The sequence below is a fragment of the Strix aluco genome, chromosome 9, assembly GCF_031877795.1.
Source record: "Strix aluco isolate bStrAlu1 chromosome 9, bStrAlu1.hap1, whole genome shotgun sequence".
NCBI lineage: Eukaryota > Metazoa > Chordata > Aves > Strigiformes > Strigidae > Strix > Strix aluco.
The window spans coordinates 12879370-12936622 of record NC_133939.1 but is presented as its reverse complement, the minus strand read 5'-3'; the positions used below and the strand labels follow the sequence as shown (position 1 = coordinate 12936622).

The window sequence follows — 57253 nt, the reverse complement described above, 5'->3', positions numbered from 1 at the left end:
AGGTCTGTAGCTACATGTAGCAGTAAAAAAGGAATGAATAATGTATTTTTAATACAACCAGAAGCATCAGCTCTAAACAACAGCAAATCAGTTACCTGGATTCCTCCAACAGACACACGGCAATACACACAAACCTGTAACATCCCCGGCCGCTGTATAGGAAAATGTATGTGTTTACATAATCATCTACTTAAGTGCTGTTTTGAACAGCAAAGCTTTCCAGAATCAATGCCACTGTGACATAAGCTCCATTTTTTTCAAAATGCTGCACAAAATGACAGTGGGAGGTTTGTCCCTTGCACCCTTGCACACCAGATATTTTAAAGCTTTTATCAGAAGTTGCTGAATTACATTTTGTACTAATGTAAAACCTTACCAAACCCAGCTGAGTTCCGTTATTAACTTTATGGCTGACTTTAGCTCTTGAAGATGATCCACCGTTAACTGGGCAAAAGAATACACAATAGCCACTTCAGATGCAGAACTGTGTACATGTATTCTTAGTTTAAAATACAATTTTAAAAAGTCAGCAAACAGGTCACTGCATACTCATTACTGTTGTATAGCTTTAGGACCATTCCTTGTTACTGTAAGGAAAACATGGATTCACAGAAGTGGCCCATGAAGGTGAAGGATGTAACCTAACCCAACATGCTCCACCAAGTCAGAAACATTTACTCTTTGCCTGCTCAAGAGCCTTTTCGAGATTTGGTTAACCTGCTCCAAAAAGACTAAAGGAAGAAATTCCAGAATATGCCTAGTCTACTGGAAAAGTTCACTATCTACGTGTTTAGAAATCCTTTGCTTTCAGTCATTCTGCTGCAAATTAGGCTAATTTCTTCTTGTCAATGGACTAAAGAGATGAACTTACCCCTGTTCTCATGCAGCAGAAGACTGCATCATACGTATACGTGATCTTCTCTTTTACTAACTTAAGTGGTTTACCATTCTGAGCACATCATATAAACAGAAACACCCAAACCATATTAAATTTGCATGGCAAACTGTCTGTCTCCGATTTTCACAGCTCCTGAAAGAGTAAATGGGTATCAGTATTTATTACAAGATTCAGACCCTTCACAAAGCATGATATTCCTTTAGAAACAGTTCTACAACTGAAAGCTGGTAATTGTTAATATTTCCTTGCCCTCTGAAATCTGGTAACAAATAAGAAATCACCAATTTTATTTTTTATTATAACATAGGAGACACTTAGTAGCTTAAAATAAAACCATAAAATGATTCTGTCCTTCATGTCCACACACTCCTTCAAGAAGCCGCAGCAAATGAACACAATTATCTGTTAGCCAGCTGTTTTGTTGAAGTGTGATTCCTACTTAGTCACTCAGGGCTAACCAAACACTGTTACAATTCACTAGTCACAGAATCAGAAGTGAAAATGAACTGTAACACCTGTTCCTGTCACATCACAACAACAGAACAGGCAGCTGTACCTAAACTGTTTTTCAAGCTGCTCATTCAGGTTTTACTCAGATTTGCTGTGCAATCTTCAGACACTGTACACCTGTTACGCTTCATGGTCTAGATACAAGCAGGAGGGTTAAAAGTTCAACAGTTCTTTATTCTTATATTTAACAGTATATACACTTAGCATATTTGGGTATCATAGTTAAAGAGAGCAATGGATACAAAAGAAAGTTCCTTTTGTCCTGCAGGCATTTCCAATCATGGAATTATTACAGAGAAGAACAGGAGAGAAGTCATTTTGCCTTCATCTGGTCAGGTTAACCATCTTGGACTAACAGTGCTCACAGCTGCTTCCCTCTATCATCTGCAATTTAAGCTCTTTAATAAATACATTAAAATAAAAACTAAGACATCTGCCATAAAGCCTGTTAATACAAGGACTTTACCTCTTATCAGGTATGCTCCCTTTCCTCTTTTCTCCTTTTTTGGCATAAGAGCTATCAAAACTGGGATTTTCTTCAGCTCAATCAAAATAGGCTTCTAGCAAGGTCTGTTTCAATAAAGAATTTCCTTCTCTCCCCAGATGCATCATCATTCCATGGAATTTTATATATACCACTAATTTAATGAACCAATATTTAGGCCTTTTTTTCCTTATCCGCATATATGTGGTATGAACACATTACATCTAATGATAAGAGTTAAATTTGCCCTTTCACTTTCAAATAAAATCAAACCAAAAAACCCAAAGGCAAAACTCCTCCGAAGTGGCCAGTCATTGCCTCCTACTGCACCCTTAATAAACAAGGTGATGTTACTTGAACTTTTTTTAAAATGGACCATGAAAATTTTGATTTTCACCAAAAAAAGCAAGCAAACCTCCTTTGAAAGGTAGCCATGGAAAACAGCTTCAGGCAGAGCAACTCCTCTGAGAAGAGGCTGGTACAGCAGAATTGTCATCCTCTCCCTCTACACACTTCCCCCAGCACCAAGATATCAGTTTAAGGGGGGCGGGACAGATTTTGGTCACATTTACAGCCTGTCTGGAGGAAACTATTTCCACCTGCACTCTCCTAGCACAGTCTGTCCTGCTGGGGTGCGGAACATGTATGATTAAAGGGCATTTTTACCCCCCTTAGGAAAGATGGTACTGCCAGGAAAAAAAGCATACGTACACAAGAATATATAATTTGCCTGTGCTTAAAGAGAAGACAGAAGAGGTAAAATAATTTTAAAAGTTAAACACTGTTCTTCTACTACATCTTAATTCCGGACTGTAAGAACCCCCTATTTATTAGCAGTAATGTGTTAGGTCATTCAACCATTAGATTTCAAGAATGTGCCTGTTAACAAGTCTGCTGATTACGATTAATTAAGGAGGTGGAATTTCTTACATGGTACCTGATCACAGAGTTTAGAAGAAGTACAAAAAATTCACAAGAAATCACAGGTCTTGCAACAAAGATGCTAAAATATTTTATACAAAGCTATGTTTTCTTAAAGAATCCTTACTTTATGTAGTGTTAGGCACTAAACAGTGTCAGAAAACATGCAATGTGGAATACTCATCTATGTAGATTGCCCTTAATTTTTGTCCCTGAAGAGATAAAGTACAACCGAGCATATGTTAGGAATTCACCTGCAACTTCCATCTACCATCATCAACGCTCTGAAATGGGGGTTTTTTGATGATAGAAATCCTACTAAGGAATCATTCTGTTAATAAACTTTCCGAAATACTTTAAGTACCAGAACTTTTCATTAGTCCAATCCCAAAACTTCCACTAAATTCAAAGGAAACAAGCTTAGTCCCAACATAATCAACCTTCCCCCTCAGTATCACAGGTCTTCATTTCCAACAATATGGTGGCAGCTCTGTAATATAAAATATACACCTCATTAATTACCATAATGAAAAAAAGACAGTTTTAAATGTAAAAAAAAAATTTCAATTTTGTATACAAAAAAGTCAACACAGCTGAACAATTATTAGTACTGACAACTTTGGTGAATTTTTAATGGCAAGTATTTCTAACCTTACTTTACAAAAACAAGTGCTTTTAGAACTGTAATCATGTTTTTGATTTTACTTAATTTTTTTTCAGCTGGCTAGTGGCTAATGCAATGGTTTTAAATAATTAAAATAACAGAGCTTAACAGACAGAGTAAGTTACACTGAAACTCATGACTGGAGCATTAAAAGATTAGTCTGAGGAACCAATGCTACTTCCACCTTATTTACATATAATTACTACCCACTGAAAAAAATATGAAAACTATATGCTGGTTTTTGATACCTATTTTTAGTGAGCATAGAAGAGTTAGCTAAGAGTATCTGCTCTTTTATTACTATCTGGCTACTGCATATATAGAACAACCAAGAACACACCAAAAATTAGCATCCCCTGTGCACCAAGTAGAATCTGTCAGAGATCACTGCAAAAGAACACACTGTTCGTATTACACTACCTGAATGAGTATCTCCATAGTCACGCTGCAGTCATGTCTTCAGGCTCTCAGAACCTTGAGCCACACATGTGGTATTATGCTCCTTCTTGGCATAAAAATCAACAACAGGTAAAAGAAGGACGGTGAAAGAGAGAATGGCACAGGAGAGAAAGAGCACCTTGTGCATTTTTTGACAAACAAAAGCTGAGTTAAACCAGAAGATCTAATCTTTATTTAAAGAACATAGTAAAAAAAATTAGTTTCATGATTTTCTTCTGTATGAAAAAGAGCACTATGTTTTTACATTCAAACTATAACTCCAGAGAAGTAGACTTCATAAAGCATAGATTGGTGATCACATGTACCTGAAAAGAAACCATTAAATTGCGCATCCTAATGCTCTACGAAATTAGCACTGAAGGTATTCCAACAGTTCTGTGCCAAAGGCCAATAATCAAATTATTCTTGTGCAATCATGCCTCTTCAGGACTGAAAATAGTTACAGAGGATCATCCCCAATTTCTGCTAATATGAGGAAAAAAAGCCTGGGGAATGAGTAATTTTTCAGTGATGCTACAACAGAAAACCATCAGATTCATTACTGAATGGACAGATGTGCCACAAGCAGGACAGCCTTGTCACTGTGTGACAAGCAGCAAGTGGAGGGTCTGTCCAAAGTGACAGTTGAGCTCTCCGGTCTCCTATCAACTACTCTAGAGTTAGGTAGAGAAATTCTTTCTAGAAAATAAAGGATTCAAGGTAGCCTATATTTAGGCAAGATCTCCACAAGTCTGTGTGCTGGATGCCAGATGCCCACTAAAGCTGTCACTTCCCTCCTCAGCTGTACAGGGGGGAGAAAATATAAAGAAAGTCTCATGGGTTGAGATAAGGACAGGGAGATATCACTCAACGAATTACTGTCACAAGCCAAACAGACTCAACCCGGGGAAATCAGTTTATTACCAATCAAATCAGAGTAAGATAATGAGAAATAGAGCCAAATCTCAAAAACACATACCCCCTCCCCCTGCCACCTTCTTCCTGAGCTTAACTGCACTCCCAATTTTCTCCACTTCCTTCCTCCCAGTGGTGCACGGGAACGGGGCATGGGGGCTGAGGGCTGTGGTCAGTTCATCACACGTCATCTCTGCTGCTCCTTCCTCCTCACACCCTTCCCCTGCTCCAGTGTGGGGTCCCTCCCACGAGAGACAGTCCTCCATGAACTGCTCCAGCGTGGGTCCCTCCCATGGGGTGCAGCCCTTCAGGCACAGACTGCTCCAGCATGGGTCCCCCACGGGGTCACCAGTCCTGCCAGCAAACCTGATCCAGCATGGGCTCCTCTCTCCACAGGGCCACAGGTCCTGCCAGGAGCCTGCTCCAGCGCAGGCTTCCCACAGGGTCACAGCCTCCTTCGGGCACCCACCTGCTCTGATGTGGGGTCCCCCAGGGGCTGCAGGTGGGTCTCTGCTCCCCCGTGGACCTCCCTGGGCGCAGGGCACAGCTGCCTCACCATGGGCTGCACCACGGGCTGCAGGGGAATCTCTGCTCCTGTGCCTGGAGCACCTCCTGCTCCTCCTGCTGCACTGACCTTGGGGTCTGCAGAGTTGTTTCTCACATATTCTGACTCCTCTCTCCTGGCTGCAATTGCTCAGTTGTTTTTTTTCTCTCCTTAAATACATTATCCCAGAGACGCTACCACGGTGGCTGATGGGCTCGGCCTGGGCCAGCGGCGGGTCCGTCCTGGAGCCGGCTGGCATTGGCTCTGTGGGACATGGGAGAAGCTTCCAGCAGCTTCTCACAGAAGCCGCCCCTATAGTCCCCCCACTACCAAAACCTTGCCACGCAAACCCAGTACAGTCTGCAAACTCTTACTGCTGCTACTGGATGTCAAATGAGATACATATAGAGAAACAGTAGAATTTCTAAAGCTGCATGAACAGCACATACATGATAGAATTTCCAAGGCTCCTGAAAAAGGGAAATAGATACTTTGAAAAAGTATGTTACTAAATAAAGATATTCTTTGTATAGCACATCCCCCTCCCTTTCCATAAAACTCCTAACAAATTATTTCAAATATAAAGGTAAACATTTTATTTAAAACATAAATATTAAAAAGGCTTTAGGAAATAAGTAGTTACAACTCATTTTTATCACATACAAGCTCTAGATAAAATGGCATGTTTTAAGGAAGACTGCAACACTAAGGGTTGTATTAAATAACTCCTTAGGGTAAGGATAGCTGCAACTAGTTTTCACACAGTTTGCAAGACTGCTGAAAAGCTTAAGCCTAGACTTATGACCTAGCTGTTGTCATCAAAGCAATCTTTTCAAGTGACATTTTACATGCCAATCCAAAAAACAGTTGGTCATCATAGATAAAGAGACAAGTTTGTAAGAAAAAATTGCATAGTTTTACAATTGTATAAAAAAAGTAATGTTTTTCTCATCTATGATGAAGAAAACCTGCTGCCTGAGAATACCAGTGGTCAAAATGCCAAGGAATTCTTTAAGCTACACAAAAGAACTTACAAAAAAGGACTTTGGAACTATCAGACTTCTTCCATATTTAAGGTGCATTAAGATGGAGACTGCCAAAGACCACATTTTGATTGCTATCTCACACTTTTTATGCAAGTTCCAATGTTGAGCCTGAACTCACGAAATCCCCCGCAGTTCTGCAACCAGTAATAAAAAAAGTGGAAAAATATTACAGCAAATCTGCGTATTACAAATAAATCTGCAAATATTTTGGTAACTCTGAAGAGCACTTTACAATTTACATCAACACCTGCCAATTTCATCGTCTCTGAAACCTAAGAAGCCTTTGCCTTCTTATTTCCTCTTCTGAATGCTGCTCAGGTGCAAACCAAAAACCATAGGGTCGCCGCTCATTATTATACGTTGCTCCACCAAAATCTACAAGACACAATGAAAAACAACTGTTATTTTGTTTTGTAGATGAGAAAAATGCACATATATCCTGTAATCCAAAGCATCACAACACAAAGGAAACAGGGAGTTGAATGTTTCCAATTCCAATGGTTTCAGGGCAATCACAACTTCCAGCAACTGCTCTTAAAGACATGGAATAAAAAATAAACAATCAACAAAAAAAAAAAGCAAATTAACAACCAACACCCAAACATTTAACAAGTTTTAACCTGAGAGTTCATGTTTTCACAATCCCTAATTTATACAGTAAACTCCAGATTGTTAAACTATTTAAACATCCTCAGTAGTTACTTCTGGCAAAATAAGCTTTTGTTTTTGCTTTTACTATTGCAGTCCAACATGTGCTGACCCATACCAGATGCACATACAGCTCCCATCCTTAGTCGTCAGAAAGCAATTTCAGAGATAAACTACACATGGCAGCTCTGCTAGAGAACTGTGAGCAAATTAATCTGAGCAGAAATAGCACACCAAGACCAAAGGCTCTCTGCCCTGGCACCCCAAGAGAGAACAAGACCAGGCTATTCCAGTAGCTCTTCAGAATTCACATTAAGCCATCAGGCAAAGAAACGGTTACGCACCACCTCAACTGAAGGGCTCTGGGAAACAAGAATGCCTTCTGAATGTAGGTACAGTGTTAGGGATAAACACCTTCGCTTTAAAGGTAACACAATAGCCTCTGTTACATTCAGTATTTTTTAAACTTTCACCTCAGGATCTCACTTAAATTAGCAAAAGTGAATATGGAAAACCAACAGTAAATATTATACTATTATGTTCATTTTCAAGATGAATTTCAAATATAGCTGTCTCCTGTATCAGAAATTGTTTGTAGCAAACACATAAGGCCTGTTTACATGACATGAAGTCAGGAAGTCCAACTTGTGGAAGAGGCTCTCTTAGTTTCTGATCCAATTACAAAAGCATTTTAGTTTGTAGAATACTCACCAATAAATGTATAATTTGGTGAAAATATGAGAACATGTTCATAATTTTCCTTTTGTGTTTGCCAAGAAGTCAAACTCTTGGAAAATGCTTCCAGAGATAACTATAGCTGCTCAAACTCTGATAGGCAGCAATATTAACATTTATAAAATGAGAAGCACTGTTTTAAAGGATTTTTCAAATTCATATTAACATACAGGAAATTCATTTAATGTATATTTTAGTATTTCATCTTCAGCTTGTCCCTGTGTCTCAACTTGCTAGAGACAAATTTGAAAAATATTTAAGCTGTTACTCTGCCTCTGAAAATGCTACATCATTATTTAACAAATCTTGTTCAAAATATTATAGAAAGCTAATGTATTGGAAGTCATAGAGCTTGGCACAGATAACATTAACTGAAGGCTTCTTACTTTTTTTTTAAATCCAAGAGCAATGTCATTGTCTAAAAAAAAAGTTAGTTACTATAATCTGCAGCATGGACAGAATGGTTTTCATTAACAAAAAAATATTAATCTGAACTGAATATTCACTTACTACATTTATTTTCCCTCATGTTGTTTCCTACACAAGGTTTGTTTGAAAAGAACAACCACATAGTTGTTTTACTGTGTTCTACTGACCACAAGCTGAGAAAACACACTGGCTAACAATATTTTGTAACCCAATGAACACTCGTTTAGAAAACAAAAAACCCAATAGCTTCAAATTGGAAGGCATAAAGCAAGGTGGTCAGTAGACATCCAATCCTCTTGTAAGAGTGCAGGAATATGTCTAGGCAAAGAAGTTAAAAGGCCTGAGACAGCTCAATAAATCTTTTGAAGTCAACATTTATGAATTGTAGATACATACTCAAATAGAAATGAATAGATCTATATGTATTTATCTTATTCATCATCTAGAGTAAGTAAAGAAATTGTTAAACAACACTGAATTCATTACAATGTTCTCAACAATGTTTATGTTGTCATGGCAAGAAAATTTATGAGAAAAATCACTGATTTATGGTTTTTTTAATGTCATGTAGTATCTGAGGTGAATAAATGGAAAAAGAAATAAGCAAGTGAAGTGTTTTTCACAGTGTTGTTTATATAATAACACCAGTTAAAATGCCTTGTATTTTCTTTGTATTTTCACTTTTGATGGGTATACTTTAAATATAAATAGCTGAGATATAAACTTTGATATATGAAAAGTAATATAGTCAAGACCCTGATCATACAAATGGCTGCACCATACAGACTGAAAACTGCATTGTAATGCTGAAGTTTTATATTATTTTTTAAGTCATCATAATTAGGAGAACATTTGCATTTTTAAAAAATTCTTTTCTGTAGCGACATTGCCAAATATCAAATCTTCTAATTAAAATATTTTTTTTCTATATAGCATCCTTGGTTAGTTTTTATTTAATAAATCAGATACTACTTATACAGTTAAGACAACTACCGGCAGAGTCCCCATAAAAAACGCTCAACACTTAAAATATGAATGTACTTTTGTAATCACTAGAAATAGAAAGAGATGTTATAAAAAAAGATGCAAAATGGTCCTTTATATGTTGACCCAAAAATAAAAGACTGACAATGCATTTTGAAAAGCTTTATGTTCAAGAAACAGTATTTTCCATCAAACAATATGGTGAGGAGTGAAGTTATCTGAAATACATCTATTTATATATGTATGTATATATTTAAATTATCCTGTTACCCAAAATAGTTCCCTGGCACCTTCTTTTTTTTAATTACAGTAGAAATATTAATGAAATAACACATTTATCTAACCAAAAGATTTAAGCGCCACAGTGTTCAGAAATGGTAATTAGGCCACTGCTACTGCTGAAACACCTGGACTTCTGTGTAAGAAATAAACACAATCTTTTCAACACATCAGCAAAAACCTTCAAGACTAATGGATTTTAAGATTATATTCAAAGTATTTAAAAACTGCAATAACACCAGATGATAGACAAACCCAAAGGGCATAGTACAAAAAAGTCAGAACAAACCACTAACCCTTACATATCATATTTTTAAATTAATTTTATTGTGAACTAGAACTGTGTGCTGTGAATATGGAAGACTGAGACCCTCCACACCTTTCCTGTCACTCTGTGTGTGGTTTTCTGATACTAAAGTTTATCATTATAGGACCTTGGACCAAAACAAGAAAATCACTGTAATTTCAACTGGTTTAACTAAACCTGTATTATTGTAATACAGATAAAGCTTTAATAACCTGAAACATTTTCATCCACATCTCAAATAAATAAGCTTATCATGCCTAAAATACTTACTGTAATTAGGCATTAGAGCACATTACTCAAACTACAGTCCCCCATAGGCATAACGTATAATGCACTAAGCACTGGTTCAAACGTTACCCAGCATGTCAAAATCAGAAATTTGATTAATCACAGACACACAGTCTGAAATGAAGGTGACAACACTGATTGTCCTCCCTTTTTAATGTATTTTTTTCCCCACTATGAATGAGCAAGTTGTGAAAATGAAGACTGTTTTGCACTCAGAAGAGCAGAGTCGCACACCGCTCAGCTTGGACTGCCAGTGCTGACAGAGCGTGTTTCCCATCCTTGCTTCCTGGTATTCCTTCAGCACCTTCAAGATTTATGTGAGGAACTGCTTGTATGGTAACCATGACAACAATTTTGGAAAGAAGGCTGTAAAAACTGTTTAGGTTGACCCAGGAGGCCATTTTTACTAGTTAAACCCAACACAGATTTGCAGATCTTTACTCAGCTTTGCACCCTTTTTCTTGGATTTAAACAATACAGAAAAATAAAAACTATTGAGCAGAAGTCTTCTCAAGTCAAAAGATATAATTAACCAGGGGAATCCCTCAAGAAACTAGAGTCTGTTGTACTCTCTTGGTTCCAGTCAAATTCGAAGTTTTGGAATCAAATTACTGGCATATTCAATGCAGTCATTTTAAAAATGCAACTGTCCAATCTGATAAGGCAGAAAGAAAAATACATCTATGAGACTATTAGCCATACATTATTGGATATTGGACACTTTGCACTGAAAATTCTGCACCCAATATTGGTTCTTCTGATACCTAAGAAAAACTTCTGGTTTATATCTTAAGTTCTATTACCTGCTTTAATTTTTATAATTAACAGATTGCAAACAAACAACTATTTCAATTATGAAATTCAGACACAGCAGATACTCACTGTCTATAAAGATCTTACTGAATGATAATTCTCTTTTAGAGCAAGAAAATATATTCTAAATTCTACACAAACAGAGAAAACATGTAACAAACCCAACAATAAATACAAGGAGTTAAGACTCTCTTTCTGGATACAAGTGTTCCAAATGAGAGTCTTAACTCAGGAATACACATCAGTTTGGTTCTTGTGCAATTCTGGGCTCTAACAACTTACAACAGCTGATAATGCCCAAAACTTCCTTAAAGACTTTATGATAGCAGAAGGAAACTTAATAAATGTTTCAATGTACCTTCTGGATTCATATTAGAGACATTTATGAAGTAAACCCTGAACTTCCATTTCATCACTGAACTGATGCTGAATAGTCCACCTTACTTGTAACAGGTCATTTGCAAGTAAAAGGTTTTTTGAAATTAAATATTATCACACCGAGTACTTTTATAGGACAATCAGGGAAGCATTATTATTGTTGTTCCTTCTTCAATTAAATCACATTTATTTTGTTAAAAAGCACAATTGATGAAAACTTGAATATTAAAAAATTTTGAGTTTCTGTTGCTATACCCATTACATGACATATTTGAAAAAAATAAGGCATAATCACAACACAAAATTTAAGACTTTAATTCCTCCATATGCTATGGATATTAAAGCACAGGCAGATATCACTACTGAACAAACAGCAGGAGTTTCTACTGTGGACGTTCACAGCTCACATTATACCAAATCACCAACATAGTTAATCTCTAGAAGTGCCCTAACCACCAGAAACTAATTCTAAGCACAAAACCAAAGTCAGCTCAGCAAAGAGGCATTGATCCCACCTAGGCATAAGCCTTTATCTTTTCCAAAGAGTGCCACTTGAAGCATCATTTTGAAAGATGTAATCATCTTGTAGTGAAAAGCAAAGAAGCTAGGGAGTATTACATACCAAATTGCTTCAAGCAATTCAGAGATGCTTGAGGAGCAATTTAACAGTCAAATAATAGAACTTACAACCCATGCAGAACCATAGGTTTAGTAAAAGATGCCCAAGATGACAGCTGCAACTGGGCCACGGTTTCTCTCCTCCTTCAAGAAACGAAACAGGGGGAGAGAGGGCCCACACTAACTTGTAATATTAAATTCACACTTTCAATTGTGCAGGTAAGACTCCATTAGCAAGCAACAAGGTGAATAAACGATGAGATCTTAGACCCTTGCACAGCCTCCCAGCAAGGAAGCAGCAGGCGCCGGGCCTGGGGACACCACTGGCTCACCCAGCAGATGGCACCGGAGCCGCACAGGCCACCATGGAAATTAGGACAAACTCCAGCCAATACAGTATTCTGCCTTGTAAGCAGAATTAGGGTTATTTTGAAACAGATGGGCTCTAGAGAAGCTGCTGCACTGAATACTATAGAGTTGTTTATTGTCTGGATGGTTTGAAACCCATGGACTATTTGCCAGCATCTAACAGCTTCTCTGTCACATCAGGTTTCATCAAACAGAAAGCAAAGTGAAAGCCACTGAAATGCAAACATACTTTTTTCTTTACTAAACCAGTCCTAAATTCCAAACTTAACTTCTATTGTTTACAGTGCTTTGCAGCAGAATGTCTGTCCTGACAAGATCAACTGCATAACCAACATCTTAACCCCAAAGCCGAACTGCTAACATAGCTAATCTTCTATCCAAGAATCCTCTCATTTTTGCTTGTCTTGTTATCAAGTAAGATTTGTCTAGTGGTTTCTCATTTTATGCATCTGCAATGCAACCCTTGGACACAACACACTCTTCCAGGCTTTTCACAGTAACAGTGATCAGCTCAAAGCCCCCTTCCCTGGATCTTTTTCACACATTTTCAGCACTTCAGATACTAAAATACCGTTACCAGGTGCATGATCTGGAAAAGCAGACAGGAAGGGGTGAAAAAACTAACATCAGCAATGACAACAATTCATCACTTAGAATATTTCGGTGGAAAGAGCAAGCCTCCAAATGTGAAGAAAAGTTATCAGTTTTTCTAGTATCAGTCAATACTAGAAAACAAAACCAATGACAACTCCTGTTTCCCAAAGCAAGCACGGAGGTTAAAGGACGTACTCGACATCATTGGAACTAGAAGTTCTACCTATATCAGTCTAACAGATAATTCAGAACTGCTCTTCTGAATACGACACGTGAACCTCCTGCCAAACTCTCTGCAAACACAAGCAGATCACTCCACAAAGCAGCACACAGATTGCACAGGAACACCAGAGAGATTGATCTGGCTGTGGCACAGCAAGACTTGTTCGACAGCAAAGCAAAACTTATGCAGCCAGCTGGCAGTGCAAATGAGACATCCATTTTGTCTTCACCTATACACTGCCCTCTAATCATTAAGATCAGATGTAAGGACTATTTGAAACATGCCATCCCGTCAAGTGTAATAACACCACCTGTGGAACATGTGTGAAGTGTGCATTTTTTTCTCCTCTGCATGAAATTTGGCATAGGGAATAAAAATCAGCTGGTCATCTTACAGGGTGAGCCAAACAGACAAAATCTCTGCATGGGGTTTTAGTTCTGCTTGTAGTACAAGCCACAGAAGTGTAACATCAAACACACTCACTTGATTTTTCATCCTCTCTGAAGTAATGGCCTTAGTTTTAGGTTAGATAATAGAATTTGCAAGAGAGTTTCTGTAAGCTTCAGAAAGAATTTATCAAGCTACCAAACTGTTAAAGTCTGACTGGCAGAATATGCAATTAGGTCCTTGATAAACACTGATGATGCTAGATAAAAGAAGGTGTCTGTATTTCCTTTTCATACTAGCTTTAGTTGTATTAAAGAAGAATCTAGAATATTTCAGTTGAACAGCTTACAATTTTCAGTATCACTATCTGCCCTGGCACTAGTGAATGTGGTACCCATACAAAAAACAAACGATACAAAGCTCGCATACCCATACAAAGAACAAACACTTTTCACTTCCAAAAAACTCTTACTTTTGTAGAAGCTTTGTTGAAGATAATAACAGACAAGCGATAATCTCTTTTCACAGTGAGTACCATACAGCTAACCAAAATGTAAAGAGCCCTGATGTGGATTAGAAGACTGGTCTGTGCCAAGAGGAGAGCCCTCAACAGGTGCCTCAGATATAATCATTTCATGTCCAAGTGTACACAAAAGTAATCCTGGCTTTGATCTTCCCAGCCTTCGAAAGGTGTGAAAGACAGGAAGTCTACCCTTAGCAGAGCCAAGGTTCAGGTACTGTCATGGTTAACAGCAAACTCATTGTGGTGTTTCCTCTTCTTTTTCTTGAAACTGTTTTCTGCAGCCAACAAATTGCTCAAAGACTGTTAGCTTGGGTCCTCACAAATGCAGAACTGTTAGGATCATCTCACGTAATCATCATCATTTTATACAGCTTAATTGCTTCACTGCATCTGCTGCATTATCATGTCATTTGATTACATAACAGATTGCCAGCATCTGTACCTACATCATCATCAAGAGAGTAAGATAAATGCTGTATTCGTTAGCCTAAGAGCTCACAGATCTGGCAAGCTCTTCCAGTCCTTTTTCTAGGAACTGTTCCGAGTCTAAAGACAGCTTACATAGTCACCAAAGTTAGGATGTTTGTTCAGCCCCTTCAAACCTTTCTTCTGTGAAATACAGACAGTGTAGAGCATCTGTCTCTCTACCCTTAGGTAACCTTCCCATGGCTCCCAAAAAGAAGGTTATTTTCCTCCTCCTGAAATTAAGCCAATGGAAATACGAAGATATGTATGGAAAGATGACCACATATGGAACCCTCCAGTACAGACCTTTCCAGGAAAAGTGCTGTTGATGTTCTTTGGGGATCTCAGAATGACAACCTTCAAGAAACAGATCAAGATTGTTAAAATCAGTGCAAAAGATTTCTAGTCTATTTATTGATACTACTAAGCAATATGGTTTGAAAATATTTGATCAAATGTAGTAACAATTTAGAACACTTGCTTGGCTTTCATTTATACTAGCTTTATATAATGTATTTCTTCCATAAGTAGTATAGCCCTGCTAACTATGTTATAGTGTCAGGATATAATTGAGGTTCACAAACAGCCCTTGGGCACGCTACAGATTACACACAATGTACTACACTGCCGTATCTGTGGTATACACCTGATTTAGCTTGCTTTTTAATAAACAATACCAATGTTTAAAGTGTTCTGTTTGAGAAAATGGGAGCCCTCTCAGTTTATAAACATCCAAACATACAATCTTAATGCACAGCCAACCAAATATTTTTAATGCATATGGAATAGAGGTAGTAAACTGAAGGGCAGGGAAAAGCTAGACTCAAATGCCTGGTGTTGCTATAGCTCTTTCCTATCTTCCAGCCAATTAGTAGTCAAGTCTTAAGGCTAGTTTAACTGACTACCTTCTGATTTATTGAGTTGTACAGAGTATCCTAAGGAAAGGCAGTGCATATGCAACATCATTTTTCCTCCTCTCATACTTTAGAAGGACTAGGAGGCTTCCAGAAAGAATTGAGGCAAACAAAACACTCACAGCAGCCTTTTCACTCTTTTATGTTGCATTAGAAGCCAGACAGGAACTACAGCTGAAAAAAAAAAAAAAAGGCAAATCTGCTTTTCTATCATCTCCTTCCCTCTGCAAAATCCAGACATGCTATACAGTCTGACAGATTTGGCTTTTAGCACTTACCACTGTCCAATTTTTTCCTACTCAACTCCACATTTAATAGCCTATGCTATTGTTTCTAACACTGCCCTTTAAGTTTTTGTCAATGCATGAAAGAATTTTGTCATGCTATGAAGCAAGCTATTCTTCCTGGTGCTGGTGCCAAAATTCCTTGTCTACAGACTTGAACATAACAAACTGGTGAAGACGAGAAACGGAAATCTAACTACTGATTGTGTGCTGTGCTTTGGAATGGCTGACAAATGAAAAATCAGATTAGCAGGAAATTAGTTGTGGCTAATAAAGTTAGAAGGGAAGTCATACACCATGAACCCAGATACAACTGGATTGTTAGAAGAGCAACTGAGATCAATCTTGAACACAGAGTGTCCCTCTTGGTTTTAAAAGAAGAGATGATAAAATTGAGAAACACACAAAACCATTTTCTCCAGAAGGCCTGATAACTTGTTTTGGTTAGGAGAAGAGATGGCTAAAACTTAATGTGGGTATCTTGATCTCTTCATACATGAGGATTTTAAAATTTATTTTAATCATGCCTCAAAAGCTCATCTTTGCTGTAACCATATCATCAAAATAACAAACTCTGTTGTTAAAGTAACATAAGTTGTTAAAAGCACATTGGTAACATTTTTAGAATAGCGGCCATCAGTCACTGCCTCAGAAGAAGCCAAAAGTTTCCTGCACACTCAGATCACGTGTTTGCAACAAATAAACAACACTACAATGCAGAAGTAACATGATATAGACCACTGCTGGACTTGATGTCCTTCAGAAGAGAATTAAGGGGGTTAGTTTGATAGCTACCCCCAACTACTGTTTAGCTGGATACTGAAAATACTACAGGAGAGATGACATTAGATAGGCTCACTGCATTTTCCAACCATCTAATAATTCTCCAGATGTTAGTTCTCCTAAACAAGGCTAAACTCATTATTAAATTTAAAATGGTTGATACATAAAATCAAATATATCTTTCATTCTCAAGTATTGAAAGGGATTTGTTAAGCAACTCAAAAAAGCCTTGACCTATATAGACATGCTACTTCATCTTTAGGCTAAAACAGACAGACATCTATTCCTCTTCAGAGCAGTAAGAAGAAAGCTAAGAATAACTTCAGTTACAAAAAGAATTTCAGGTAGGCTGTGTATTTATCATAATCTAGTAGAAGTCTTTTGTTCAGCTGCAAATAGCAAGGTATCCTTTTCCTAATGTCTTTAATTTATGTTCATCTATTTCAAGCATCTGCAGCACAACCTTCACTGAAAAAAATAGAATGGGAGACCTCATGTTATTCCATATTCTTTTCTATGCAGTTTCTTCCCTTGGTTGGTTTGTTAGTGCATATTCACTAGCGTTTAGACATATTTTCCAATTCCATCCTCCAAATGACATTTAGACAATCGTTAATTTACAAAATTACTTAAGTGACTTATTTTGCTACTCACATGACCTGTATTTTATTCTCCTGGACTGTTTTTACAGTAAGTTGCACAGATCAAGAAAAGAACACTCAAAAATACAGTGAAGTAAAGCACTAAAAATGAGATCTAAGACAAGCAATAGAACAAGAACAAAACAGGTAAGGAGTTACGCAAAATAGAACTCAAAGGGCTGAAAGTTTCTCCTGGCAAAAAGAAGGAATAAATGCAAATGAAATTTAATCACCCCTCCACATTTGCTTGGAATTATGAAGTTACACACAAGTTATGTCCTTACCAGCATAAAGCATGCCTATTCTTGGCAAATATTTTTGTGTGATGTTACAGTACTTGGGTTCAACACTTCTGAATTATAAAGCTCACAGTGAAGTTCTTGTCCATTCTGTATCCTAAACACAAGACCAGAAAAAAAACGGAACACAATGCTCCCTTGATCAATAGTTAAAAAAAAGAATACTTATATTTCGTTGATAAACATTAAATACTTTAATAAAAAAGTCCCTTGTTTGTTATTGCTAATGCACACGATGACTCAGTAAAAAATGAGCATAAAGAGAACATAACAGGGTCACACTAGAAGACTTACTCATTTTTTTCTGAAACCCACCCCCTATTTCTCTTTTTATAGCTTGATTAAACTGGTTTTAAAAAAATAGCTCAACTAAATTTTTTTAAAAAAATTTAACTGGTTTTTTCTTCATTCCCCCCAAGATTGTTCTGCAGCTTAATGCAGTTAAGTAGGAAGACATCCTTGAACTGCTCTATGGTATTCTTCCTTGGTCATTAAACCCTCTAAAAATTATTCTCCAAGTTGTCAGGTCTTCCAAGTTCTTTGACTAAATCTATATATAATTTGTAGTTTAAAGTGATTTGATTGTAAAATAAAGCATAATTTATTGCTAGAACCAAAGAAACCAGGGCTACAAAGAACCTCAAATGATCAGCTAGCAGATTTTCATGCCTCACAGCACCGTCAGTTACCTTTGTTACATTCATGAGAAACCTCCTTTTAACCCTAAAACCCTTGCAGCATGAAGGTTCCACAAAATTCTTTGACAATTTATTCCATTACTTCTCATTATTAACATCTAACTTAAATTTCCACTGATGAAATAACATCTTTATTTCTTGTTTTATAAATTGTAATAAATTTACATTCTCTTCCCCTTTGCAGCTACCTTTAATGTATTTGAAGATTTGGGTATTATCAGGTATCTTCTGTAGACCAACTGTCCTCTGCCTCCTATCTCATACTACATGTTCTCTTCAGTTGTGTTTTCTAGATATCCACTTAATTCTTACTCCTTTCACACTCTGACTCTCCAGACACTTCCTATCCTTTTTCAAAAGACGTGCTAAAAACATGATGCGGTACTACATGTAAGGTCTCACTCGTAGTGAAGAGCACAGAAGGATGCCTTTGCAGATAACATGTCTATTCATAGATTCACAGCGAGGCAAATGTTATATAATTGACACTGTTCATCCATGTTATGTTGTTGGTTTTATCGACTAGCATGAAGACCTTCAAACAGAATTACTTCCATATTTTTTGAGACAGCCTTCCAGTTTGCCAAGACAACTTTTAATTCTCATCCTGTGTTCCAGTGTGTCTGCAGCCTTCCTGAGCTGGTATCCAGTGACACTCACATTGCACTGCATCATTCAAATTGCAAAGTAGAACTGCACACAGGGCAGACCATTGCATATAATTCATACTTCTCTAGTTAATTTTACACACACCTAATAGTATAATCAATGCCGTATTTCCATCGCTTATTTTTAGAATACTGTGCAAGATAGTACCGAAGACCACACTGGTTTCACACACAGCCCAACTCCTATGGTTTCTCCCTTATATACACAACTTACATCCCTTTATTCAAACTAGTTTGCTATGACTGTCATAACAAATTCATACAGCCCTGTTACTTACCTACCTGTAACTCTTTCAGGCTTTTATAGTGCATTTTTCTGGAAATTTAAGCTGCTTGGCTTATATAAAACCTTGGCTCCTTCCCTCATTCCAGACGAACACCATATTTATCACTTTCTGGTCTACTGCAGCCTCACAGAATACCTCAAGTTGTCAGGGACCCATAAGGAACCATATCAAGTCCAACTCCCTGCTCCTTGCAGGGCTACCTAAAACTAAACCATATGACTAAGAGCATAGTCCAGATGCTCCTTGAACTCTTGACAGGCTTGGTGCCATGACCACTTCCCTGAGGACCCTGTTCCAGTGACCAAACACCTTCTTGGTGAAGAACCTTTTCCTAATGTCCAATCTGAAGTTCCCCTGGCACAGCTTCATTCCATTTCCTCATGTCCTAATGCTGGTCACCAGAGAGAGGAGGTCAGCACCTCCCCCGCTGCTGCCCCCCGTGAGGAAGCTATAGGCTGTGATGAGGGCACCCCTCATCACCTTCTCTTCTCCAAGCTGAACAAATCAAGTGACCTCAGCTGCTCCGTGTAAGTCTTGCCCTTGAGGCTTTTCACCATCTTAGTCGTCCTCCTCTGGACACAGTCTCATAATTTGATTTGAGGCACCCAGAACTGCACATAGTACTAGAGGTTGGGGCTGCACCAGTGTGATGTAGAGTGGGACAATCACCTCCCTCAACTGGCTCTCTATGCTGTGTTTGACGCATGCCGGGGCATTCTGCTGACTCATATTCAGCCTGCCATCAAGCCAGACTCCCAGATCTCTTTCCACAGGGCTGGTCTCCAGCCTCTTGTCCCCCAGTTAGTACATATAACCAGACTTGCCCCATCCCAGGTGGACAATCCTGCACTTGCCCTTGTTAAATTTTTACAGTTGGTGATCGCCCAGCTCCCTAGTCTATCTGGATCTCTTTGTAAGACCTCGCCCATTCTGCCATTATCTGACATACCTGAGCATCATCCCAACAAAATATACAGAACTTATTATGAACAAGAACATAAAATTTGTGTAAATCCATTCCCTCCCTCTATTTTCATCCCTCTGAAGTATATACCACATTGTGAAGTTATGCTAATTTTCCACTTTGATCCCTCCCCTCCTCTTCCCGTGTTATGTATTAATTTGTATTTTTCCTTGGCTATTCCCTTTGTATTTTCTTGATCAAGTTTCTCAAGACAACTAAACAGGTATTATTTCTCGAGGTTTGGTGTTAGAAGGGCCATTAAGAAATTACAATTTTTAGACCCAGAACTTAAATATCCTTTCCTCTTTACAAAGCCTATTTGAAATTATTGATACATGTTAAGATCTGTATTTATAATCTATTAAAATAAACTTGAACTAAACCAACAAGAATTAAGCAATATGTGCTTACTGCCACAGGTAAGCCAGAGAGCTATGAAGACCACTTGCTCAGATCCTAAGATCAGAATCTGACAACAGCTTTTGCTTTAATGTATCAAAAATTTCCTGTTGAGCTCATGCTGTTAAGAGATATTACAGTTCAGTTTATTCAGTTATTAACTGAATATTATTATTCTGAAGAAATAAAGTGGAAGATGAAAAGGAAATCTTTACATTCATCTTCAAATAACAGAAAAATATTCATAAGAATCTTTATATATAAAAATATATTAAAAAAACCCTCACTTTTTTTCCCTTTACTTCATTTCTGTTTGCCTAACAAAGACTCACAACAACAAAGAAACTCAGAACAATATCCACTTCCCAATGCCAAGACTAAGAAATGCAAATGGATGGACAGACACCAATGCAGACTGAAGCCACTCCACAGCAACTACCACTTTCTCCACAAGTGGAAGAGGGTGCTTCCCACACACGGCTTCCTCTAATTATGCCCACAGCTGTCAAGCAAAATGCCTGTTCTCCAGGAAGGTGACCCTGCCAAATCCACTGTGCAAGGAACAACATTTGTTCCTTTAAGAAAACGTCCAAGTTACTGATGGGAAAAAAAAAAAATCTAGAGACCACTGAAGTCAGTGAAAAGACTCCCATTTGTATCACTGAGTCTTGGATGAAAACACCAAGAACAGCCTCTACCTCCATATGCAAACCATGCTTTTATAAGATGTAGTGTGAATGTAAGAAAAACACCTCTAGATACAGTCAAAGATTTAACTATTTCTTTAATAAAGTGTTTTCTTCCTGTTTTACTTGTCTTTGGCAGTTGAAACTTCTACAAGAAGGAAACCATCCAGAAGAAAGCTGCATTGGCAGTACCTTCAAACGTGTTTGCATATTTAGGCAGTCACAGGAAAAAAAAATATCAGCATTCTGTATACATTTTAGCATGAATATCATAATAAATACTTTGTGTCAGTGCTATATACTTTTTAAATGCAAACAAAATTAATCATTATTTAAATTCTCATCTCAGAATATTTTGTAGTAATAATCAGAACCTAAGAAATAACCATGTCACTGTCAACTTGTTGCCTAAAGACCAAAGGAAGTTAAACAATGCCCTTCAGGCACTGTTTCCAAAAATACCCGATATAGTACCAAGCATTTGATAGAAGGAATGAAAGATGTGCTGCGTTGCAGAAGAGAGAGTCATCATGTCCAGAATGTTAAATACTGAATATAATAATCTCAGCACAGTGCTGTAATCCAGAGCAAACTAGAGAGAAGCAAACAATACCAGGACAAAACAGCCTTGAAAGCCATACTGTAATAGGGTGTCAAACTGAATGTGAAATTATGTTCTAAACTATTCTCAATGTACCAGTGACACAATGCTTCAATATTTTCTATTTTTATAATTTTTCACTTTCATGATAAGTGCAAACACTATCACTCATGTGGATTGAAGCCCTACTTTTAAATTAATAGTGTCTGTCTTTTTATCCCTATAAATATAACTCAGGAATGCTGCTTCCAAGCAAGCCGAAAATTTTAGGCAATATTGTTTGCAACAATGGACAGAACTTTTTCAGGAAAGACAGATGAGAGAAATGGGGAACACAATCTCATTTATTTGCATAACCAACATTTATATAAATGTACTTTGGATCAAACACCAGTTTCTGTTAATGGTATTTTACAGAACACATCTCAGCTCTTCCAATTTACTAACAAACTGTTGAACTAGGTTTCTTCTGTACTTAGAAGTGTTTCAAAGACAGGAGGGAAAAGGATGCACACAGAAGTCCTGAATAATGGGCAGGAAGCGAACACCAGTTTAGATAACACAGGGCAGCAACTGCTTCAGTTGTCTGATCATTCAGATATGTAAACTGAGGTTTTTCCAACAGAATGATTTCATTGCTTTACAGAACTATTATTTACACCACAGTATTTCATAGGTGCTAATTGGTTATGGTTCTATTTTAAAAGATAAACCCATGGTGAAAGGCTTAGTGGTGCTTCATCTTATCCACCTGGTGAACTTTTCATAGAATCACAGATCAGTGATAGGGACCTTTAAAGGTCTATCTAGTCCAACTTCCCTGCAGTCAGCAGGGACATCTTCAACTAGATCAGGTTGCTCAGAGCCCCATCCAACTTGGCCTTGAATGTTTCCAGGGATGGTGCATCTACCACCTCCTCCCTAGGCAACTTGCTCCAGTGTTTCACCACCATCACAGTGAAGAACATCTTCCTTGTATCTAGTCTGAATCTACCCTCTTTTATTTTAAAACCAGTACCCCTTGTCCTATCACAACAGGACCTGTTAAAAAGTTTGTACCCATTTTTCTTATAAGCCCCTTTTAAGTACTGAAAGCTGCTATTAGGTCTCCCCAGTGCCTTCTCTTCTCCAGGCTCAACAATCCCAACTCTCAGCCTTTCTTCTACTGCCTTTATCAAGAGAATCAGGACTTTTTTGGTTTTAATCTTCAGTAAAACTGCTTTTTTTTTTGAAGAGACAGATGGAAGAATATGGCTATACATTCATTAAACATTTATAACAGAATTCTAGCTATGATTCTTGCAAGTGGTCTGCTACTTACACTGAGCATACACCAAAACTTTCTGTGTGTCATGGTTTAACCCCAGCTGGTAATTAAGCACCACACAGCCACTCGCCCACTCTCCCTGCTGCAGCGGGATGGGGGAAAACTGGTGGAAAAGAAAAGGAAAACTCATGGGTTGAGACAAAGACAGTTTAATAGGACAGAAAAGGAAAATAATAACAGAATATACAAAACAAGTGATGCACAACGCAATTGCTCACCACCCGCTGACGGATGCCCAGCCAATCCCCGAGCTGCGGTGCCCCCTGGCCAGCTCCCCCCAGTTTATGTACTGGGCATGATGCCGTATGGTATGGAACAGCCCTTTGGCTCGTCCTGGCTGTGTCCCCTCCCAGCTTCTTGTGCACCCCAGCCTCCCCTGGCCAGGCAGTATGAGAAGCTGAAAAGTCCTTGACTTAGCACAAACACTGCTTAGCAACAACGAAAACAGTGTTATCAACATTATTCTCATCCTAAATCCAAAACACAGCACTGTACCAGCTACTAGGAAGAAAATTAACTTTATTCCAGCTGAATACTGGAATACAGGACACTGTGGAAATGATAAAAATTTACTGATTTAAGTTTCTGGAAATTTGCCTGAAGAAAGTGCTAGTGATCAGGACCATAGAGCACAGTCACAGTTTTAGAAAGCTATTTAGAACAAGAGCTCAACTCAAGAGGGAAAGCTTTTTTCCAAAAAGTGTTGCTAGGTACCTGAGACCATACATAATCTGAATTTAAAAAAAAAAAAAGAAAAAGTTGGACTTCAAGAATTAGATGCAAGCCCTAGCACGTGACTTTATGAAATGTATTTTAATCTGATGATATGCACTGCACATTTGAGCATATAATCTATTTTAAGACATTTTACAGAAAATCACCCATTATCAAATGTAATGATTGACATTCCTACAATTGCAGAAGGGAAAGATAACACTGACTTATCACATCAGTTTCAATCTTATTACAATCTTCTATGGATTTGGAAAATTTCATTAACTACTAATAAAAAGTCCAGTCTCAGTAGAAGAAAACAGAAAAGGGAATCCTTAAAAATTCAGAGAACAGGTAAGCCAGATGCTTAGATATTTCCTAGCTACACCACAACTGTACCTATGACTAGCCCATACTTGGCCATCTAAAAACTTTGAGTGTATGGGGTTTTGCTTTAAATTAGAACTAAAGAAATGCATATATAGACAGTTTCATTATAAAATATGAGGGCTAGCCATGTATGTATACTTAAAGGTATTTCTCTCTAATTCACAAACTATAAAGATTATCACCTACATGGTTAAAAACCTTAGTCTTAAGAAAAAGAGGAAAATTCCTTTGTGCAGAGACATAAGCTTGCAAGGGATTCTTAACATTATTGAGACTGAAAGACAGACACTTAGAAGTTCAACTCACAAAAAATCCCAACACCCACCGCAACAAAAATCCAAATCCACATCCCACACTAATCAAGATATTTCTTCTGAGCAGAATAGCAAGTAAACAATAGATAAGAGATATGGTATACTGGGGTTACATTAAGGACAGCTGCTAATACTAGTATTAAACAAGAAGGGCAGTCATATATTTTAACTTCATAGCAAAACCATATAGTTTAAATATCAAAGGCTAAGATTTTTTAAATTATTTTACTGATTTAACTAAAGGAAGAATTATTGCAATTTGTAATTAATACAGAATTATGAGACTAAGAATGAAATTTTTTTTTAAAAAAGGCAAAACTTTGGAGAAAAAAATTAATGCTGTTTAAACCGATTCTTGTTTGAGGCAACAACATATCTAAAACTAGGAATGTAAAGAATATAAATAATACTTCCTTTTAGTAAATTCACCTAAATCATTATGACAGATAGTCTTAAAACTGATGCCTACATAATCTCATAAACAAGCCTAGCAATTTCTTTTGTTGCATTAGATACTAATTATTATTATTATTTAAGAAATTTTCAGGATATTGCATAAAAATAGAACTGCAGTTCAGGAATGCCTGAATGTGGAATAAGCAGAAATGCAGCGGTGGGTCTAAATAACCCATGTATGGGATTACAGAAGTGTAATTACTGAATTTAAATTCAATGTATGTTTTAATACAAATTAGATTTTAGTGGACAACAACTGATACCAGGAAATGCTGTACTATGTCACTGATTCTTTTAATAGCTTAGCAGGATACTAACACTGTAATTTACAAGAATCGATCAACATCCCAAATCTAATGGTACAATCTGCGGCCTAAAAACCTTAATAAATGCATTTGTCCAACTAAAAAAAAAAAACTAAAAAACATCAATCAAAATTACCGCAATACTTTTATGTCCAAGCTACAGAGCAACTGTAATGGTTTCAATGTCGTAGTTGGGGGAAAAAAGATTAATAAGGAAAGAGAGCCCTAAATTTTGATTGCAATACCTCTTTTTACATCCATTTATCTACCTATTTCAAATTATTTTATGTAATTTTTTAGTCATGTTAAGTACCTGTTTCATCATCCATGTAATTGCAAGCAACTGTGAATGTCATGCTTTAGGGAAAAGTGTATCGTGTTCAAAGGACAGGGCTCGTTCCAGCTAATTATTTTTCAAACTAACCGAAAGGGAAGGATATCCTAATTGCTCGTTAGCACACTAAATTTCATCTCATCCTTTGTGTCACTAAAACAGATGTGATCAGTTACATGCTCTATAGTATTTTCTTTGTGAAATACAGCATCTGCCTACAGGCAAGCTTCACCTTTGAGCAGCTTGTTTAAGGAAATTTTTTAAGAGTACAGCTCTGAAGTCTTGCTTGTCCAAACTTAAGTGCTCCAGCAGGTAGGAGAAAGAGGCGCAAAATTGAAGCACTCCTGTGAAACCACTGAAAACAACATCTACGTATATATTTGACCACACCAAAACTATATTGAAAACAATATACAAAGATACATTTTCCAGCTTCATTTCTCTGTGAGGCTTAAAAACTATAGCTAGCACTAAAACCAAGCACTACCATAGTGTTAAGAAATGCTGCTGTCTCAAAGTTAAAAATGTGACTTGGCATGCCACAGTTATTTACCAGTGAGATGTACATACTTAGAGATGCTATGGAAATTCTATCTCATGTGTCAAAGAGCATTCTCCAAATAAGAATATATTGCCTCTTAGAGCTGAAAACTGATCTTTGTCCAAAACCAACAAGCAGAAAAAAAATACTTACCTATAGTGACACAGATCATTTAAGGCTACAAATGAATGTTGCAGGTGTTCCACACTGATACATGAAAGCCTTTAAAGTGTACACTATCTAATTATTTATATTATCATAATTTTGTCATTGTTATTTGTATCCTGTTTTCTTGAGTTTCAAAAAAAATACAAGCGTGGCTCATTCTTGCAGATAATATTTCAAAATGCTTAATATTAAAAACTTTGACGGATTTTTTCTCAAACTCAGTGTTAAAAATTACATAAAATGTCATGTAAAAATGACAGTAAAGTAAAAAGTATCCCTTATAATAAAGCTCATTTTAGACCCATTCCTTCCCAAAATTACATAGGACAACATATTGATATGACTTTGTTAATTTTTAAAAATTCCTAAGACAGCATGAACAGTAACTAATTTACTATCTTCTGCTGACAAACCAGAAGGACTAAATGCTATTTTATTGATTTGAAAGCTAAGATTCTCACTATTGTCTGAGGTTTACAGTACAGTTTGATTGAAATGGGACTGCTCAGATTGCAATCATTTCTAGAACACATTACAATAATAATCTTGTGGCAGAAAGTGTGGGGTTTTTTGAAGTTTCTAGCTTCACAATGTTGAGGGACAGTTAGATAGAACTACGCTTAAAGAACAAAGGTGAACACAAAAATGAAGATAACTAGAAAAAAATTTCACTTACTCCCCCCTAATTTCCCTAAAAGTCTGCACTTCTGCCTCCCAGGTGACTCTCACAATAGATGCAAACTTAATAAAGCAAAAAGCTGTATTTACATTAAAAAAATATGTTTATGAATTTCTCAAACTGGAAAAGCCTTTGCCTATCACAAACTTGCCTCATATGCTGCCTTTTTAAAATCATCTTCCAGATAACGACATGTTTTTCGTAATAAAAAACAGGATCACAGAAGGTGTGAAAGTAAAAGTGATGATGATTTGCCAAGGTACTCATTTTCATGTTCGCCTGGTATTTCTCTGACAGCCATAACACAGTGGTGTAAATTAATTTTCTGAGTGGAGATTTATGAATGGTGCTCCACATTTTACGGGTTGCAGTTACAAGTAGAGGTTTCTGAATCTTTTTCCTAATGAGTGCTTCTTTGTACCCAGGAAGACTGAATACCAAGATTATGAAAGGAAAGTGACATTGATGAGATATTCAGTCAGGTTATTATTTTTGTTAAGATTAAACATTACAGCTTCACCAAATTTAAAAGAAATCTTTCAGATTTCTTAAGTTAAGGAGCACCTAAAGCCTCTGGCTGAATTCCCAAAAGAATCCATACTGACATGCAAGTTTTTCATATCAAACATATCTCAGTACCAGACAACATATACTATGTTCATTTCTATTCTTTATTTTATCACTTCAGTATAAAAATTTTGCATAACTGTGCGATGTAAATTTTACACATGATGCTCTAATAATATGCCATCAGTCCTATTAAACAGATTTTCCCTCAAGTCTTGAAGTTTTCAAAAACTGAGAAATGGATTTTACAAAGTATTCTTTCCCTCTTAATTTCACTTGCATTCTAAAAAGAGCAAATATATCCTAAAGAATGTATTTGATACCAAATTTAACTAACACATTTTAGTTAAAAACAAACACCATTTTTATTTCTAAGCATTCCTAACTTTTTTTTAGGTCTTTCAGCTAGGTAGAATATAAGCTTCCTTTAAGGTAGAAAAGGATAGCATGAAGAGTAGGAAATCAGTACATTGCTTGTCAATTAAATTTGTATAAAAAGCAAAAATATACGCACAAAGAAAGTTTAAATATTGGCAACATCACTTCTATTATAACACTTCATACTACTCTGTAGAGTATTCTAAGATTTTTTTGGCACAGCAACTTAGTCTACTTAAGGGTTTTTTTTATAAAAACATTTTTTTTTTACTATAGTAGTACAAGGTAATCAAACAGTAAGCAATTACAAATAAATGCAATTGAACTAAGAGAATGATACCGCATCCTCACACTTCATTATCTGAAAATTGTACCAGAAAACTTTTATCTGTTTTTGAAGACATGTCCAAAATACTGAAAACAAATAATGAACAATACATCTTTCCCCTGCTAATCACTTCTCAGTCTGAAACATAACAAAATATAAAATGCATAAAATTCCTACCTCTTTCATTAAGACTGTTTAGCACTGCTCTTTCGAGCTGTTCTTCTTCGGTAAGTCCACCAGTATAATCGTAATAGCTCCTTGGTGTCCTGTATTGATAACCTGGATAGCCATAGTACTCTAAAATGAATACAAAATAAATAAAATAAACTGCTGCTACTCAGTAGGAGACTGAAATCAGATAATTATCTTTATGTTATTTTTCTTCCACAAATTATTTTAATTTGGGAAAGAAAAAAATTGTTAGGATTCAATGACTTATACAATATATGCCATGAATCAATTTCCGATTTACAAAGCCAGACCATGGCAACAGGAGAGAGAAAGACAAGAGGAAAAGATGGCTCGAAGATCTCAATTTTTTATAATAGTTATAAGTAAGTGTCATAGAATTGCATTATTAAGAAGTTTCACATAGAAATTGAAAGGCATTTTTCATTAGCTCCTTTTAACATTTAATTGTCAATGCTCGGACACCTTATTAATGTCATTAGAACAGCAACAACAAAACAGGTAGGTTTCAGGCTTTTTCCCACCCGTCTCTCCCTTTCCCCCGTGTCCATAAACTACATGCCAGTGTCATCATAAATTCAGGTAATGTTTGGACCTAGAAAACACAGGGGAAAAGATTTCTGCAAATTTTTGCAGTAATGTATACAGCTGATATTGTGCTATTGCACAGCTACACCTGCCCTGGAAAAAACCCACCACACCATAGATCTCATTGAATGTCACCGTCACTGTACGTTGCCTGCATTACTGACAACCAAGAATTTCTGACCATTTGCAAAGTTCGTCAAAACCAAGTATAAACCATCATCCACCCAAAGACATGGGATTTAAGAGAAAAAAATTACTTGGTGAGAATTGAGTGAGACTCTCTTCCTTTTAACACAGGCTGATTTTGCCTGAGCACAGAAAATCTAAACTGAGAAAAACTAAGGAGAAAAGTCCCATTTTTCTACCCAATTTTTGCATCTTCAAAATACAAAACTTTAGGTGATATTTTAATTTCTCTTCCAGACTGCTGGATGGGGGATTTTGAAGAACCAAACTACTGGAATATCAACAGTTTCTTCCAACCGGCAGAAAATGTACACACGTTTTTCAAAACTAAATAATTAGAAACATTTTTGCATTAAACAAATACAGCATGACATTTCCTTTTATCTTCAGATTATTAGTATCAATGATAGGCTTGTGTTATCTCATTAGTTATATAGATGCCACGTGTAGTGGAGTTTTTGTGATTAGTAACAAGCACGGACTATGAAGTGAGGACATATAAATGATTTCTGTAAAAAAAATGATTGTGTTAAAGAAAAAAATCCCAAGTTCTGGAACCTTAAGACAAATAAAAATAGCAATACCCTATCTTAAAGTTATGCAGGAAAAGCATGACAAACTGAACAGAGTGACTGCACACTACTCTATACAGGAGTATATTCCTCTGTGTGCATTATGAAAATACACCTACATATATTTTATATACACGTTGTATGTGCACACAGATGTATGCATACATATATACATCATACACACACAGAGGAAAAAATATAATTCTGTCTATTTGCAAATTTTTTCTTTTCAGAACATACAACTGACATCAGGAGAATTTTCATACATCTGCAGTGAACACTTTGTATTATCTTCCAGTAACCTGAAATTCTGCCATTTCTCAAATAATCGGCAACTTCTCTAGTTAGAAAAGGTTTTTTTTTGTTGTTTTTAATCTGCATGAACCATAGCCATATTTTTAACAAACTTTAAAAGCTTTTAAGTCATACTGGCTACATTTAAGAGACATAATTCTGCCGAAGAACATAACTGACTGCAGGATACCATTTAGCTGTTATATATATACACTTCGGATGCAATCTTCATGTATTCCCCTCATTCTCCTCTGCATTATGTTAATCTTAATAAACATCTCAGCTATAAATTTATTTTCTGCAGGCTTCAAAACTGCATGCATGAAGACTATAAAATACTGTACTAAAAGCACGAAATTATCTGATGAAAGAAAAAGGATGTTGTACTTTAAGTTTGTTCTATTACCGTAAATTTCTGTATGTTTCATGTTTTACACTGTCATCAAGTTGTAAGTGCTCAGAAAGCCATAATCCCCTATTTTACAATGAAAAACAGTTTGGTAACATTGACACGTTCAAGGTATTCCTATTAATGAAAATAAATGTCCTAATACTTTATTCATGAACTGCATTTAGAGAAAACCTTATTCAGTTACTAAATACTAAATGTGTTAAAAGTTATACTTAAAATAATTTTTTCCTCTAAAGCTGTGTCCTTGTACTGTTTCATAAAATCTGTTCTGATCATAATTTCATCTATTTTTCTATTTAAATTGATATTTAAAGGCAGATAGTAATAAATCAGCAATACCAGAAAATGAAAAATTAATCATGCATCACTAGCCTATGACACTAGAGTTTTATCAAAGATGGCCAAATTTATTACATGTAACATACACCAAGCAAAAGGTTAAATCTTCCATAAAGACTTCTGCAAATAGGATAAAAGATAATTACAAAGTACATACACAGGGAATGAATATAACAAATACACATTTTTTTTTAAACTGCAATTGTAAGACATTTTAGAGAAATGAATTTAGTAAAAAATATTTAGTTACACCGAAAGCCAAGTTTGGAAGACAGGATAATCCAGGTTAACCCTCTCCTTTATCTCCCTTTTGTCCACAAAAACTCAAAGCAACAGCATGACTACTTCAGGGACCGCCCAAGATATGCAAAAAAACCCCCCGACTTCCTTGTTGTCAGCATACTAAACTTTTTTTTCCCCCTCAGGTACTAAGTAGACCCCCATCATGCTAGATATATTACATCCCTTTTCCCTGCTTAGGAAAAGCTGGAAAAGAAAAATATAAAGGGCTGTTCACAATCTGCTCCTGTTCCACAAGGGCGGTCTTTTACACCCACCCAAGCTCCAAGCAGCTGGTGTTTGTACAGTGGCAGCAATAGATGATGGAGCTTAAATGTCAAGTACAAATTCTTATCATCATTAGCCATTAAAGTACCTTTTTCAATATATATGTTTAGCATTTCCATCCACCCTGCTATACTGGAATACTGAAGGAATATTTAGTGTCTATGAATATGGAACACGGAGCAAGGCAAGCAGCACATGGGGCCCTGGTGGGCTGAACCCCAGCTGTAGCTAGGGGAGCATCTTCACCTGGGCTGAGACTGCCAGTCATGGAAACAGGTAGCTCATGCTCACTACACAGCCTATGTTCACATCTTATTTCATTTCACAATATTAATTTTATTTCTTTACTGGCCTTTAGATCAAGTGTTTCTTAACTTGAGAACTGGAATAATGGAAATCCTGGGTAAATATACCTTTAAGTTACTGTTGGTAAGAAAAGTAGGTTAAGATCTTTTGGTTAGGAATTATAAAACAAATGCTTCAAAAATATTCAAGGGCCCATAATCTCGCTTGGGGTAATTATTTAATGTAATAATAAAATTGGAGGTAGATCAGGGAGGACAAAATCCATCATGAAGAATAAAAGCAGCACTAACCTTGGCTCTCTGTGGCTTAGAGTAAGCACATCTCACTTATAAAAGACTATAAAAAATAAAAATCCCTGCATGACTAAACATCACACAACAGTTAGAATGATCAAACATATGAAATAGTTTTCATATAAGCAACCGTATAGACTACAATTTTTTCAACCAGAGAGAAAAGATGACTATGGTGAGTATACGATTGAAGTTTATAAAACCATAAAGAATATGAGGAAAATACATAAAGGTTTAGTTTCACTTCCCAGAGAAGAATTAATGAGCATCAAATGAAATTAGCAGCTAGTAGGTGCAAAACAAACGAAAATGACAGATTCTATAGCAGGAAGTAAACTTTGAAATTCTTCTTCTGTGATATAGGTGTTAAAAGTGTTCATGCCGATTCAAAGAGCTTTTGACAAATTCATGGAAGAAGAATCTAGCACAGGCTATTAAAGACAAAATTCCCCTCATAAAACTTTCTGCTGACAACATCTTTAAGTCACAAGCCACTGCACACTGGCAGATATTTCAGGGAGTTATCACTACATATTTATCCTGTTCTTACAGCAGATGCCTGGGAAGGACTATAAATCATTGCAGGAGATAAGATACACTAGGCTATACATCCCTTAGCTGATCCAACACACAGCCCTTCTCACAGCTGGCTCCTCTTCTGTCCCTCTCAGACAAGGCCTCCACCTATTATTTCTATACACTCCACATACAATGACTCAATGTTCTGCTCAAGAGGTGAATCAAACGTGCTACATACAAAGTGTATGCCAGCATTCCAACTATCCATCTATATACTGTGAAGATAGCCTAAATTTATTCTGGTGAGGAGTGGGTTTTTTGCATGTAGAGCACTTGATTTACAAAAAGTGTTCCAAGGAAGAAGTTCCTTGTCAGAGGGGGAAAAAAATCAGCCTAGAATGGAACAGATAAGTTTGCCAGATCAGGGCAGATTTACCAAGGTTCCAAGGGCTGCTTTCAGTACACACAACTTCCCCCCTGCCTCCCTTCTGCAAAAGGGATGCTATTGCCCCAGGGTGGCATTTTATGAAGTCATGACCTTAATCTGAGGTTTAAAGCCTCTTGTACAAAATACATCCACACAGTTCCCTAAAAAGGAAAGGTGAGATGTGGCCAGAGAAGTAATGTAAGTTTAGCAGGTACACATATGTGCGGAATATTTTGTATATGTTTCCATTTAACTAGCTCCTCTATAGGTTTCCTAGCATTAGCAAAAATTACTTGTATAACTGGAATAAATTTTTAGGGAAGTGGGCGAGAGTAGTTACCTGAATAGTAGTCCTGTGGCCTGGCAGGGTCTGTGAATAAAGAAAGGCCACCTAAATGTAAGAACAGCACATGTACTATTAGAATAAAATAATGACATTGTCTTTATAAAATACAAAAATCAAATTTAAAGTACTTTTTCTTTCAGAGTCTGTTTCATAAGATACAAATGTGAAACCACAGGTATCTACAAATTTTTCTAGCATCAGGGAGAGAATGTAGTATTGGTAAGCTTGTATGTTGTTCCAGATTGTATAGTAATGTGCCATGTTTAAGCAACATATCCATGTAGACTAGAAAAATGCAAACCAACCTAGCAAATGTTCTCCAGAACATGTAATTAATAATTTCTGTGCTGAGACTACAAAAATGGGTTAAATGCAGAGAAAACTGAGGACTGGAATAACACTGCACTGTTTCTGCTCTGCTACACAGGAGAAAAAGATGATGTGTAGATGACATACTAGAACACTTCCTTCCTCCAGGTCCTAGTCACACAGCAACCTTCACAGCAGCAGGATCGCCATAGCGTGTTTTGCTAACAGTACCATGGGGTTTACTGCAGAACCCTACAACAATACAGTTTGGAAGAGACCTCAGAAGGTCCCTCAGAGCTGGGTTACATATGACATCAGACCAAGTTACTCAGCCAGGGCTGTATCTTGTCAAGCCTTGAAAACATCCAAGGATGGAGACTGATTAACCTCCCTAGGCAGTGTCATTCAATGCTTGACTATCAGGTAACACCCCCAGGCCACAGAAACATGCAATATTAACAGTTAACTCATGTGACACTTTGTTCACTCCAGTGGGGTAGGAAATCTGATGCTTCAGTCTCTAATTTTCCACTTTAAACTGCTAAACATACATGAGCTACAGGCTGTATCACCAAACTGCAATGAAACCTCCTGTGAAAAACATACCCTTTGAACAACTAATTTCCCACTATACAAACACCATATCCATGGTCAAGTTGATGGCACAGTCATGAATAAAGTACTCAATCTATTAAGTAATCAGACATAAACCCCAAATACTCTGACAATCAACACAAGCACAGCTGTTGTGAAGGGCTTAGACTTACAATTAAGACACTGAAAATCATAGGAGTGTTCATTTCAAAGTTTGCAGGGCTGTATTTAAAACAGTTGTTAGACTAAAGATGTCTACAGATATAATCTTTTTAGAAATTAAGTATTACTACAATATAAAAAGCTGTAGTAACACATTGTTGGAAAGCTTGAGAATTCCAGTAATAATTTCTCAAGTGTCCCACAGCCTTTTTCAAGCTGTAGGGAGTTCCACTAGAATGAACTCAAACAGTAGAAATCAACATGGAAATGTACTGTGTTCTGGCATGTTTTTATGGCTTCACCACACTTCATTTAAAGTGACATTTTCATTGACATCTCATGTGAAGCACTTTACTCCAAATAAACATTTGAAAAGAAGGGTAAAAGGTATTTCCCTAAGTAAAACATCCATACTTAAGAAAAGTTCTTTTTTTCTTCTGCATTCACTTTAATAATCAGCATATATTTAATTGCCTAAAAACTTGCTGGAATGGCCTAAATTTCTACATGCAAGACTTAGTGAATTTCAAAAATAAAAGTTTCTCTTAAGCAGATTTTATAAATTGAACAAAACTATATACCTGTACAGGCTTTCATGATCTTCTTCAGAGGTCCCATAGTGTACATCAATCCAACAAGAATCCCTGCCAGATGTCCAGCAAAAGAAGTCCTACAGAAAAGGAAAATCTTGTGAGTGATGGAAAGACAGACATTTTTGGGAGGGATCCAGAAGGGCGAGTGCACAATTTCTTGAAACTGAGAAAGTCCCTGAGTGAGACCAAGCATAGAGAAGTGACTTGCCTGCAAGGACATACTGCCAAGTTTTCTTTCTTCATAAATACCTTAAAATGGGTAGGTATATACAGTTATAGAAAAGTACCTAACAAATATCCTGAAGAAGCTGGAAACTAATTGGAGAGATCACTTTAATTGCTTGTTTAAAGGCCAGAATACTGTTTCCCTAAAAGCATTTAAATACTTACTGAGGTAGGAAACTAGTTTTAATCTATAAAAAAGTAAATCCACAGAATTATGCTGAAATGTCTAGGTAGGATCTACCAAAACCATTTACAGTTTCAAGTGAAAGCATAAATACAATACTTTCTACTACACTATCAATACAATCCTACAATTAGCAGGATTGTATCTGAGAAAAGCATGAATGCAGATCCATTGCAATCTTTGTAACACAGTGCCTTAAAATTAAAAGAACAGGTGAAATTCTGAGATCCAAATTCTTTTCTCTACGTACCAACAATTTCTTTAAAAAAAAGATCATTGCCCACTCACATATAGAATGAAAAGGCTCTAGAGTCTTCTGAGAAACCAACATGGAAGCATATGTTTACAGTAAATAAGGAGATTGGCTCCAAGTATTGCCATGCCTATGGGGTATTCCATAAATTCATAAACCAATTTTCAGCATTCAAATTAAAAGTTAACTCTTGTGTTCAATCAGGTTTTAACACTAATTAAGAGTAAAATCTTCTGTTTAAACGCTATTTGTAAATTTTTCATCTCTATTATGAAGTTAGAGAAACTGATACATTAAACTTTAATATTTCCCACTGTATGTAATTATAAATAACTCAGTTCACTGTATTTACACTGGTTGTCCAAAGATTTAAGTAATATGAGCTCTTCTGCATTCATAAAGCAGAAATGAAACCTCTGTTTAATGTAAAGAGAGATTTAAACATTAAGCTTTTTACATTCCAGTCAGAAATCCGAAAGAGTTACACAGATGATAGCATATGCACTCATGACAATACAACTTCCAGGCATCACTGGTAAAAGTATATAAGAAAATGCATGTGTCACTAGAGGGAGATGAAGATCAAATCTAAATTCACTCTTTTGACACCACTTAACCACAAACTTGTATTCTGCTATGTAGAGCTGCAGTTCTCTCCCATAAGTAACCAAGAATTTTTTTAAGAGTAACACATAAATGCTAATGTGAAAATGTATAAGTAAGAGGTAGTTACCAAAATAAAGTATCTATAAGAAACTAATTTTCCAAACAGATTGTTCTGGAACAGATTTTCCAAATTTGTGAAAAATACATGCCTGACTTGGAAAATGTCTGTACACAGAAAACATTAAATACTTCAAGATGCCTTACTCTAGAAATCACCAACATAAGATTGATTCATCTATATTCCTGCCAGTGTTTTAAACAAATTTTATGCTCATCTTGATTTATCTGAGCACTATTCCACAAAACCCAAAAATCAAAGTTTTTACAGTATGAATAATCAAAACCCTTCAACTTAAAGTCTTCAGAGGGATATTATCCACTTCATGACTATCGAATAGGTTAGCTTACTAGATGCCTACACACTATTGACTGTTTAATTATAAATTATATTCAAGGAGTAGAAATTTATAATGAAAACATTTAAACGGGGTTTTCTAAATGAAGAATAACAACAGATACACTGGCACACATACCTATCACTGACATGCAGAAAATGCGTACATTTGATAAATCACATCAATTTTTCACCATATGCTGTCATAAAATTAATTTGAGTGTGATCAACAGTAGCACCTTGCTACTTGTAATTACTAAGGAAAAGCAATTCTGTAGGGTATAAAAAGACAGCTTCCCCTACATTAATGAAATGCTTAATGTTACAGCCCAGTTAAGCAAACACCACTTCATTTTAGAACATGCTGTATTGTAATTTACTCAAATGATAACTTAATACCTTTTTTTGCTAATGCTTGGTATCATTTATAGTATGGAAAACATCTTCGATATACTAAAATATACAGATAAAATGCAACTTAACCAAGAAAAAAACACCAAAACCACAAACCAGAGTTTTATTAAAAACTTTTAACACTGTCAAAGCAAATGAAAAAAATATATGCAGCAAAATTCTGAAGTAGTTAACTTACATCTTTTCCCGGCTGTTTTGAGGATGGGTAGGGTTCCAGAAGACTATAGAGGAATTTCTATATCCATTCTTAAGCAGGGAAAAGGGCGGGGGGGAGGGGGGGGGGGAGGAATAGAAAAGGAGGACGCTAGTCAGAGAGAGGACTACAGACTAATCACTATCTTCTGTTCCCAGATAAAACTATTTGTTCAACAATTTCTAGGACACATGATTTGTGGATACAAGCAAGGTGAGAACACCAGAAGCAGAAAACAGATTTGTCAAATCATGTCAAATCAACCAAAATTCCTCCTTTGACAGGCCAACAAGCCTCATGGAAAAGGAGAAGTAGCAGATGTCACATGCTGAAAGAATGCAGCACTATCTCACAGCATTTGTCATAAAGAAGGCTTAAAACCTTAAACTCTAAAACTACACTATGCAGATCCTTAAGTGGTTGGTAAACCTGACTTAATACTTATCAGTGATTCATTATCAAACTTAGGATATGAATCAAGTGGATTTTTGCAAGAGTCTATTCCAAGTATTATTTACAAACTAAGAGAAGGTGTAAGGGTCACTGGAGATGGCATTACAATTTAAAGCAACCTTGACAAAATCAAGTAGTGTTTTGGAAAAAATAGAGCGCAATTCAATAAAGACAAATATGGAATTCTGAACACACCACAGAAATCATCAACTATACAAACAGGCTAGAAGTGACTGGCTAGCAGGAGAGCCTCAGGATGGGACCTGGGGCACACAGTGAATTATGCAATAAAGCAGATCAACATGTCAGACCACTATAGAAAACACAAGTATTTTACTGGAAATACGTAAACAGGAGCACTATCTGGAAGTAAAATGAAGTAGCCTTCCCCTCTACTCAGCAATGGTCTCAGCTGGAGAACTGAGCCTACTTTTTGCATACTGCACAAAAAGAAGAGCAACAAAAAAATGGAGAACCTACAAAAAACTTCTGAGAAAAGACTGCAGGGATCACAATCACTTAAGTCACTGAAAAATTCTCTCACAGATACAGTAATCTTAAAATATGGAAAAGATTGTCACAAATAGGAATCAATACACTCTCCACATTCTCTATCCATAGGACAAGGAGTAATGCACATAAGTTGCAGCAAGAGATTTAAAGACACTGAAGTAGAAGAACAGACTGCCTGGAGAAACTGGGGGGTCTCCATCCAGATGAGGCAGAGGCCTCCCAGACCCTGTTGGGTTCAGGGCCCATTCTCTCCCATGTTTGCCTCCACTTCGCAAGTGAAAAGGAGAGGGCTACTAAGACCCTGCAAGGAGCAATCAGAGTTTATTATAGTGATGGTCTTTAAAAGTGCATTAGATTAAACATTGATAAGTATAAATTACATATACACACACATATATAAACATGTTTATATACAAACATATACATGTTTGTCCTTCTGAAGTTACCACTCAGACCATTTGTTCTGAGATCAGATTCACTCAGCTCCTCTATAATCATTCTTATTTTATAAAAAAGTAGACTAGAATTACGCAATTTAATTACAGGAAATAACTGTTTTACACATGCAATTAATGCTCTTCTATCCACATGCCTTCATCTAAAGAGAATACTCATATTTCGAATGAAATTAACTTAAATATATTTGAACAACTAATCCTGAGTAATACTTCAATTGTCACTCTTCTTGAGATTTTACTACATTTTACAGTGAACTTTAATTTTCAGTAGGTTGCCTTTTTAAAAAAATTGTATAATGGATTTCTTGCCTATGAGGCTGTCTCAGTTTTATCTGCAGGCATTAACGTTAATGGGAAAACTACAACTGTTTTCACAAGGTAGGATTATATGCAAAATTTAGAACCAAATGCTATGGAATTTGGCTGAAATTAATAAACAGTTTACAAAAAAGCACAAGTTGTGTGAAGAAGTCCTGTTCAAGTACGTATTACCAAGGTTCCTTTCACCTGTATTGTACGTTTCACTCTTCTTTCTTCTCTAGTCCAGAAAACTGAGGTTACTCCTATTTTCTGCTTTTTATAATAATATATAATTCTGAATAATTTTTTAAACCTCTTACAATATCAGTGATAAAGCAACCTCCATTATCAACTGATTCCACAATAGGATTTTTACGCTATTCATAAGAACAGCAATGTCTCGACTGGAACGTATACTTTACTAGCTAAAAAACTGCTGGTTTCAGTTAGACTAATGAAGAAACATTCTTGTGATTGCAACATAATAAACTACTGCCTTTTTTCCTGCTGGTTAATAAAGAAAAATTGACAGGCAATTTTTTTTTTCACAGTACAATTTTCACTTTCTATAATACCAGCTGAACTTTGAATGGGAATAAAAACAGGGTTCTTGACTTTTTAAATTGCATGTTTTTTCTCTAAATGTCAATGAGCTTTATCAGTATTAACCAATGTTCTCCCTGGTACCAAGAAATTCAAATGATGTCTCATTTAACTTTTTGTTTGAAAATGTAGATCTCCCCGGAGATCTTATTTATCTCAACCATTCACTTCATACTAATGATAATTATGCAATATGCCTAAATACTGTTTCCTGAAGACATTTGCCATCAAGCTGATGTGCACATTACTTCAGAAAAATCTTCTAAACAGAATTAATTATACTCTTTCATTTGGCTGTGTAATTCCCGTGAAAACCGGTACCACTAGAGGGAAAACCATTTGGACTGCATTTGCTCTTCATGCATGAGATTCTGACCCAATGTTTACAAGCCTCTCAGTATCAATTTGTACATTAATGTTGTTCCACTATCCTTACAATGAATTCAAATAAATTCCTTACTGTTGGTGAATTTATGCTGAATTGTTTTAATTCTGTGGTGTCAGTCACCTGACTCAACAAACAAAAACAGAAGAAAGTCTACACCTATCACTTAACTTCCATGATTTCTAACAACAAACCCCAGTCTGGTAGGCATTATTATTTACCCATGCAATTACACCAGAGAACAAAGCCACTTATTTAGCAACAGAAGGATGTCTTTAGCTTAAGCCATTGCTGCATTCTTTAGTGAAAAGATCGTATATACCTGAATGAAAATGAAACCAAATTAAATGATTGCATAAGTAAAAGTCAACTTGTTTTACACAGCCCTATACCGGAAAATGCCATTCCTTCTTTAAATGGAAATAGGGAACTTGTTAGTAATTTTGTAACACACTGGTAAAATAGCATCAAAAAGTTAAATTTTACCAAAAAACAAAAGGTATAAAATGGTTCTCATCACATAATGCCATTCTTGTCAAACCTGGAGGTTTTTTAGTTGATCAGTTTGTTCCTGACAAAACAGTTCTCATCAATAAAAAGCATAATAAACAGTTCAACAGTAAATCTCACTGATAACCAGTGGTATTCCTAAGCATTAACAAGTGAGAAATTAAAAAAAGCAGATGAAATCAGAAAATAGATACATACAAAGAATCTCATGAGGTTAAGTTTATTAGAGCTATGCAAAATGTTTGTATTCACACCAGACGCCATACCAGAGTTGAGACTGAGAAGGGTACAAGTCAAAATTTAAAACCATATTTATCAAAATATGTTCTTATATTTTCAAATATATATAAATTAATTATATATTAATATATATATATATATTGGTGGGGCTTGTTGGTGTTTTGTGGTTAGGGTTTTTTTAATTAAAAACTCAGTATTCCTATTATGTTTACCTGTTGCGACCATGATCTGCTTTGAGATTTTGACTTCCCATGGATCCTTGAACCCAGGTGAAATGAGGCAACAACTAATTGTCATTGTTGATTTGTTATACAACTGTACTACGTTTTCAGTTGTCAGCTATGAACCCTTATGACAGTGATCTGCATCTCTATTGCCAAATGTAGATCTATTGCTGTGCTCTTGTGTGGGATAGTTCGCGGTTCGTAAAGCCTTCTCTTTAAGATGAAAAACTCTAATAAGCATCTTAAATTGCCAAAAAAAAGGTCAACAGAACTGGTTCAGATGAACACTTAATCTAGTTTATTTAGAAAAAGTTATGAAAAAGAACCTGGAAACAAACTCACAGCTAGAACTAATTTAGAAAATAGAAAAAAGTAAGAAGAATTATACATTTTATGGATTGCATCATCCACTGATCTGGAAAATGTTTTCAGACACCTGAAAGCCAGTAACTATAAAACCTACCAAAACACAGGTCAAAAGGAGGCCTAGAGAAATGCCTAAGCCAGTTTTCAGAGATGCAGTGAGCTACAGAAATGTTAGACATCTTTGAGATCCTCTGAACTCCAGAATAGCAAGTCTCACTATTTCTGAAAAACTACAAAAAGAGCAATTCTGGACAGTCACAATACCAAACCTCAGCACTGAAATGCTGAATGCTGAAAAAAATAACATCCTCTACTCTTCTCCACTCCTAGCTTTCCACTCTCCCACTATTTTCATCCTTTCTAACTTTTAACTTTCTGAAAAAGTTTGAAAAAAACTGTAATGTCCACCTTCCAACCCCAAAGTGACTTCTTTGACAATCTGATAAGTATTTATTTCAGAAACAACCTGAAAGATAGGCTTTCCCTTCAACAGTGAGTATAAGTAAAGTACCTTCATGCTAAAGGGCTAGATGACTTAAGATACCACATGCCCAATTCTGGAAAAGGCATATAGATTAAACATAAAATAGCTTTTCACAGGCCTGGTCTTCCATCAAAGAAATTATCCCAAGGATTGCTATACAAAGCCTACATCTCAATATCCTTACTTTACAGAAGGCAAAGATTAGAAAGATATTACATGTCTTTTTAAATTTCCCCATAACAAAAACATTAACGAGAAAGAAAAGAATTAACAGATGCCAGTAAAACCCTAAATCCTCTCCTAGTACACAAATCAAAGTTTCCAGTAGCCTCAATATTACTTCTGATTCCTTCATTGGTTATGGATGTTCAGGTGATCCTGATACATCACTCCACTAAGGCAGGTCCAAATTTATTGCATGTCTTTCTGACTGGACAGAATTCTGCCCCAATTACTGACCTCTTCTCTATTCAAAACTAAATTATGCAACTTGATCTACAAAGGGACACTATTTAATCAGATACTTCAAATATTACAACATGCCCTGAGCACGCAGATGAGCATGTAAGAGCAACAATTTTCATGGTTCATTTCAAGGCAGTTGGCAGTTACTAATTAAACATGTTGTGTTCTGGGACATGAATTTCTGGAGATTACTACTTGTTTTCTGTGGCCCCCATTACCATTTAAGTGCTGTGAAATTGTCCTAACTATCAATCTTGAATCTAACAAGGTAGAGGTTCTTTAGACCAGGGAACAATCTAAGCTTCCATAAAATTATGAAAAGGTATGTTCTTTCTGGACTGTCTATACAGTTTCTACCCCAAAGACATTTCTGCAGTAAAGTAACTGAAAAACAGCAGTACCCAACCACTAAACTCAGGTTTTTCCTCTACCAGATACAGTACAATATGCTCATGATATTACTTCAGACATAATGTTCTGTCATTATTCTTTAATAATAAAACAAACAGTAGTATTAAACATATCACCAAACAAAAACTATGTTCAGCTAACACGACAATTTATATTTTTCAGAAGAATGTTTTAATGCACTGAAAACTTTGGTTTTATACTTGTAGTAATGCCATGAAAGTGACCTCCAGCTCACACGTAAAATTGCATTTGGAACAGCGCACTCTGCAGTTCTTCTGTCTTTTAACCTAGGATTCCTAGCTGTAGTCAATCAGGCAGTAAGTCAGTAAAACCTGTGTTTAATGTAAATATGTGAATTCTCATTCTGGTCTAGGAAATGTTCTATTTGCTGTATCATAGTATCTGATGAGGAGTCTGTCAGTTTTGCTCCCTTTTTTTTTAATCTTTCTGAAAAGTGGGAAATTGTATATAAACTGTGATTTGGTAGTTTGTAAGTTTGGTGTCTGTACTTCACATATATTCTCCCATATGACTGACAGTTATAAAATATTACACAAGAAAATTACAGATTTGCAACTAGAACTCCAGAAATCAACTGCCAAAGAGAAAGGCACTATTCTCAACAGAGGTAGGGCCGGATGAACAGTGCTGGCAGAACTGAGGAAGGAAAAGGAGGAAGACAATCAGCAAGACTACAGAACAGTGAAATTGCATAAAATTTGCAAAATACTAGATGATAACTTTATCATAAATTAGAGGAGTGACTACAACAAATGGACAGAAGGCACTAGGACAGAAATAGTAAGCAAACAATGGAATGCAGTTTTGTTAATGAAGCCCTTGCCACTACAGTGTATTAGTTTGGTTACTTTGCTGAAAATGCATGTCCCTTTTCCTTGTCAATCAACTTTTGTTATCTTCCCTCAAATACTGAATACCTTCTGGGCACAGTATTTCAGGTTTTTATTTTGAAATGTGCTCAAAATAAAGGGTGTTAAGGAAAAAAGCAGACTGTAGCCTTAACACTTAATCGTAGCCTCAACGCTCCATGTGGATACCAGCTAACACTACACATACTTCATAATACATGTCAAACTACTTCAGATAGCCCAAATTTCTTCTTCTAATTTTGAAATATTAAACACACTTACCCTGGGGAGATTAAATGAATAGCCACCAGCTCCACCCAACAAGCATATTTGCTGGATATCTGCAATCCAAGGATGCTGCTGACTCTTCCTGGATTGTAATGGTTGTTAAGAACTTTCAAAGCAAACAAGACTCCTGCAAAACAGAAGAAATCACATAAAGACAGAAGTAGTTGTGCCCAAATAATAAAGAAATGCAAACAACTACTAAAATTGAAGTACCATACAGTTTCACAGTACTGTGAAGCATATTGTCACATGCCAGAACAACAGCTCCAAGCTGTTTTTTCAGTGCTACTTTTCAGTGACTTAAAAAAAAGGATTAAAAAAATTACATGTTTGTATAACAGCCAATTCTAAGTTGCTTTTTAATATGCCTACTCACTGTAGCTATTCAGGTATTCAAAACAATACAAACATAATTTTAAAGTGGGAGTTCTAGTTGAAATAATTGACAAAATTATTGAACTCAAAAAAAATATTCCATGAGTTGAGAAAAGCCATTACTGAAAACAAGAGATACATGTGAAGTTCAACAGTAAGCTCAAATTCTGAAATGAAAATCATTTTACATATACTCCAGAATCACTTGTTTCTGAAAAAACCAGTAGATAAATCAACTTTAATGACAATAAATAATCATTCATTTCTATTTGACTGCTACTGTTTTATCACGCAAGCAATAGCTAATATGACAGAATGAATTCACATAATTTACTGGAACTTTCAAAATGTTTTTGAAGTTCCTCTCAAGAGAAAGCTCACACAGTTGTCTGAAAAAAACCTCTGAAAAATCAACAAGTACTAGATTTGACATGGAAAAGACAGCAAAGTTGAACATCAATACAGATGTACTAGATAAAATCATGAAAAAGGCTCCCCTCCCCTTCTAACACCACAGAAAACAAGAGATAGCAAAATTCCTTAATCTATCCAGTGACGTAAATATTGTTATTCTACAAACAAATCTAAACAAAGGTGTGTGTATGCACATATACACACATACTCATGCTATTTTCCGCTGATAAAACTGGACTTGTTCAGAAACTCTGAATTTACTAAAGGGGAGAAATATCTGATAGCAGCAGTGCAGTTTAGGAGTCATCTCCATCCAATCCTCTTTTGGCTCACCATCAATTTTTTTCAATTTTTCAATTTTTTTTTTTTTTTTTTTTTTTTTAAAGTGTCTCGTCTGTATTGTCAGGTTCCATCCAGTGGTACAAGGGGCAGGTCTGTTTCATCCATTTAAAATAAAATTTAAAAAAAATAAATCCAGGCATCCTAAAATCTTAAAACCTGTTAAAGTGAACAGGTCAAATATGCATACAGATTGGCTCTTAAAGAAATAATTATCAGGAAAACATTCATATTTTCTTCAACAGCTGTTCCATAGACATGCCACTTGCCCCAGCTGAAGACAAATTACTTATGCTGAAGGTCATGTTGAGAATGCTGAAGGTTTAGAAAGATCAACTATGAATACTAAATCTGTCAGAGCTACTTTCACCTGCTGCCTGAATAATAGTCAAATGCAGGTGCAAGAGGCTGCAGACCCACATTTCCAAGCTTTGAATAGTCAAAAGATGCTGCAAAAGGTAAGTGACATCAGAACAGGTTGCAATACTCGATGTTAGATCTGAACTATTTTACCTTGCAGAACATGCAAATTAAAATCCAATTAGGTAATCCTAAATGGACAAAAAGTCAAGCTTTTTGTCCCCTGCACAAATGGCTTAGTAGATTAGAGGTTTATCCCACTCTTTTTAGTTCACTAAAAAATCCAAAATATATGGTCCAGGTGATATTGTAGTATGGCTGACATGAGTCTCTTTGTAAAGAATGAAATGGGGGCCCCATCTGGCCTATCATCACTGCTCACCCTGCCTGCCAGCACCACTGCTCTTCAGTAACTTGGTCCCTTTTGCCATAAAGCATGGGAAGCCATAAACCTGCATCACCTGGGTAATTATATCACTAAATCTAACTTCCCTTCTGTTGGTTTGAGGGAAGGGACATATAAATTGCTATCTGGCTAATTGAGAAGCTGGAGACTAATCTGGTGAAAAAACCTTACAGTGAAATCTCAACACTACCCAATTATATAGTAGTATCATATTCCCAGTTATAAAGAAGTTTCATCATAAATTTTTGAAATATTCACCCTTCTCATTCCCAGTAAGAACTGTGTTGATACTAAGCTGTTTTAAGGTATGAACTAATAGGAACATATAAGAAAAACCTCACATGGATGGTACATTATATAAGCAAATACCTGAAACAGATACTTCTTCACAATTTCTAGATCTCAACTTCTCATCCTACAGTCTAGGATGATACAACAGGTTCAAAAAGAAGCTTGATGGCAGCACCTCCTGGTTGTTCACAGAGCATATTACAGAGCACATTTCCCTCACAAATCACCCAGCAATAGTTGGAATACCGTATAAAAAGTAACCCTAGAAAGTCCAGCTGAGACTGGATCAAGTGCATATATTTCAGTCATTTTACCACTAATAATAAATATTCAGTGGGGTTCTGCAGTCACTGTTAGGGAACAGCAAGAGTGAGATACTCTGCAAAGGAAGTATATGCCAGAGGAACAGGGAGGCAGGTAGGTGGCACCCTCCCCAGCAGGGGCCCAGCTCCACAGCCCTTGGGCCCAGTGCACAGGGCTGGCTGTTGACCATCAGCGGGGCTGGCCAGGAGCCCAGATCACCAGGCACATCCTCCTGACAAAGCAGGGCCAAAGGAAGCACGTCCAGAGAAGGGCAACGAAGCTGGGAAGGGTCTGGAGCACGTGTCATACAAGGAGCGGCTGAGGGAACTGGGGTTGTTTAGTCTGGAGAAGAGGAGGCTGAGGGGAGACCTCATCGCCCTCTACAACTACCTGAAAGGAGGTTGTAGGGGGCTGGGGATGAGTCTTTTTAACCAAGTAATAAGCGATAGGACAAGAGGGAATGGCCTCAAGTTGCGCCAGGGAAGGTTTAGACTGGATATTGGGAAGCATTTCTTTCCAGAACGGGTTGTTAAGTGTTGGAATGGGCTGCCCAGGGAGGTGGCGGAGTCCCCATCCCTGGAGGTGTTTAAGAGTTGGGTCGACATAGAGCTGAGGGATATGGTGTAGTTGGGAACTGTCAGTGCTAGGTTAATTCTTGGACTAGGTGATCTTCAAGGTCTTTTCCAACCTAGAAGATTCTGTGAAGGCAGCAAGTCAAGTCAGGGCCCAGGTCAGAGGAGCACATGGCCAGACACAGATGCAACATAGCTCAGACACGGACAATGCAGCGGGCTTGAGCTTAAAAGCAGCTGCTGAGCAATGAGGTGAAAGGCCCCCAGCGAAGCTTCCCTCAGCCATCTCGCAAACCTCTTTTCCCACTAGTCTGAGGTGGGCCGCAGCTACCCTGTATCAGAGCTGTCCTCAACCACGGGCTACCAAACCCCTCAGAAGAGGTTGCACTCAGGGCCCCTGCAGCAGCCATAAAGGCCAATATTAGAGCTGGGCATGTCTCGGACCAAAGGGTGGGTGACCAGAGAATATGTGACACTCCAAATGAGCAATGACCAGAATGTTCCAACTAGCACTGATTCAAGTACTACAAGGAACCCTCAGAGGTGCTGAAGCACCTTTCTCAGAGGTTGAAAAGGAGGACTTGCCTTCTAATGCTAGGTCCCAGTGACCGCAAGGAAAAACCCTACATATCTGGAAAAGCAGTGCTACTTCTCCACCTGACTGGGGATTTTTTTTGAAGAGGAGGAGTTGACTGACTTGAAACTTTGATCTCCTGAAAAGAGAAGACCATTACTGAAAGGTGACCAAAATCAGGTGCTTAAATGTTTCTAGCAGAAACAAATCTGGGGAGTCTCTCTAAAGACAGGCATCAATAATTTGCAATTTGATGATAAAAGTTTTAAAGTGATAGGCTTTTCTAGAACCCACCTAATAAGCATTATTGATATCAAAAAATTAAAAGCATCAGCCTTCTAATAGTCACTGACATTAAACAGAAAACATAGTTCTGCTGGCATGATGGTATTTTTCATGTTCTCAGGTAAAGACACTGCTGGTCACAGGAACATGAACTGAACAACAGAAAGTTCATACCCGGAGTACATGCTTTAAACTAAAAAAATTGGATAACTCTACTGACATAACCACATACATGCGTATCCATTTTCTGCATTCAACAAATATGGTTATATAGTACCCATAAATATTAATTTTACATATGTAAATTGGACCAATTATGTGCCTTACCTGAAAAACCTACAGCACAATGCATTTCATACGAAGGATCATCCAGAATTTTCACAAGCATGAATTCCAGCACCATATAAACAACTCCAATCAGCACTGAAAATACTGCAATGATGTATGCAAACCATATGCTCTTAAGCTTTTTTTCCAGCATTATTCCCTTCCAAAGCATGGAAATCATGTTATAATATAAATGCCAGTCATCTGCATGGTGGACAGGAGAAAGCAGTAAACGCTGCCAGTTCTTTCTGTAGAAGCCTTCATTTACACTGATACACACTTCAGATAGGGGCCTCACAGGATTCAGAAAGAGAAAAATATTCAGTGCAAGTACCCCAAGGGTAACAGAAGGAATGTTCTGGAGTCCAACTTGAGAAATTTGATAAAGCAGCAAAAGCAGTCCAGCATTGACTCTTCCCTGCCTTCGCTGCATTATTACTTCTTATTCAAAGAAGTGTGAAGATTATTCCGATTTCTAGTCTTTTGTTCGAATTCAAAACCACTGAACTTTTGGAAATTCTGAAAGAAAAAAGATAACTGCATTATTATACATATACAGGGGAGTTTTCAAGCTCATCACTGCTTTTTTTTTTTAACACAGCAAATTCTTCAAGCTAATCAGCTGAGACCTCTTTTTTAAAATCAGAACAAAAATTCGAATTAAAAAAAAAAAATCACCATTTTTAAAGTGGGATAAGACACAAGTAAAAGGGATTTACACAGATAATCCAGACAAGCAGTGTGAGAAATAGGAGTCTGCAATCTGTCTTTCATATCCCTGGACAGGCTTTACTTCATCCATAAAAATTGCTGGGTGTTCTAGACATGTTCTCATTAATATTCTGATTCACTCAGAATTATTAAAATTTCAGGAAGGAAACCAGTTAAAAATTCTTCTCTAGAGTCCCGGTTTTCAGGCTTCCTATTTTTGCTACGTATATAATTTATTTTCATGACCATTTTTCCAACTTTTACAAATATTCAATACAATCTAAGAATGAAAATTAAAAGTTATAATTTCAAAAAGTAACAGACACACAGCTAACTACTCCTAAATGTAAGCTTTGAAAATTCTTGCTGCTTTCCTAGTGACTAGAATTCGAAGTTTAGTTTAAAAGTATGCGATGGAGAAAAAAACTGTAGGAAGAAATCATATACAAGAACAGCACATAAAATTTCCAGACAGTTATAGCAAAATATTCATCTCTGTCCTATTTATGTCAAATAAAATAGAGGATTAAAAGGATTTAAAGGACCAATATAGTTCTAGATCTAGCTAGAAATAGGGTTACTATAACAGAAACTGAGAAAGGGCATCAAGCTAAACCGTGCAATTTTAATCGGAGAATAAGGAGCACAAGGTGCCGTGGATTTTCTAGAGTGTGGAAACACCTGTGGAAGACAGGAAGAGACACTGAATTTCAAGTAGCTTCTGAGGGCTACCTCAAGTTGGCCAATACTGGTTTTAGTTCTCAAAACTCTTCAAGGTGGCACAACAACAGTGTGGCCACTCTTCTCCACCTCTAGGATACCAGTTCTTTCCTAAACTATTAAAGATATGTAATACATTATTTCACACAAATATCAACTATGTAGAGCCAGCAAAATAAACCTACTCTTCAAAACTTTGCTATCAGGTTTCAATATTTCCTGAAATATACAAAAAATTCTCATCTCAACTGCACTTACATTATAAAATAGTTAGAATAAGTTGCTAATATACTAACTTTTTATTTAGTTTAAATTCCTTTCCAATTAATCACATCAAATGCTTCCTCTGTAAACAGATTCTTGTTTATTTGATAAACAAGCAACAATCTAATTCTTCTGGAGGACAGCTGAAAAAAAAATGACACCTTTATAAGGGGAAAGGGACAACAGCTCAAGATACACAGTTTAATATTCCATGTTATGTTTATTAGGACTGAGTTTCACATTTCTACAGACCACTCATATGCCGCAAACATTTTACTAAACATTTTTCTTTAAGTATTCAGAGTATCATTAATAATTTGATCAGGTTGCAGCACACAAAGTAAGTGAACACATGGAAAAAGAAGGAAATCACCTCTGAATTATGCTATCCTAATAACAGCAAAAGGAAGTATGAAATCTGCACAGGGTTGAACATCAAATAAGATTATCTAGGAGCCAGCCTACCTCCTCTACTTATATCTGAGAGGGGCATATACTTCCATGCTAGTTCACACATACAATTAATTAATGCTATTTCTTACAGTTAAGTTTTTCTAGTCTCTGGATTTCTCTTTAAATTGCATTTATGCTTATTATAGCACTTTAAGAGAAGGAAGAAAAACTCTAGTAGCATCCTCAAAACAACTGTAGTAGAACAGAATGCAAGTAGACACATTTGCTACATTAAAAGGAAATACACTGCATTTTTTCCCATGGTCTAACCTCAGAGATGCTACATAATGTCTAAGCCTTGCCCAAAACAGCAGAAACACGCTTTATATCAGGCCTCTTGAACATGTGCCTTTAAAAACCAGTTTCTGACCCTCACAATTTAACTACAGAGACCACAGCTGTAGTCCCTACAAAGTTCAAATGAGCTAAGACCTCTTAAAGTGTAAATTGATTGCTGTAGATGATAATTAGCATTATCAGCCTTTGACTTTTTAATGTCAACATTACAAAAAAATTACTTAATCAAAAGTTTAATCAATGTCATTCTCTTTTTCCATACTACATGCTCTGATACCAGGTACACCAACATCCCCAAACTGTTCTTACATGCATCTGCCCAAACCTCTGACTTTTCTCATACCACTGACACAGCTACATTTTTTTCCACCACCAAACAGTTGACATAAAAAGTGCTAGAATTTAAGTCAACATCATTTAAACGCAAGTTATGTGGAAACCCCAAAATCCTGCCATACCACGTTGTTCAAATTGCCAAATACTACAGTCTTACTTTTTAAAGTTTCCACCCCGCTTTTGATACTCTTTAGTTTCCACATGCACCTAGGAGAAGAAACCTGCATACAGCACATATCTGTACAACAACCACGTAACAATACTGGGAATGGTTTACACCATGATTACAGTACTGCTACATATTATAAATCATTCCTATTACTGGGAGGAATCAAAACTGTCAGCCAAGACACATTATGTGTTTGATTATAAAGGAAAAGATATAAGAAAGAAAACAGTTATTTGAGAGCCTTCTGGAATGCAATTCACTTAAAATATATAGAGCTTTCAACTGTTTGAACATTCTTCTGCAGCCTCTACTCTGCTTATTAAAAGCCTAATAAGGCTTGAAACAATGAAGCATTTATTCCTTTTTCTTTTTTGAAAACATGCCACCCACTTCAAAATGTACAAATTTCCAGAACAGACTTGAAATGGACATTTGTCTTGCATCTAGGCTGCCACGTGTCTGCATTTTTGTCACCTACTCAAGATAAATGTCTGAACTAAACATTCTCGGAATTTGTTTGTTTGTTTTGTACTAACCAAGTGCAGAGCATTTAAACTTTTATTTTTGCTGTGACAACCCCCCTTGCTCACTTGGCAACCATACAATATTATGACTTCATATTACTGAAAAATCATGTGATAAGTATTTTAGTAAATACCAGTTAAAATGAAATGTTATACTGTCTTTTCCTATAGCCGTAATTTGAAGTTAAAGACTCTCTCTGTACCCTTGCTTCCCCCCAAAATGGACAGAACTACCCTGAAATTTTGATTTATGTTTATGTGAAGCAAAATCCAGCTCACTACCCTTCTCCTTAAAAAAAAAATAGCACTGTGACATAAGCCTAGATTTTTATGAATAGATGGGGATGTGTAACATCTCATTCCTACTGCGGGTGAATGCAGTCACAATCTACAGATTTTGCCATTATCTGCATGGCACATCCTGATATTCAGATCTGTCACCAACCTTCTCTCTAGACTGCTTTGTTCTTCTCATTGCTTTGCAAAAATTATTTGTAATGGAGGTACTTTAGCACTGTATAACTCTTCACTGACAGAACAAAATCCCAGGGTTACTCTTTCAGTTCAGATCAGGAGTATGATTTGGAAGTGAATTTCTCCATTGCCCCTACTGACTTCACTGTGGTTCACAATATGGAGTGAACTGGGTGTGCATGAACTCATCTCTTTTCAGATGAAACTAAACCAGGAGATGTGCTCCAGTAAAGAACCCTGGGCACTCCAGAAAAAAACTGGGCATTCAGCCTACATGTCCAGATTAGAGCTAGACAAATGTAAAAACCACCTGAAACAGGTAAAGGGTAAGTATCAGATCCTGAGCATAAACCCCTTCACACCACAGATAAGCCAAAGACAGGCCCACACTACCTGTCTATGAAGACAATCCCAGGCTACAAAGACTTACCCAAGTAAAGACTGAAACAGAAACAGTGTTTTTAGGACAAAAGAAGAGTCCTACAAAGGAGGCAGAAGCAAACTGTAAACCATTCTACTATTGCCCTCAAACTTCGGAGGGGGGCAGGGGAAGGAAAGCATAACAAAAAAAACAATGCAAGAAAAAACTCAAAAATTTGAAACATAATGAATCACCCTCTTTATTTTTAATATGTATGCAAGGAGAAGGTCAACCACAAGCTGTCGGTTAAAATATGCTTTGAAACTATGCATAGACAATTGCATAGTTCATAACAAAAGACAAGGTTCTGACATAATTATAAAAGTAGAATGACTTCTGGATTAATCAAATGTGCCTTTAAAGGGCATAATGTGCTTTTATTCAAAGGAATACTGAACTTTAAACTGAAAAAACACAACATTTCAGAATTTGGTATGAGAAGTCATACATCTGTAATACAAATGTTTTAAAATAATTTAAGTCAGTAACTACCTTGCTGAATGGAAACAATACAAAGTTAAATAACAACATAAAATGACTGCATAAAAGGCTACGCCAGAAAGTGTGGGGTTTTTTGTAACATGCCACATTTTATTTTAAATGCCCTTCAAAGTTTTCTGTGAGAATAAGGAAGTTCCTCTGCCTCTTACATCTGCTTCAGCATGAAAATTGAAAATGTTTTATAGTTCTTTAATCCTATTAAATACTACTGAAAATAAGACCTTAACAAAATAAGCTTTCAGGCTAACAACTTCAACTTAAAACTGAAAATTGTGTTCTGAAGGGTGTGACAATTACTATTCAGAATAAAATACAGACATATTAAATAATACATGCCAAGAATACTTTTGGATGCCTTATCCCAAAATAAACGAGACAGCTTTCGGAGGAAAGAGAAGGGACTTGTACTCCGCCTCACATCTTACATATGAACATCTTAGACACTAAGCATTTAGAATTCAGAATACTGCTATTTCATCTCAAAACACTTAAAGGCTGCAACCTATCCATCCTTCAGTTAAAATACGGAGCTATTCAAATTGTTTCATTGTAATTATTAACTTTCAATATCACTGGAAGCCCTGACAATTTTGGACTCATGTCTTCATACATTAAAAAGAAAGCAATTTACTTTATATATCATATATTTAAATTTAATTAGAATCAATATACAGATCTAAACATCAGAACAAGCATCCACTGGAGTTTTCTTTAAGGCTTATCATTGTAAAGACCAGTTATAGTCTCTGCTGTCATTTGAGACTACTAACATTATCTCTAAAATGTTCTTAAGATAACTATATTTTATCTATCTGCCTTCATTTCCTACATGGTATCCACTTCTAATTCAAAGTCTTCACATTATTCAGTGGGCTCCACTGACACTGAAGTCATAGCAAGCAACACTTCCTTAACCCACACAAGGACACAGCATGTAGAGCCAACAAGCTTCCTTAGGCCACTCTTAGGGAAATACAAACTTGGAAGTTTTAACCCTAGCAGAGGTCAGTCTCATCGTCCAAACAGTCGTTCGGTTTGAAGGAGCTACTCCACCACCATGTACAGCTCCAATCAGCTGCACATTTGCTCTCTCAGAACTTCCCTCAAAGCCAACTAAGTTGACTAAGCATGCACTGGAAGACTTATTCTGGAAACTACATGATGCATTTCAGCTTGACGCTCAAGCTGATATGATGCATTACAGACAATTTACACACTGGGCATCGTACAGCAGTCAGAATCTGAACTAAACCAGCGATTCCAAGTTGCAAGAAGAAAAATAAAAGGAAAAGTTGTCAGCAGTTTGCAGGAGAAAGGACAGGAAGCTTACTTTCTAATGAAATCCACTGTAAATAGTGCTGGTTAAATAAACAATTCACAAATATACACTTTCTAGTATTAGTGTTATGTTAACTCTTGTCAAGACCTGAAATCTCTCTGAATTAACAAAGTGCAGCTCCAGGAAGAATATCATTATGCTATCTCAGGAAATTAAACCAACTCATGTATCATTAAATACATTTTCTAAAACACCTGAATTACTTAAACTCGGTATTTACACAAACATAAGAAAGTTTATCAAATATAGTTGAGATACATTGGTCACTGCTTCCCCTTTGACACAAGTGCAAGTTATTTCTAGGTTTAGGTTTCTGAGGTTTTTTTACTATTTTATCATTTTCACAAAAAAGTGATATAGTTCTGGTCAGAATTTTTTTTTCTACATCAGTTGATTCGTTACATAGTCTCTAAAAACACTGCTGTAGGGAAATGAGAGTAAACAAAAATGTTGAAGCAACCTAACTATAACGAGAAGCAGAGCGTATTAAGGTGTCACTGCACATGAACTTGCTGCAGTTTAGTGATAAGACAGGCGTATCTGTGGTTTGGGCTTTAGGAACCAGCACTGCCACATCCCTGCCGTTTTACACGACACTCCGCTCCTTCAGGCACTGCTTCCTTCTACCGTCTCAAAAGCATTGCAGGAGCAAAGTCCTACAGAAACGGAAAATGCTGAGAGTTGTCGCAAGTGTGAAATATTAGGTATTTCCGACATTTCTGAAACTCACTTCATTTCCACAAACTTTGCGCCGCCACTCTGCTTCCGGCAGCGGGGGGCGAGCTAAACTCGGCAGAAGGCAACTTGCTAGAAGCCAGCTCCAGAGAGCTAACGGCTCCAGGGGAAGCCTTCCCCAGCCCAGGCACCTTCAGAGCGCTTTTGTTCCAGTGTACCGGACAGCCTCCGGCACGGGGCGGAGCCGCCCCCCCGGGCACGACGTCCAGGCCCAGGCTGCGCCCCTCGCGCCCGCCCCAGGGGCGGCTCCCGCCCTCCGCCGGAGAGGAGCGGTCGCCGCGCGCCGGGGCCCTCACGCCGCCCCGCCAGCCCAAACCCTACCGGCCCCACAACGGGCCCAGCGGGGATGGGCTAAAGGCGCCGGGAGACCACGCCCGCCGGGAGGAGCGGCCGTGCTGCCGCCGAGCTGACTGCCGCTGCCGCTGCTGCCGCCCCGGCCCCGGCGGCAGCGGCCGAAGGAACCAACCGCTCCAGCAGCGGCGCGCGCCCCCTCCCCGCCTCAGCACTCACGTTCTCCCGCGCGCCCAGCGGCTGCAGCAACAGCAGCCCCGGCCCTCGCGCCGTACCACGTGACCCGGCCACCACTCAGCGCCGAGGGGGGCGGCTCTAGACCCGTCCCCGGCGCTCACGGCGGCCGCGCATGCGCCGGTCCCGCCGCGGGCGCCCTCTGCCGGGGGCGGGGAGCGGGCCTTGAAATGGCCGCGGAAGAGCGAGGCCTAGGGTGGCCCGCTCCTGCCCCGCCCTCGCGTCACTCAGCTCCACCCGGGAGCTAAGGCAATTGCTGAAGAAGGAGAGTTACTACCGAGTTACTAGCAAGTTACTAGCCTTATCTGCACTGCAAGCAGGCGGGGGCGGTGTTGAGGCGAGTACAAATTAGCAAAGATAAGGGGGTGTTAAACAGCGGGGGAGAGCGCGCCGGCTCCTAGGCAAAACCTGTCAGCGAGTATGTTCTTGTGAAATACCAGCTCCAGGTGATAAAAGGTGTCCAGCTTCCCAGCTGGAACTGTGTTTAGTCTAATAACGTCTGTGAAAATATCAGTTACTGGTATTACTTGCCATTAAAATGCATAATTAGGCTCCCTTTGAAAAGGTCTTACTGCACATGCAAAACAGTAACTAGTTCTGTAAGTTTAATAGTTCAACCACTTAATTTTTTTCCAAGCATTGAAGGCAATTAGATGAATGCATTAGTTTCACTTGTGGAGAGTACTAGTCACTGGTGTTAAGTATTATTCCCCAAATTTGATGCAGATCTCTAGACTGCAAGCTTTGCTATTAATATTCAGTAGGGAATACATTGAGCAAATTATAAATGCCTAAAATAATAGGTTATCATATAAATGTTGGCAAGCTGATGGTGCAAATATGTGACTAGAAATGAATCATACAAAATCCATAGCCAAAGCTACATGTAAATGGCCCTATTTTGCCGTCATTTATGTGGCACTTAGGTTTCATAGAGCATCTTGGCAATTCATACAAGTATGTCATAGAATTTATAAGAAAATTGTATTCTGTCCTTCCAAAAACAGCACACAGCTCAGCAGACTGGCAGGCATGAAAGGGGCTGAATTCCTAGAAATAGGGTGGAGATCAAGTTAAAGGAGCAGACTTTGCCAAAACAAGCAACTTCAGCATAGTCTTCTCTTCCAAGAACAAACAGAAGCCAAAAGAGGAGGGCAGATTCAGTGTGTGCCACCATTTAGACACGTTATCTTAAGCTCCTTAGTTTTAGCACATTTAGATCTGTTACCTCAATTAATGCTAATCATAATAATTCATAGAAATCACAGGATGTGGGAGTTATAAATGCCTAGACTGATAATAGATTTTCTATCATACATCAGGTTTTCTATAATTGGCACCATTTTCTGTAATAGCTTACTCCATTTTCATGCAATCATAATTCCAGTCCATAATTCTTAAAGATGCAGTATTTATTGCCTGAGTACAGGTCCAGATCTTATTACTGGATGTACAAGTCCTGAGGTTGTGGTTCTCTTCTGGGACCCAAAAGATCTGGATTTCACTCCTAGTTCACTTCCTGGGTCAACCTGAGCAATCATTTATTAATATTTCATCTTTTCAGGTCCTTATTGATACAGCAGGGATAATAGCAGTCACAGGAGCAATGGGAGGCTAAGTAAATGTGTTCAGATGCCATCATTAATGGGCCACATACATAGATAGATTTAAACCCAACTGTTCTTGTACTTTTTTACCCAAGTGTGGGATTTGATACCCATTAAGTTCTTAAAATTTGTTTTTTTCTTTTCTATGCAAA

The 57253-nt window shown here is 37.1% G+C and overlaps 1 protein-coding gene across 6 annotated transcripts; it reads right to left on the bottom strand.

Annotated features, from left to right (window-relative positions):
• Positions 1 to 5943: 5943 nt before the first annotated feature.
• Positions 5944 to 55609, bottom strand: RHBDD1 (rhomboid domain containing 1). Of its 6 annotated transcripts, none has more exons than XR_012624280.1 (8): positions 54965 to 55472; positions 48026 to 48544; positions 43774 to 43906; positions 34870 to 34958; positions 33218 to 33268; positions 28363 to 28482; positions 17367 to 17478; positions 5944 to 6795 (listed from the first exon to the last, which is right to left on the bottom strand). XR_012624280.1 is itself a non-coding variant. In XM_074833723.1 (8 exons), exons 3-8 carry the CDS (start codon positions 48456 to 48458, stop codon positions 6677 to 6679), a joined length of 945 nt encoding a protein of 314 aa, XP_074689824.1. In that variant the 5' UTR covers positions 48459 to 48544; positions 49753 to 49863; positions 54965 to 55472; the 3' UTR covers positions 5944 to 6676. The 6 variants fall into 6 exon arrangements, 4 of the variants coding, with proteins under 4 accessions (XP_074689824.1, XP_074689823.1, XP_074689822.1 ...); XM_074833723.1 differs by lacking the exon at positions 17367 to 17478 and adding an exon at positions 49753 to 49863; XR_012624281.1 differs by lacking the exon at positions 5944 to 6795 and adding an exon at positions 13944 to 14817.
• Positions 55610 to 57253: the final 1644 nt, after the last annotated feature.

Bases quoted from the DNA above. Each gene is read 5' to 3' on its own strand.
- RHBDD1 (XM_074833722.1), bottom strand. From the start codon at position 48,458: ATGCAGCGAAGGCAGGGAAGAGTCAATGCTGGACTGCTTTTGCTGCTT. The intron at 43,907-48,025 runs GTAAGGCACATA...TCTGTTTTGCAG, and splicing joins TTGTGCTGTAGGTTTTTCAG to GAGTCTTGTTTGCTTTGAAA. The intron at 34,959-43,773 runs GTAAGTGTGTTT...CCTTTTCTGTAG, and splicing joins ATTCATTTAATCTCCCCAGG to GACTTCTTTTGCTGGACATC.